This window comes from Silurus meridionalis, chromosome 12 (genome assembly GCF_014805685.1).
Source record: "Silurus meridionalis isolate SWU-2019-XX chromosome 12, ASM1480568v1, whole genome shotgun sequence".
NCBI classification, from domain to species: Eukaryota; Metazoa; Chordata; class Actinopteri; order Siluriformes; family Siluridae; genus Silurus; species Silurus meridionalis.
In genome coordinates, this window is record NC_060895.1 from 17026785 (window position 1) to 17098873 (window position 72089).

Below are 72089 nucleotides of genomic sequence, written 5' to 3' on the forward strand. Positions count from 1 at the left end.
CGAACATTGAGCAATGCCAAAGGCAATAAAAAGTATGAGGTTATCATCTTTTTTTCTCTGCTTTTGTTCCATATGGTGGATGTTCAGCCTGGATACATTCATTAGATAACAAAATCTGGAATTATTTTGTATTCATATATTTAAATGATGTGAGGTCCAGTTACCAGTGTGACACTAAAACAAGTATTAGTAATGACTACTTTTACTTAAGTACAAGTCAGAGCCCAAATTTCTGTACTTTAACTTAAGTGACAAAGTGTTGTCAGTACATTCACTAGAGTCTTGAGAAACTATGTGAGTGAAGAATGTGTGTACTTTTGCCCACTCTGTATTTAGATGACACTGTTTTAGTTAAATTGTAAATTTTTATCAGGCTTACATTTGGCCGATGCCCACCCCTAGCAAGACTTACAGTCAAATCGTGTTTTTGGTGTTTATCATAAAACACTTTTCTCATGCTAAATCGCTAGGTTAGGTAATAAAGCGAGATTTTTATATTATTTGCATTATTTAAAAAATATGGAAAAAAGAAAGTTAACACGAGCCCCAAAATGAATCATGATTATAATTATGGCAATAAATTAGGTTTGAATTGTTATGGAAACTTAACACAGAACTAAAACATTGATAAATGAGGCCCATACAAACATTATAATATAATGTTTGTATTATAAAACTCTCTCACTGTTTAGTTGTTCCTTACTGTGCTTTTGTAGCTTTCACTAAATGTGTGCTGTGTGCTCTTAATAATTTACAAGTTTCAACAGTTTTTTTGGGCCTATAAAAATATAACAAACAACTTGTAATATAACTAACAACTTGTAACTTGATAAATACTTAACAATTTATCTTTATACTTTAAATAACGCATTAATTTGTATTTGTTTGTGTTATTTTGTTATAATTAGCAAATGGGCCTAATGCATTTAGATTTACACTATGTGACAGTACACCTGTAATAACATTTAAAAGGACCAATGGCTTTCTTTAACTTATGAAACATGTTTAAAATAAACACACACCACCATGTAGACAGACATTAACAAGCAAGAATGGGGCTGAGGACAATGCTAGCTGCCATATGTCATGAACCCAGATCTGTCAGACATCAGCATTATCATCTTACCTCTGTTGTTCAGTTCTCCTTGTTTGAACATGTCTCTCAGTATTATCAGAGGATGAATAAAAAACGTGTCCATTTTGTTTTTTGAGGCATCAGAGCAGCTTTAAAAGGTTGTTTTAGTTCACAGGAATTCTTCAAGACCGTATCAAGGGAACCCTTTTACTCACTGTATCACACTGGAATGGGAGACAAGACCGAGTAGTTTAGCCCTTCAGAACATCAGCAGCAGGCTCCCTCAGGAGAAATCACATGCTTTAAACAGAGAGCACATTAGAAGTGAAATAGAGTGTTTTAGAGTGAATAGTTTTACAGAGTTGCTTTTCTCAGGCTCTAAGGCTCTTATTCTATTATATACAGGAGACCCATGAATTATGATTTATATGAACTAAAAGATTTGCATGGATACTCATACAGATGAGGTCAACAGAAAGGAAGATAGGTAAATAAGAAAAGTGTAAACATTCGTAGTTTTTTGAAGACCTTTGTAGTAGTTACTTGAAAGTTAATCAGAATTGTTAAGAAAAACAGTTAGACCAAGTTGAAAATCATATATTTTAACTTTTCTGAAATTAACAAAAAAATACAGATTTAGCACTATTGCATTATCTACAGAGCACAGTCATGCAGTCTATTTACTGCAGCACACATATCCACATGATCATTTGTAGAGTGCATCGGGATCAATACAGTACAGGTTCCAACTTCTTAGTAACCCAATCATTAATCCCTCTCTACTGTCTTACTCAGTTTAAAAGTAGCAAATCCATTATTCTTTGAATTGTGCAGTTCCTGGACATCACTGCAGGTCACCCAGCCCCTTGCCCCGGTGCTCTTTAATTTCAGTCAATACAAGTCAGGTGCTGATGAATGCACCCATTTGTATCATGCATGTTCACTATAATACCCTGCTGCACCCTCCATCTCTCTGTCATGTCACTTAAAGCAAATCAGCTGCAGCAAAACATAATCAGAATGACCTATGTTCAAACTGCAAAGTCTGAAAAAAGCTTGAGATAAATCTAAGAGCACCTTGCTGATCAGGGCAGTCACCTTGTGCCAACTCCTTTCCCTCCATTTGTTCTGGAGAAATGAAAATCGGATCAATTGATTTGGCGTAAAAACGTAAAAACAACTCCACGATCAGGCACTTAAGGGGGTGAAAGCATCTGGGTGCTGAAGGTGCCTTCAAGGTGAGTGGTTTGGCCTTGTCAGATAAGAGGAATGTGTATTAGCGTGTGCTAAAGCGGGAATGCGTTAGTCCCTGAGGCTCTACTCTCAGCCAGGGGAGAACCTGACCTTTCAGGAGCTGCTGAGTGGCCCCACTGGTGACGCCAGGAGACAGGCTTCCTCAGGTGGAAGGGAATGGCGGCCCATTTGAATTATTCAATATGGACGGCAAGCATGCCATAGAGATTGACGTCCCCTGACTCTCCCGCCCCTATTTTTGCCCTGACACACATCCTTCATACAATTACTCCTGGTTTTATCTACAGCAAAGTGCCCCACTTTAAAATTCACCTCAAAGCTAATGTAATTGTCAAACAAAATGTACAAAATGGCAATTGTTAATAAATAAAAAAACACATTTTCCACCAAAATATTTGCAATAATGTGAAATGATTACTTTTTTAGAACACTTTGCTAAGTTGAATTCATTTATTAAATAAAATGACTGGTATGTGGTGTAAAAAAAGTGTGGAATGTCTTATCTTTTTCTCGACATTGCCAGTCACTGTCAGCATTAAATTCAGGAGTTCTTAGCACTTCAGTGACAAGGTCTTCTAGCCTGACCTCTGGAAGAACTTCACAAATGACACAAATGTGTTCACATGTACACACTCTCCCAAAATCAAGCAAGCCCTTCATTTACAATCTGTCTCTATGACAACAGGTTAATAACTTCATATGTGTTACAAAATCTACTTCTTGTTGCTTGGAGTTGCTAGGCAAGACTAACAAAAGGCTATTTGTATTGACCAGATAAAATTTTACTTGGGAATTCAGGTGATATCCAAGAGTTGTGACCAAACTTAATGTAGACCATGTGAATCAAAAAGCTACTGAATGACATGTAGTGTAAATAAAGAAAAGTGCCAAACAAATGTTCAAAGGATAAAGACATGTGTTTAATGCTACATAAAATACTAAAATTGCATGCAATGGTGTTATGAAATCCAGGCAGCAAGGACAAAAATTATAAAAAAAAAAAAAAAGATTTAAAAAAAAGAGTTGAAATGACCCAATCAGTCAAACCTATTTGATTATAATCAAATAAAATCAAATAAACAAATCTGGGCTATGACTACAAACAAGACTGAGCCATGAATGACTGAAACAGACGCGAGTTAAAACAGCAATAATGAGAACCAGGTGAGTCTAATTAGACAGTTGGTGAATTTGAGTCTAATCAGATGGAGGTTTGTAACTGGCTCAGATCAGAAACTTGGGGTTGGTAAGCAAAGAAATATGAGAAAAGCAGTTTCTAAAGCATGTGTGATAGAAATATTGTGACATTGGTGGATAATATATATATTTTTTCTAGCTTTTTGTTTAATAATGAACACACAAATCTTTCAGTGGTATAAGTAAGGAAAAAAACATGACAGAATGTGCTGTTATAGGAAATGTAACAATTAATATTTAAAAAATATATACAATACAAAATATACATACAAAAGTCCTATAACTGAACAACATCCCAGTATTTAATTTCTCGTACACCACAACATTTTGCCAATGATTACAATTTTCCATTTATTAATTAACAGCACAACAGCACAATACTGTATGCCAGCACACTGTATTAACAGCACATTGTATGCCAATGTAAGCATTTATTACAGTTTTATTTATTTTTAAAAATTTAATTTGTTCACCAAAACTACAGTATGACTGACTCTTGACTCTTGAGCCTGGCTGACCATAATGCTTCACCATTTTAAAAGAATACAAGAATAAAATATGAAACTTGTGATTTGCTTGTCAGAGATGCTATCATTAAAAATTAATAAATACATTATATTTGAGATGTCAGCAGCACTGATTTCACAAGTATATGTGACAGGGTTACTTTCAATTAGGAAAATGTTCTAGAGCTTGTTCTAGATAACAGCTACAGACCACAGTTTGATGTTTGTGATTTAAACCAGATACGACTCTAACTACAATATTAGTAACCAGAGGATATCAGAGAGATATGAACAGGTTTACATGTTAATTAAGGTAATGGTAAAGCTGTGCTATAATGAATAACTACAGTAGTTCACACAAGTTTAACTTCAGTAAAAGATGCGGAGTGTATGAATAACAGAAACCTCGTTGTTGGGTAACTTGCCCCTTATAAGTTTTAAGCAATTCTTATACAGTATATAACAAAACAGCACAGGTAAGATGATCACACATATAGCAATAGTGAAATCTCGAACCCTCTCTAGTGACTATTTCTGGTGTTTATTTGTGTTTGTTTGTCATGTTTGTGGCTGTTGCTTGGCTATGGAAAGTGGATGAGGTGTGTGTGTGTGTGTGTGTGTGTGTGTGTGTGTGTGTGTGTAAGGAGGAGTGGAAGACTCAGAGGAGCTGTACAGAACAGATGGTCCCAGTGCGACACTGGACCTCCGACGGGGGAAAAATCAATGCTCATAACTTCAAAACAAAAAAGAAATTAATAATTATATGGGAACACAAGATTGCTTTGCAGCAGTGTCGCAATCTAATTAATAGGTGTTTTGCTTGTGGCTTGTTGGTGTTTTTTTTTCTCCTCCCCTCCTTTTCTCCAACGGTGACAATTTATGGTTTTTATGAGCGGAAGGCAGACTGTGAATGTTCCAAATCAGGGCTGTCTGCCTTTTTTCCTCCTTCTTCCAAACTTCTCTGCTTCTGCTGTTCTTCATCCTTCCAGTCAAAGTTTACCCTTATGTTTGCTTCAATGCTATATAAAGTTTGGTAGATTAGACGTTAGCATTGTGTCTTAAAATCTAATGCAGCATGAAAGGGACATACAAGAAAATGATCAATAATGGAATAGTGTGATAGTGTGTCACAGCAGGAAGTGGAGTTCGAGCTAAATTACCGAAGTTTTGTTTTAATCCTCTTATACAACAATTTATGAAAATAAAAAAGAAACGTGACCAATAAAGACAAACAAAACTGATTATAGTTGCAATTTTGGTAACAGAAACAAATTTGTGAATAGCAGTTATGGTAGCTATAACCAGCTTTTCCCCCAACTTACCTTTTCTTCTCTCTTGAAGTTAATAAGGAAAAACAGCAGCTTGCCACATTACAGAGAAGAACCTGAAACACTGCAGATTTCTTTCTAAAACATGCTTAATGAAAGATTACACACAAAATAATTCACATTTTAAAACTCCTTTATTTGATAACAGCTTGTAAATAATTAATTAATTATTAGTCTTGGATTTTGTAACGTATCTGTCATACAGGTCAGTTTGAAGATCATTATAATGTATTTTAATGAGCAAATTAATAAACACCTTTCAGCTGGCGTTATTGTCAGAGCTAAGCTATTCTGTGATACAGAAAATGAATCACCCTCCTCAAATGTGAGATTGCAAGAGCGTTCTGGTCGAAGGATTTAATAAATAATAATTTTTTTGTGAATATATAAGAACATTACAGTAATTATAATTTTTTTTTTTGTTTTACTGGTCTCCAGACAACAGTTCTCTCTCTCTCTCTCTCTCTCTCTCTCTCTCTCTCTCTCTCTCTCTCTCTATTTGCTATTAGAAGTGAAAATGATTCGGAATTCTTTGTTACACTCATCAGAGGTGTGTGTGTGTGTGTGTGTGTGTGTGTGTGTGTGTGTGTGTGTATATACGCATTTGTAATATTTCTATAGCACTTATATTACATTGTAGTGCCATTTATGCTGTGTCTTTTATGCAAAGTGAACATTAGTAGAATAAAAATAAAATGTAATAGGGCACAGAAAAATGCTGAAGAATAGATTTTCATTTAGGGTGATATAAGTATTATAATTAATAGTAAATAATACAATAAATAATAATTATAATACTAAATGACATCCATTCTGCCATGCATAGTTCAGTACTAAGCCTATATTTTACAATGTATATAGGTTATCCTCAAAATAACTGATACAAAGGTGTTTAGATATAGCCATAAATGAAGTATGATGTGAAAGAGCTCCTTAAACTCTATGCTAATAGGCAGTGATGATATTCTCTCCGCAGGTGTGTCAGCTATTTTAATTACTTCTAGCAGCTATGTTTATTCTTTTTTTATCTGACAATGATCCTGACTCACTCAAGATTAGCTCACTTTTATATAGTTTACTTTATTATACTATTTTTTAACTATATTTTGTTATTTAGAAGATTTAAGATATTAATAGTCTTCAAATGTTGCATTTATAAAAGAAAATATGAAGCTATTTTGAATAATGCCGATCTTGTGCTTACGTATTTGTTCTATTTTTATGTGTATTAGGTGGACTTTTAAAAGAAATGATCAGCAGTGCTTTTATTGATTGTTTTTTCTTCAGTGTCATCACTCAGGTGTGCTGCACCTGGATTGATGACAGGACAGTGCTGCATCTTCAGGCACACTGGCTGCACAGCCTCACATTTAATCTTCATTTACACCTGAGTAATTCACTTCACACACCATTTCGCTGTGAAAATCTCCATGAATGAGCTAGTCACTCCTTACAGCTTGTGTCAAATCCATATAACTCATTTAACAACTTCTTAGATGTGGCATTCTGCTTGTTTAGTAACTTTTTTTTCAAATCACATCACCTAATTTGCAAGTATTGGAGTTGTGTTCGATTTTAATTAAAGTTTTGTTTCTCTGAAAGCATCTTGGCTGACATACAGCCTTCATTTACATGTGCTTCACTCTGCTTGTGATCGGGGGGTGGGGGCTAAAAAGCATAAAGGCATAAATAATTGGAGAAGCACTCATACCTGTTGATGAAAACTCTAGCTAAAGTTTGGCACCGACCTCATTGACGTCTGTGTTACTGATCTCTATGACAACCCTGTCAACACTTCATTTGTAGCAGTCAAACCTATAAAATGCTCGGAAGGCACTTCTGTCAAAATCAGAATTGCTTCTAGCATTTGCTTTGCTGTACTGATTATGCTGATTAGTCTGCAGACATTGTTCTTATTTCTGTGATTGTTGTACTTATGATAATGCATTGTATTTAGTAGGTTTATTGACATTTGTTGCAAAGATGAAAATAATCTTACTGGCAACGTTTAACTCTTTAAACAACCAGGATCTGTCACATTGTGTTCACACTTATTAACTCATATATTAATGATATGATAATAACTGAGAATAACTGAGCAGTCTGCTTGGGATTCTAATCTTTGTGAGCTTTGAAAATACACTGTATGTGAATTGTATAGGCACTGTATTCAGATCATATCTCAATGGCCCCATACACAATTTTCTTCTTACTCACATTTGTTGAATGGGACTTATACAGCTTGTGTGTAGCTTATTTGCTCTTAAATAAGGCTAAGGCTGTGGGTCGGTCCATGTAAGCCCTAGTAGCCACACAAAGGCATTTGTGGCTCACCCTGTCGGACATTCCCTAAAGGGACATTGACTTCCTGCTGAATGCCCCAATGGTCCCTTATGGCTTGTTTGGCGACGCCATGGGTGCATTTCAGTGCTACTTTACTTAGTGGCAGCTTCAGCCAAGGTTGGTGGAGCGGGCTCCATCTCACTTGGCGCATCAACTGCTTGGAGATGCTGGCCATGCTTCTGTCTCTGGAGCACTTTCTCCCAGACCTGAGGGACCACTATGTGCTGGTCTGTACGGACAACACATCGCTGGTCTCCTATATCAATTATTAGGGGGTCTGCAATCTCACCCCTATACAGGCTGGCACAGCAGATCCTCCTTTGGATCCAGGGAAGACTGCGCTCATTGACTGCAGCTTACATCCCGAAGTCCCCCGACCCATCGCCTTGCTCTTGGGAGTTCTGGAGAGAGTTTGCCGGGACGGAGTCCGTCTCCTCCTGGTAGCCCCTGGTGGCCCTTCTTGAGAAATTTTCGTGGGAGATCCCCCTCAGTCGGGATCTGTTCTGCCAGGTGGGGGGTACCCTCGTTTACCAATGTTTAGCCCGGAATTATGGAGGCTGTGTCTTAGCCGCTGGTCTCTCCACCGAGGTAGTGGAGACCATCCTCCAATCCAGAGCTCCCTCTATGAGGAGATTGTTTGTCGCTAATTGTTCTCTGCATGGTGCGAGCACTACCAATTGGACCCAGTTGTTTCAGTGCTGGAGTTCCTGCAGGAGCTGTTCGCCTTAGGGTTGTCTCATTCTACCCTGAATGGTTACGTGTCTGCTATAACGGCTTATTGTGCTCTGCTTGCTGAGCAATAGCTGGGAAAGCACCCCTTGGTGACACATTTCCTGCACGGCACACGAAGACTGAGGCCTGGGACGCGAGTGACTGTGTGGGACTTGGCCATTGTGCTGGAGACCCTGTCTAAGCCCCCCTTCGAGCCACTGGCCGAGGTGGCCCTTAGGTTTCTGTCAGTCAAGACTGTCTTTCTTCTGGCTATCTCCTTCCAGAAAATGACAGACTATGTCTCCAAGCCACACTCCCTGCATACCTGTGGTGCCTTCTTTCCTTTCAAAAGCTAGCGTCATCTCCACCGCATGAGCGTTTAATAGCTTTCTGGTTGGGACGTCACCCCGCTAGTGTCGTCACGGCTCTACATTGAACAGACAACGCAGAAGCGTTTCCAAAGAGTTGTTGCCACAGCATCTCGTTCCCTCATGGATTTAGGGTTACATACGTAACCTAGAGACGATCTCTTGCAACAAATCTATTTGTCTCAAATGTTTGTGTCCCTTCTCTCCATAGCAAAAGTATAGAATATATATTGCTTGCAAGCTTATTTGGAAACACTTTGTTTTAGCGTTCACCAATAAACCTTTAATATAAAGCATACACTGGACTACAATAGTTTAACTTAGGAATAGGAATTGTTGGTTTTTATTGCAACTATGCAAGTAAATATTTTTTTTGTTTGCCTCTTTGAGTACAAATAGCTTCTTAGTAAAATTAGTATTGCAATTCTATTACAGTGCAGGAGCGCAGTACAGTAGAGGATCAGGAAGCTTGCACAGCTTGCCTTTTATTAACTCACTGATGATTAGATGATTTCTCATTGCACTTCCCATTCCACAGATCAAATCACAGTATCCAAAATTCTTTCTTTCACTGTCTGTTGTCATTGATCTTTAGGTGAATAAAGTCTGTTGATGACCCATTAAAAAATCAGATTGGAGTTTTACTGTATGTTTAAGTAGCTATGGCCAGAACCATGAAATCCCATCAAGAAACACAGTTTAAAACTTGAGTGCATCAATTCTGAAATTTATAATCAATATTGATGCATTATTAGTTCCAGTTTACATTCAGAACCTATTCATTTATAACATTTTTACAGTTCTGTTTGTTCTAAGAATATGCCAGATTTTCTGAAACCATTATAAAGAATTTTTTCCCAAAATGGTTTTACAGCATTAATGCAACATATTCAGTTTAAGAATTTACAGTATTTTATCTGTAAAAGATACATAGAATCAAGTATGAAGTAGAGTTCCAGGAATAATGGATAAATACATGTGTTCTGATTCATGAAACTGTCCTTCCACCAAGCTGTAATTTTACATGCATAATGAATCTGCTTTAGTTTCATGGAAACAAGCACCAAACTCTTCATTTACATACAGTAAAGGACGCTCAATTTACAATAGTCTCATGTAAATCAATTTGACATTTATTAATATAAAAAGCTGTATATACACATTCATTCATTTATGCAGGTGTTGAAACAATGGCTTGTTTGACAGCAACGCGATAATGCACATTCCCAAAGTCTGCATGTATTGCGCAAGTTAAATCCATGTAAAACTCCTATACCTGCCATCTAAATGTTACCTGACCAAATCAGATTACCAGAACCCTAAATTACACCAGACCAAAATTTTCATCTTGCAGGTGGTAAGCCAAAAAATAGATCCAAGTTACAATTTGTAGTCAAGTCTGCCTGGGTTATCTGGGAGGTCCAGACCCCAGATAGTTAACTGGGATGAGTCATGGTAACACATGGTAAATTATCATATACTCCAACCAGAACTGGTTTTCATTCCATTTCCTGGTCATATTTGAACATAAGCATCCAATACATTTAAGCCATTTTGATTATTTCCATAATATCTGTATATAATTATGTCTAGCCTATCTGAAGTACACATGTACTCTGTATTTCATTAAAAAGAATAAGCAATTGGCCCACAACTGACAAAATATTATTTAGCTGGTAGAACATTCTCAGGGTTTGTTCTCTGTCATGGTTTCATTAACAAATGGGCTAAATGATCTAAAGCATCAAACTATACATCCATGTCAAACCATTCATAGCATCAGGGTACATTCTACTAGCTTCTGAATGCTGGTGTACCTGATAAAATAGCTAATGAGATTAAGTGTTTTGTTCTACATCTCACCCAGACACCTTTTGACCTTACACTTACTCTTAATCTTGATGGTTGTCATATTGTGTCTTTTTTTGGTTTAGGATTACAAATGTCATGTTGGCTTTTCCTCTGAAGTGAAGATCTAAGAAGGCCTCTGTTTGAGGCATTTACTACCATTTACCTTCTTATTATCTTTCTAAATGTCTGTGGACTTTTATCAGCAACGCTTGAGGGTTAGTTGAAAGTATGGCTGATATTTACAGCACTCTTGATGTTGATGTTGAATTATAATTGATGCTTGGCAAAGCTCCCAATTAAATTTGCACTTTAATGTTAACAAGTGTTGTGGAGTGGAAAAAAAAAGAGAAATGTAAAACAACTAATTTGCAGCTGCAGTTGGCAGTTTATTACTTTTAATGGAACACTTCCTTATGTGTGGCTGAACTTCATGGGGTATTCAGACAATATTCAAACTTCATACTGCAATTTATATGCTACTGTGGATTAAATTTGTTATGATAAAAAGCATTTATATACATATATGCAAATTGTATCTAAAACATAACTATGCAATGAGAAATACAAAAAGCAATTATGTACTCAATTAATTATAGATGGCTTTTACGAAATCTCGTGTCCCATATTTTATTTTGCATGTTTAAGGTTTTTGTTACAGTTCATAAAAGGTTTATTCATGCATGTGATTTATTGTTTAATGGTACCATTATCAAATATGAAAATATGATCAGTGAAATAAAGGAATGACATTCACCTTATTGTCCACTGATGGCAAGTTTGAATTCCAAAGATGCCACCACTGTCAGTGGTCATGATTTCAAGAAAGCAAAACATATCTATGATTTATGTATGTGGAAGTGTAACGATAGCTCCTTTTTTAAAGAAGAAATTTTGACTCCCTGTGATGCTGTATGAGCAGCAGGTTGAAACAATATGGTTGATTGGCTACACATGTCTTAGTTTTCACCTCCCTGGTTATTAGTCATAGGAAAAATCCAAAAACATAAATAACAACAACAACAACAACAACAACAACAAAAACAATAATAATAATAATAATAATAATAATAATAATAATAATAATAATAATAATAGGTCCATAGGTCCTCCAGTTTTATCACTGTTTAAAAAAAACATGCAGGTAAATTTGTAATGCCCTTAAATTGCCCCTAGGTTTGAATGAGTGACAGCAGGGGTACAGGGTGGATTACCCCTGGATACACCTTAAAACAAAATATAAACCGAATACTAAAGATTAATGACTCAATGAATGAATGAGATGCAGCTGAAGTATTTTCAATAATTGAACATATTTTCTGCAGTTTGGGCATAATTTTTATTTTTATTTTTTATTAATGGTTCATCACAATTTATCACTTTGTTACAAATTATAATGTGTCCTTACAATTTCACAAGATTTTTTATTCTTTACCTCAGATGTTATTCTGTACCTCAACTGTTTTGAGACAATGTCTGTTGTGAAATGCGCTATAGAAATAAACTTGACTAGATGTCAATGATAGTTTAAAAATGGACACAATTGGTTAATGTCATGCTTCACTACTCTTGCAACATTGTTAATTTTACGAATTTAACCTTTTCAAATTTTAATACAAGAACCGTTAGTGCATTTAACCCAACCAATGTCAGCTTGAAACTTTATGAACACCACCACTCAACTCAACTTTGGATTTCATATTAAATAGAACTTTCATTTGACTTTTCAGCCTTATATAAATTCTACATCCCGAACTGACCTGTACATTTTAAAACTCTATGGGTATCTTGAATAACCTCAAGTTTCACTCTGTATTTCCATCATGTCCTTGAAATAGAATCCTCACAGTCTGCTAGTTCTCAAATCTCATAATGTGAAAGTGCTTCAGCTACAAAAATGCCTCTCGATGGATTATAAATAGTACGTATTAAGAGTTAATATACTTTACAACAACATTTACCAACTCTGTAAATAGTGTAGATCCAAGTACACCCGAACAAACTAACCAGGTTCTAATAACCACACACCATATATTGTGTGGTATCTCACTATCACATACTGTTAAAATTAAAGAACCTATTTTTCTCAGCACATAGTTTAGCATTCAATCAATCTTATATACAAGTTTAAAAGATTTTTACATTACATTGTCATTTTGGTGGCAAATAGTTGGTTTGTGTGATTATTTAGACATGCTGTCTTCATGATGCTTAACATCAAATTGTACACTTTCATTTTTTAACATTATTACCCTTGTAGCAACATTGCAAAGTTAAGAACTGTAGACATGAAATATGCAGTGTATTGTCTGATCAGTTACTGTAAAGGGTGAAAAGAAATCTACATTTTTAAAAATACTTTTCTTTAAAAGTCCACATACCTAAGGCATAGTGTCTAAGCTGACATTGGAGAATTGATAGGTTTTGCTCTTTGCAGGATTTTGCTACTTTCAGCAGTTCGATAGTATGTACACCTCAAACAAACGAGACGAGCACTAAGGGAATAGTTATAAACTCTTTTTCAATGAATTGAAACTTATCAGTTGGTTACTTTTTCCATGTAGATGTGTGTGCATTGTTTTGTTTTTAGACATTGGATGTAAGTGTATGGTTTTCCCAAGACAAAATCAAAGACAAGACACACACAAGGGGAAATAGGTAACATGACTTCCCTGGTCAGTACTGTACCATCAAGGGTATCATTTCGTCAGAAAGGTGCATGTAGTGCAGCTTTAAACCTACTGTATTATTGATGTACATTAAATATATTAGCGTTAAGCTACATTCACATCTTAAAGACTGGCCTACATTTTAAAGGAACAGTGTTTCATCATTAAGGGTGCCACCCCAGGGATGAGGGAAAAGTACAGTTTTGATTACATTTACTGTTTTCTGAGTTTACAGATGTACAGTGTCCCAATAATACAAATATAATCTAAATAATAATACATTTGTGCCTAAATTATATATATATATATATATATATATATATATATATATATATATATATATATATATATATATATATATATATATTTAAAACTGTGTTGTACAGTATGTAAATTGGCTGTAAATCGTGTTAAAGGGAGTGTAAAGAGGACTGTGGAGGGCAGAAGGGGCGCTCCGGGGTTTGGCGGCGCGGGGCTTGGAGCCAATGAGAAGGCGCAGCAGCGGCGCGGCTTTGACTGGAGGCCGAGAACTCGCGGACCTGGTCGGCGAAATCTGTGCGAAGGAGAACGTGGGAGATAACGCGCGTTTTCCCTGATTCAACTCGTGGATAGATTACCGATAGATCATTTATAGAGGTAAGTGCGACGTTTCCGCTTTTATCGGCCAGTTTGGAAAGTATAATAGCGACGCGTAAAAGCTCCAGCGACGACCATGAGCACATCTGCGCGCATCAGGAACGTAAACGTTACTGCTTTCAGTCGGTGCTTCCAGTTCATTCAAAAACTGATACCTTGATTACTTAAAGTACTACTTTATCCTACCTGCTGCGTGTACCTGTTGTATAAAACGAATCGGATTAGAGAGATTAGATATTTATTTATTTTTAAAGGCGCTGGCGCGGAGAGACGCTTCGTCTTTGGATAGCTGAACGACAGATTACACGCTTCTGTGCGTCTTAGTGAATGGAGCATCTGAAAAGCGGACCTTCTCTGCGGGTTCGAGCACTTCATTCATGCTTTTTCTCTTCTTCCCTCCCTCTTCACTAAAGCAGCTCCAAGCCATCCTCTCAGAGCAGTTCAGGCGCTGATCGGACGGCGCACTGAACGCACAGCTACAGATAAACATCTCCCAGAGTCAGCGTCCAAATCTGCTGCAGCATGGACACACTTTACGACCAGCGCGTACCTTTCATTAATGCACATGTAAGTACTGTAGGCTGCAAGTTTGCATGTTGGCTGGTCTGTATCACAGATTCACACTAAAGCTATTCATATGATCACATATTTTTTTTTTTTTTTTTTTACATATGAGGGAATAGTGATCTTTAAAATAAATACATTTTAATACAAATAAACAAAAAATAAACTTTTACTGCAACCCAAATGAAGCTACAGTCCTAGCACTCTGACTCATCTGGTATAAACGGATTTGTTTGTCTGTTCCTCAAATCCACAGGGAAAGGCATGCAGTAACAGACTGGCAAAAGACAAGAAAAGGAAATTCATTAACTCTGACCTGGCTTTGGACAGTGAGGGTAAGCGCAGAACATGTGGGGTGTGTGTGGGGGGGGTACTGGGTGGCTGAAAGAGGCAATCTTCATTTCACGGCTTCTTAACATTTCACAAAATGCAATTTGCTTGTTTCCACCTGCACTCTGTGCTGAACAATCTCAATTACAAACCACATGCTTTTGAAGAAGCTCCACAACATGATTCTCCAGCACTCAGATCCTCTGTGCTGATCTGGTTGGTTAAACTATGAAGTCTGGTGTGAAACAAGCAAAGATTGGTACTGTGTTCCTATTTGTTTTTTTTTTCTGATTGTGTGCATGTCCTTTGTCGCAGAGCTTTTCCAAGATCTCAGCCAACTTCAGGAGACCTGGCTGGCAGAAGGTACGCATTGTGAGTTTAGTGTGTACGTGTGTTTGTCTGTTTTGTGTTAAAAGCTTGGCCTTGTTGAAGTTATCTATAGTTGGATGATCAACAAGCGCTCTTATGTTCAAAACAGAGAAAGAGAAAAAGAGAGAGAGAGGGATAAGGTGGGGGAGGGGAAAGCAATATGCCTCAAGTTACAATGCCTAATATGCAGTCCAATTAATGCGTGTGTGGCGAAGGCACCTCATGTGTCATGCATACATTAAAGAGGCAGAGGAGTCTAGAGGGAGACCGAGGAGCTTCTACTGCGAGTGTCATCACAAATTACCAGGAGAACTTGCGATCGCACTCACTCTCTTCTCCCCCGCTTTTGGCAAACGCTAAGGCAGCCGAGCCACCACCACCACCACCACCACCTCTCTCCCTCTCTCTTTCTTTCTCTCTCTCTCACACATGCACACACACTCTCTGCTTCTGTCATTCTCTCACCATCATCCTCTTATAGTGTCTATATATGAAACCTTCTAAAGAACTACAGCTGTCAGTGCTGCATGCTAAGTATTTTTTCACTTTCTGGACAAATGGACAACTTTTGAGAATGCTCAGAAGGGTTGCAGTCTGAGCAGCAGCATCTGCAAGTTCTTTTTTTACATTTTTGAATTGATTGATTTTTTTTCTGATGGAAAGACATGGTTGTTATGGTGTAACGGGATGCTTCAGGACTTGAGCGCCAGCGTCTTGTTTCCTTCTTGCTTGCAGCACCGGCCTTTAGGTTAGTGGTTGTATGTTTTGTCCTGTGATATTTTAGGCAATATTTGTTTGTTCGAAAAGCTTTAGAATGTTTTAAAAAAATTGTGAAATGCATAACTTTGCCTAGGCAACTGTAGTAGTAAAGTACTGATTGCAACTTAAAAACTCATTCTTTTAGTCAGCGAATATAAATCATATAACACTTTCTCTGATTGTGTTTTTTTTTGTTGTTGTTGTGAAAACCATAATATTATGAGCATAAAATTGTTTAACACATTATTCTGGACCAAAAAAAAAGTTAGCTGGCTGGTTAAGATAATTAATTACTACAATTTTAATTAAACATTATTATTTTTAAAATATTTTTTAAATCTTTATTTGTAAGAATGTGGTAATTTATTAATTTTATTTTTATTTTTATTAATATTAACAGATTTTAGGGTTTTTGAACAATGTCATCTATTATACTATTTTATTGTAGCACTGCGTTTGATATTTTGGAGAAGTTTATAATAAATTAATATGCATAAGAACTTGCAAAAAATTGTAGCTTGGGCTTAATATCTTTTCAAGCAGTTTGACCCAAAAGGTCAAGCTCATATTTAATGTGCATATTTTTAAATAAACAAAATAGACTGTCACATTAGAATTATGCAAAGTGGTTTTGTAAAACTAAGTCCAGTGCTTTGCATTAGGGACATATTTCCACAATCTGTCTTTGTTGCTTAGGGTCTTTGCTGTACATGAAATTAGCAATTAACTTAATGTTCAAGTTTGTTTTTATAATTTTACTTGTAGCCATATTGGCATGGTGAAATATAATTGGACATGGAATAATTAAGTCATGACATTCAGGAAAAAAATTAATTATAAATGTTTATTATGAACCTTTTTATTAACTCAGTGAATCGCAGTAATAGTCTTTACATTTATTGCATGCGTCACAAATGTTCAATGTCATAAAATGTGTATGAAGACATTATCATTACCACCAAACGAACTAAAGGTTTCAGGCACACACATACTGTAGGTGTGAAAGAATCTCAATATTTGATAACCTTAGACCATCGTCATGTATTCTTTAACACGTTTAAAAATCCTCGCGGTACTGCCAAAGAATCTTCGCACGAGTAGCCCGCTTAGGAACAGATTTGAGGATACTTTACTTTTCCTTAGTGCCAGTGTGATTATAGCGATTCCACCTCAGGGCCTTTAAAAGAATAAGACACCATTTAAATATTTTAGTGTCTCAGGAAGGAAGATGGGGATTTAAAAAAGGAGAAGAAAAAAAAAAAAAGAGCTGTCCACTGCTTTAGATATTATAATGACAAACCCAATTCACTTTGTCTTACATCAGTCAGCCATAGTGGCCAGAGGTTGTAGGCAAATTGTAGATAGATTTAATAGACGACTTCCTGTCCATTAGAACGAAAAACGAAGAACTACTGGAATCATTTCAGAGATTTATCGTCTCAGGTAATTGGAAAGAAGAGGAAGATATATGAGAGACAGACTATATTTCCGGCAAGAGAGAAAAAAGAGGTGATTGGGTGGTCATTTGACATACGTGTGTCACTTTTACCAAGGCAGCTGTCTACAAGTCTTCTTAAGAAATATAGATGCCTTTTTAAAAAGATATTTTTATATCGAGGTCAGACAGAAAAGCATCTTTTGGAACAGTATTGATAAATATAAATAACTGATCATTATCATTATCAAGACAAGACTATATCAAAAAAGACTTCGTCCAGTGTCACTTTAGTGTAAATTGTAAAGAGGAGTTGTAATAGTGTGTATGTACTATTATATATCTGTGTGTAATGATCAATCCACCAGAGGCCTGCATTTTCACTGTGTGCATCTTTTTTCTTTTCTTTTTTCTTCCTTTCCTGTGAATGACGGCAGTGCTCCAACTCCCAGGCCGTCCTCAGTAGTGCTGCCTGGATCAGCTGTCTCATTCACAGGCTCTCTCATTCACCCTGCTGAGTCCTGCAGCTTTCCTCCCTCTCCGTCTCTTCATCTCCCTCTCATTTGTGTTAACCTATACTCCATCTTCTGTGCCTCATTTCTTTCTTCCTTCATTTGTAGTTGATAAACGGTAGACCCAACCGTTATCAGCTGTTTTTACTTTGTCAATTTGGGCCGATCTGTCAGACGGGTGGCGATTTGTTAACGCCGATGTTGCTGTGCATATATGAAGTGGTGTTTGAGCTTTTAAACACCTTTATACCCACACAGGCTTGGACCATAAAGATAAGTCACATGTCAACTGCTTTGCATACAGTGGGTGTTAGAAAGGAAATTGGTAGAAAATGCAAAAAAAAACGTATTGTCCTCATTAAACCAATTAAAAGTGCAGTGTATTTGTATATTTATATTTGTGTGCCCTGACATGTTAGTGTTGGTGTGAAAATGGAAATCCATATTTGTCACTTCAAAATGAACGTGCTAATAGCCTGGCGTTCAGAGGTCTCATTCTGCTTTTTGCCTCGCTGGCTTTTACGCCAGATCGAACTTGTGGGAAACAGACACGCACTCAAAGTGTAAAATGCGTGGAACATAAACACGAACAAGCGTAACTGGAGCCTGTTCTAAAGGATTCATTATTTTAGCATTAGGCAGCAGTGAAGTAGAGATGCTTGGTTTGGAGGAAAGCCGACGCGGCAGGTACAGGTGCATTCACCAGTGGGGACGTGTCCCAATTAGACGGTGTGAACAATGGGTGTTTTTTTGGGTGCATAGCTGTCCCTGAGTCTTGCCTCGAAGAAAAATAAAAACACATCACTGCAGAGAGGAGAAACCATGACAGATATATTATCAATGAGAAATTTTAAATTTTGGAGCATTCTAAGCACCAAAATACTTGTATTTCTTTCGTGATTTAATTCTCACTGACTGTATCTTAAAAAATGACTGACAGAGATTTAGCATGTGTTTCACACGCAGAACCCTGTTCTGTCCAGCAAATTAAGTCTAAATTAGATTATTGACATAATTAGAGGATATGTCTCCTTTGTTATAAATGAATAAAATGTCCTCATGCGTAGGATTACCATTTTTTTATTCATTACTGTTTAAATCATTGGAGCTTAATAGGGGAAATGACTTTAAATACAGATTGTGTTAACTCTTCGAGTTAGCCACAGGCAAGGAGGAAAGAAACTAATTTGGTTCTTTTCTCCTCTTTTTTTTCCATTCTTCTTCTTTTCTCTGTTCAGCTCAAGTTCCGGACAATGATGAGCAGTTTGTTCCTGACTTTCAGGCTGAAAACTGTAAGTGTAAAATGTTTTCACTTAGCGTTTGTACTCTTCCTTTGTACTATTACTTTCTACTATATTATATATTATAAATGTTACATAATGTAACATTTAACAGTAAAATTCTCAATAAATATTTTACTATTAGCGTATTAAAAAAACACAGCATAAGCATTGTGAATGAGGTTTTTAATATTTCTGATCAGTTTATTGCCATGTAAGTAGATGTTAGCCTGAGTTTGTGTAGATTGTGTCATGTGTGTAGATCCGGTATTACTTTAAATGGCCATAGGAAGTAGACTTGGCTCGGGGCGATCAGTGGATTCAGTGCCAGTGTCGGAAGTGGCATGGACTGAGTATGGCACAGTAGGGTATGAGGCCAGCTTATGTCTTAAAGAGAAGCCAAAACACACCACCGCACTGAGGATGAAAAAAAAGAGGGCTTTGTCTTGTAAGGGAAGTTCACCAAGCAGCGCACAATACAGTTGCTTATGAGAATACTGTAGTCAGCTTTATATGTTCACATAATGAGATAAATCAGGATTTCTTGGCTGTATGTTTGGGGGTAACGCATGAAACAGTTAAGGGAGTTAAGAGAGATTACAATAATAGCCTTTATAATAGCCAGGCATTTATCATGTGACCTCACTTCAGAACAAAACCTTGCTTCACTTAATATCATTCAACACAATGAAGGATACTGTCCATTTGAGTGATACTGAATCAGCTGGTGGTTTGTGTACCGGATGAAATGTATTTTTAAATACACATCCACTTTGCGTCCCTGTGCACTGTAGTGCAGTGTCATTGAGCTGGCTCAGTGCTGTTAGCTGGCATTTGTGGATACAGGCTAGGGAAGAGCAGGGCAGGATAGGAGGGACGGGCAGATGGTGGGAGGGCGAGGGCGCGGTTGTGGCGCTCCTGAACAGGCAGCCTAGCATGCAGCCCTCCCATATGTGTCCACGCTGGCACGGCCCCTCTCGCTTACCTTCCCTCAGCACACAGCTACACAAAGCACAGTGCTATTTAAAGGCTACAAAATGTATCTCTGAGTAAACTAGAAGGATAAAGACACAAAAACAACATTTTCTGCAAAAAAAAATAAAAAATACACCTACACTGTAATATCTTTAATAAGAAAAGTTAAATTTATATTTAGTGCATTCAGGAATGTTCACAAATATAGGTTAAAAAAACTATAATAGAATCTTATATGAATACGTACTTTATGAAAAATATCTTTAGATTTATTTTTTTTTTTTATTAATCAGTATTTTATTAGAAATACCGTCCTTAATCATTAGTGAAAGAAAAGCATCAGACATACTGATAAATTGATTCTGTTCTTAAGCAAGGAGATCAAACAGTACTAATAAATAATTTATCATTTTTTTATATATTTACCAGAAACCAACAATTATGATGACTATGAAAATATCTATTATTATTATTATTATTATTATTATTATTATTATTATTATTATTATTATTATAGTTGTCATCATCATGTTATACAGTACATGGTGACTTTATTTCACAACGATGGGAAATGTGTAAAGGTGAATGGAAAATATGTCTGTCTTTATAGTTCTTTAAACTATCATCCCCGTTTTGAGGAAATGAATAATAACAGCAAATGCCACAGACAAATCCTTCATAATGTCGTCCATTAAGAGAAATCAATGTGTCTGTAATTGCTGCAATCTTGAAAGAGTCGCACGCATGACGTCCCCAAGCAGAAAATAGGGTTTAGCTTCGCTGAAGAGCAAATACATTTTGTATTGATTCATATACTTTTGTTCCTCAGACTAAAATCTATAATGATGTATTTTTCTGTACTTTAAGTAGTTCTTGTTTTGGCCCACAGAAAATAATCTGTATATATTATTGTAGTGAAAACAGTAGTTTTGTATCTTTTTTTTATCTTTTGCTGTAGTAATAAAATGATTAATACTTAGATGTAATGATATTGCAGTAAGTTATACAGCTGCTTTTACTGATCATGAACAATAAAATTCAAGTTTATTTTCCAATGTAATGTTTTATCCATATTTAATTGTGTTAAGACTGTTACACAATACTTTGTTTGCTTAGTAAAAAAAAAAAAAAAACTAAAGAAAACAATATAAATAGCTAGTGAAATTGAATCCTTGTGGCTGGTCACGTCAGAATCCATCATCATCAGCTATAATAATGCATCTCCACCCTCATTACACCCTCATAATTACGGCGATGGAGCCACTGCTTAACGAGTGTTACTCTGTTCGAAATTGTCAGAGGTCTTTATCTTGTGTCTTTTTAACCTCCGATCAATGATCGTAAAAGGTCAATTCTCTCAGGGGGTTGGTTATTAGTCTTCATGATTTTCCACTATGGTGAGAACAGCTGCTGAAGGAGGTTTTTGAATAAGCTCTCCAACCTTTTTTATCCATTACACGATTTGAGGGATAGATGGAAGGTGGAAAGCTGAATGGATAGACAGTTGTCCAGGTGGTTTGATAACTGTTGAAAATGAATATTTTCCAGGTGAAGCCTAATCCATCCTTGGTGAGTGGCAGCAGCAGAGCCACATTACTTCTCAATGCTGTACAGACTGACTAAGAGCTGCTTCGCTAGGCTAACTGACTTAGTGTTGATCTTTTCTCAGGACAGGAGATTCATCAGCGGTCGTTCAGCTCTTAACAGCCCTTTAAGGAAAGAGAAATGGGAATAATGTAGGAAGGCGATGGGGGAGAGAGTGTGAGATAGAGAGAGAGAGAGAGAGAGAGAGCAAGAGAGAAAGAGAGAGAAAGAGAGATCTGCATACAGCTAAAAAAGAGTCTGCGTTTTCACCAGGTTACATCCACACCAGGATATGTCATGTCTCTTAGTCACAGTGAAATAAATTGTATTATTTTTTATCTTGGGTTAACTTTTTGTTTCACTACATTTGCCTAACCCCTTTTTTCAGTGTATTTCAGCACCTTATTGGTAGTTGAAGCTTTTTATCAGTAAATCTTTTATTTCTTTAATCATTTTTATTGCTTTATTCTCTTTTTTTTCACTACACAGTGGCATTCCATGGGCTGCAGTTGAGGATAAAGCGTGAGCCCCACAGCCCCTGCGCTAATCTGGGATCAGCCTGTAGTCAGGAGAGACCCTTCAAGCTCCACTATGGAGAGAAATGCATGTACAATATCAGGTATTGTTAATTACAAACACGCATGCACACATATACAACTGTGATGTCTATTTTAACTTTTCTGGGAAAAATATAGGTATGGACAATGAAATTACAATGAAAACCATAAGCATAATTATACACTGGTATGCATCATATGTATTACTACCCACACTTTCTACAATTCTATTAAAAAGTATTTTATCTTTATATCATTGTAGTAATGGTATAATTGCTAATGTGGTAAAGCCAGACAGAATTTTTAAATACCCCATTATACTTACATTATGTAATTGCAATATTAAACAACTTTGAATATTCTAATTCTTCTTTCCCTGTTTATTCCTGCTGGTTTTTCTCACTGTGATTAATTTTTTCCTGATTAATTTCTTCAGCAGCCATAGAAACTCACAGTCCAAGTCTGCATGGTCTCGTTCAAACCTAATGTGATTCACGTTTGTGTATGTGTGTGCACGTAGCATAACATAGTCGTTTGCATTGTGTTGCCTGTCGCAAATTTGTTTCCACAGTGCATGGGTACAGTCATATGTTGTTCAAATCGGAGATACATGCTCTTCAAGTTTCCAGAGTGAAGCTATGTTTTCAAGAAGTAGTGGTGTAATATTCATAATTTGTCCCAGCCATGCTCTGCTCCCGAATCCCTATCACAAATTTTCCATTCAAAAGAAATTGTGCTTTGTGAAACAAAACAGCAGGTGCATCTAAAACCAAAAGGGCAAAAAATGCGCAATTACTATATCACAATACTTGTACCTAATTTTCTCTCTACTTGGACAACCATCCACACGAAACACGGTTGCCTGGTTACAGTCATCTTTCCATTGACTCGATGACACACTCATGACATTCCATGTTGTAAAGGGTGTAAATTGGACTCAAACGACTAGCTTGATGACACCTGAGCTAAACTAGCGAGCTCATTGCGAACAACGTTCTCTTTAGAGCTGAAGAATGAGACGGTAGAAATGTGCGCATTTTGTTTAAATGAGTCTGAATGGCACGTAATTGCATTTGCAAAAGTCAAAGTTGAAGTGTTGATGTCAGCTGCAGATTTCGTGTGCAAGGTAGCTAAACAAAGTTCTCCAGCTAATGTACACAATTACATATATTTCCATCAGTTTATCCTAATAGAGCTTCTTTTCTTCAAATCGTCGAAACTGATCTTCTCTCACTTGGTGATGATTGCAGTGCCTACGAGCAAAAGCATGCAGCAGGAATGAAGGGCTCCAGTCCTGCAAATACACCTTGCAGCACACCAGTGTCCCCTCATCAGCACCATGTGTCTCCCAGTGCCGGCCTCACCCCCAAACCAGACAGAACATACCCCCACCTCAACGGCCCACAGCCCCTCCCAGACACTACCTACAACATTGACCACAGGTATTTATGCAAATACTGAGCCAAAACAAGCTGTTCTATTATACATATTAGTCTATATATATGTAAAGCTTCTACATCAAGAAGTTTCTAATATCAGGATTTGAAGATTAGACAGTTTTTTTTTATAAAAATAGACCACAGAAAGCAGACAAAAAATCTTAAAACAATTCCTTAGGCAAGTTATCACTTATTGCTAAAGATTTGAAAACAATTATCAGTTCCAGAGATTGGAGCCACTCGTGTCTTTTGTTATACTGTAAAAACAACTGTGATGTATCAAAGATGACTGTAATACATATGATAATTAATATTATAACAAAAAGAAACAAAACAAAAGAAAACCCAAATTAACTATAGTATCGTTTGAAGTCAAAGCAGGTGAGATGATTGTGAAATATACAGTATAAGTCACAGGACTTTGAATGCTAACCAGACAGGACAACAAAACAGATTTTAGTGAGAATATTTGATAAAAACAGCCATTTTAGTTAATGTTTTAAATAATAACATATAAAATTGTGTGAGTGATGTTTGTTCCATAAAAGAGTGATGTGTAACCTAAAAATAAAATGCACTTTTACCCTGAAACATTAATTAAAGACTAACAACCTATTTATTAATGTAAAATAAACTACATATATATTCTAAATAGATTTGTGTTTCAGATTTGGTATTTGTTATTCGGAAATTTAAAATTGACCCGAATTATACTGTGAAGGTATCGAATATGAGCAGATTGTAAGGGTTAAAGAATGTTCAGTGGATAAAGGTACTATGCAAAACATAAAATAGCAGAAAAATCATTAATTATTTAATTTCAATAAACTAGAAGAATAGAATAATACATTATTTTATTGCCAAAACTGAAATAGTATTCAGTAGGGAGCTGTCTAGTAGCTAAATGGTTTTCTGCCCTGGAAATTGATCTGAAAGATCTCAGAATTATTGTTGTGGCTTTTTTGCTGATGCACTTGAGTGTCACTCGGAAAAGTCAGAGCATATGCTTTAAATTCACAGTTACATTCACGAAAAATGAATGAAAAGTAATTTTTTTAATGAAAGGTCAAGTTTTTATCATGACTTTGCTGTTGAAATGACTTTCCTTAGGTTCCGGCGTCAGCTATCAGAGCCGTGTCACTCGTTCCCTTCACCGGCTCCAATGGGGCGAGACGGGCGTCCCTTGTACCACAGGCAAATGTCTGAACCCAGCATTCCCTTTCAGTCCCAAGGGTTTAAGCAAGAATACTCGGATCCTCTGTTTGAGCATCCGCTCATAGTGGGAGCCCCCCTGCCTCAATCTTACCCCCCTTCTATGATGATAAAGCAAGAGCCACGAGATTTTACCTATGACTCAGGTGATTCACATAAACACAAAAACGCACTTATTTATGTTAGATGCTACGGAATGAGACATTGTCTGGAGACGTGCTGGGATTCAAATTAGAGAAACCCTATATATAAGATATAATAATGTATTATAACTTTTATCCTCATTTCAACTTTATAACTTTCAACTTTCATTTAATTTATAATCTTTGCTATTCGTTTTGGTCACATGTTTACCAAAATCCTTCTTGTCTTGAGTGTTTTTGAATTAATTGAATTAATTATACATAGCTCACAGATGTTTAGCATTTGGTTAGCGGGAACAGTCAGCCTAAATTTGCTAATAACCTCCCCTCAGCCGAGTATTAACCTCCCCACAAGTATGACAGGAAAGAGTCTGAGACTGTTCCGGTAAATGCTGTTTTTTTTTTTTTCCTCTAAAGGCAGATCGTGGTTGTGTGAGGGATGGGGTGACTGATAGAATTAGTGCATTAGTAGAGAAAAGGGGCTCTGGTCTCATTTCCTGAGGGCCTGGCTGAAGCAGGGAAGAGAGAAGGGCCCCTATAATCTCTCCCCCGGGGCCCTCAGGCTATTGGCTCAGCTCTGGCATGAATGAAGTGGCGTTTGCTGTTCATTCATAAAAAAAAAAAAGAAAAAAACTCGAGGTACATTGGAGCAGCCTGTCAGGAAGGAATGTAGTGTCTGGCCCTCAGCTGCTTCCTGTCATGGTTATGGGAATCAGGACACATGCCCTAATCCCCTCTCCTGAGAAACAGACATGTCGCTTTGCATTTTGGGGAAGTAAACGTGGTTATTTCGGGAATTTATTATTCAATATTCAAAATATATAAATTATTCAAAATTATATCACTTATACAAAAACAAATCTATATAATAACCTTATTACTTTTTTTTACTTTGATGGTGAAAACGCCTATTTCGTGTCTTGTCAGTTAAAATAATTTATTCCCATAAAAAAGCATGTTTGTTGTGTGCTGTCGAAAGGATGGGAGGGCAGTGGCTAATTTAATTAACAGTAATTTCCTCGACAGGGCCATTACTTGAATGAGGCCTTGAAAGATCTTTATAGTCTCAAATGAACAGGGTTAGCTGTTTTATTGAGCATTCACTTAGAAACTGCACCTTTGCTTTGATTAAATTACAGTTCAAGACAACAAAACAAATATATAGTGCCAAAAATGCTTGCAGGTTTTGTGATCACTTTTTATGTGCATATGCTGTGCGTCTATTTATAGTGCAGGAAATGTATTCTAAATCGATTTGTCTTATTTTTTCTTCTGTATGTTTTGCAGAAGTGCCTAGCTGCCACTCTGTTTACCTGAGACAAGAGAGTTATTTAGCTCATTCAAACAGAGCTGAAGGTATTGTTCAAAGCTTTACATTATCATTCATTAAATCTAAAAGGAAAGTAGGCCCCTTTGTGTTTCAGCTGTGTTTTTGTGAATTCTGTACATAATAACGTCTTCTTGCTACAGGTTGCATGTTTGATAAAGGCACCAGGCATTTCTACGATGACACGTGTGTAGTACCAGAAAAGGCTGAAGGTTAGTTTTATTTTAAAGTGTAATCATCACTGTAGATATCACTGCCTAGTTTAATGAAGGATTGCATAATGAATTTTTGCCATTTGAGAAAATTCTTATATGTAACTCAAATCTGTCTTTCATACACCATTTGATTTGTCTTTGTTTCCTGTGTTATAATAGCATATATTTTATCTAAATATACTTCAAACACATACATATCTAATGCAAATTCTGTGATCTCTTCATGCCCAACACCTGATATTAAAATTATTATTTCTTTAGTTTCCTTTTGCTTGGAAATTAGTAACTTAATGGTCTGTGATTAAACACACCCATGTAAACTAGTGGAACAGTGACATCAGGGTGCTTGTGTGTGGGTTCTAACAAAATGTGCATTGCCTTCATCAGTGAATAGATAGTTTGAATAATATAATTTAAAACTAATTTAATTAAAAATCAGTGTCCAAAACAATTACAGCTGCTAGGATTCAGCTTTGCACAGGCACTGACATAAGTTTTAAGAAGTGAATTTAAATTATTTTCATGCCAAATGTTAAGGTAATGTAAAAATTCACCAGTGAATGATATAATTATCTTTAAAAAAAAAAATTATGAAAATGTCCTCCTATTAAAAGAATAACCATTACAGGATGGGCTTGTTTATTTATTTATTTGTATGTTTATTATTTATTTTATTAGTTAATTTTAATAAATTATTAAAGTGAATTTCAGTACCAAATGATAAATGCTTACTTTTTAACAATTAAATCATTCGTTTTATCAATAATAAATCAAAAGCAATAATGTATACTTGATTTAATATTTTCTAACAAAAATAATCATAAAATAAACATTTATTATTTGCATTTACCTGTTTGCATGAAATGTTGTGATAAATATTGCAATATGGTACTTTTTTGATACATAACAGCAAATATGATGTCACAACTGATGCAATTGGAGTTGAATAATGTGTTATGGAAAAAATGAATACCATGCAGTATATTTATTATTATTTACATGTAATGCCTGTCATTATCTATTATTAGGGCTCTTCTAAGTAAAAGATTATTTTCTGTAATATTAAAGATAAATCTCTTATCTGTGACTAAACTCCAGTTTTCTTGTTAAAACGCATCAAAGCTTTTTTGCTGTCCACTTTCAAAAAGTGCCATTGTGTATTGTGACCTGTGAGAGTTTTTGTACTCCTCAGGTAAAACACACTGTGGAGAAATTGATGTGATCAGCTGTTTCATGACTGCAGGGGACATCAAACAGGAGGCAGGGCTTTACCGTGAGGGTCCCACCTATCAGAGGCGCGGTTCACTGCAGCTCTGGCAGTTCCTAGTAGCCCTGCTTGATGACCCCTCCAACTCCCACTTCATTGCGTGGACGGGCCGAGGAATGGAGTTCAAACTCATTGAACCTGAGGAGGTACTGGTTCCAAAGATGTCATATGAAGTTTAAATGTGCTTCTGGGTTCTATTAAGAATTATTATGATTATTATGACAATTTCCTTGACATGTTTTTTAATCTTGCTCTGCTGGCAGCAAATCTTATTGGCCATCACCATTTCAAGATTAAAGATAAAGTTTAGAAACAGGTTTAATTATGTTTACCATAAACTCATAATATAAATTACATCATTTTAATATAAGTAAAGTATATCCGATATGATGTATATATAATTTCAAGGATTAAAATGTGTTTTCCAAACATGTATTATTATAGATTATAAAAAAATTTATAAAATGCTTTTCAGTTGAATAATTAAATAGTAAACCAGCAAGGATTGTAAGGGATTAAAAATCCCATTGTATATTATCTCTAACTATCATTGGCCACAATTAGCATCATAAACAATATTTACATTACATAATGTGAATGTTGAATATATTGCTCATTTATTTGACTGCTCTTATTTCACAGAATCACGCTAAGATTAAATAGACATACATATTCATGCTGGGGGAAGTAATGCTTTATTAGGATTAAAAGATAAAGAACTATTTCTTTCAATAAAATACAAAAAAAAGCTTTGTTCTGTTTGTGTAGTAATATATAATTTTTCAGTATGCATTATTATTCAGAAAAAAAACCTTTAAAATGGTGCATTAAATGATGTCTAAACTTGAATGACATTTTAATGAGATTAGTATTAGATAAAGATGATTTTAAATCCGGTTTAACAGGACTAATATACTCTGAATTGCTTAATTACTTGATTACTTCATCCAAATTTAAGACGAAACTTAATCTGCCAAATCAAGTTTTCACTCCATCTTCAAACCACCATTTTAAATGTTCAGTTTGAGCTCAAGACCATGTTTTGATGACCCGTTAAAGGCCAGGCCTTGTGTAATAGAGATTTAAAAGTAGATAGACTTTCATGACCATCCAAACAAAACACGCAGCAGAGAGCTGACTGCTAAATATTTCGAAAGTAAAAGCCATGTTGACTAGCTGAGGTTTTTCAAGGAGACTAACAGTGCTGCATTTGTGAGCTGCATCCAGCTCTGGCTTGTGTATGCGTGTGTGTAGGAAGCTGGCACTGGCCCATTGGGCAGCTGTAGGGGACAGGGGGCCAATTCATGCCATCAGGTGACCCAGGGCTGCAGGGTTTGACCAGGCAGGTGGACGACGTGAATGAAAAAAGGCCGACTGTGGCAGGTTCAGGGAGAATAGAGGGAGGAAGATTTGAAAAAGAAGCAGGGGGGCATACGGACAGGTGCCATAACATCTGCCATGCTTCACTCATCCTAATGAGCACATCTCAAAATGATACATACAGCATGTCCACCTGAAGGAGTTTCAGAGACTAAAATAATAAGTGTCGTGTATAATTAGAGACCATTCCGTGATAAAGAGCGATTGCGCTTGAGAATTAATGAATTCTTCTTATGTGCTTATGGCCATTTTTTATTCCGAAGGTGGCACGACGCTGGGGGATCCAAAAGAATCGCCCTGCCATGAACTACGACAAACTCAGCCGCTCGTTACGCTATTACTACGAGAAAGGGATCATGCAGAAGGTAAAGGATGTGACAAAGCTAATACATTATGAAAAAAATTATTAGGTTTAATGTAATATGTATTACCTTTTCAGCAAAAAATCTATTACAAAGTTGGTAAAATATGTTCACGTCCATGTTCAAGCAGCACCTTAAAAGTGAAACTGATCGCAGTGGACTTTGCTTTTTTTTCCTGCTCTTTAGGTGGCAGGTGAGAGATATGTGTATAAGTTTGTGTGCGACCCCGAGGCCTTGTTCTCCATGGCCTTCCCTGACAATCAGCGGCCCGTCCTGAAGACCGACATGGAGAGGCAGATAAATGAGGAAGAAACCGTGCCTCTGTCGCACTACGACGAAAGCGTGGCATACGTTCAAGATGGAACCTACTGCAACCCACACCCTTACAGCGAAGGCTACGTCTACTGATCATGGAGCACAGACTTCTGCCACATTGGTCTCACCTTTTAAAATTTGTAAGAATTCATAAACTAGTATGAAAAGTTATGAGCGGTTCCATGATTGGGGTGGAGTGGGGAGTTATCGCTCATAGTTTTTCTTACAATTCTATTCATATAAATTCCAACAACAACAACATCAATATAGTAACTCTCTCATTAGAATTCTTATGAATTTTGTGTGAGATCAGGACTTCTCCGGATTCCTCTTTCTGTCGTCTCTGTCGTTCCCCGGGACAAAGAGTGCACTTTATGGACAGAGAAATGGGCAGCGTGTAAAACCTACTGTCCTAGTTACGGTAGCCGCTCCTTTGACGTTGTTTCTTTTTCAATAAGTGGGAGGGTGGGGTGGGTTGAGCATGCCAGATTCACACAGGACAAACTCTGGAAAAATTGACTCTTTCTGGAACTATGTGTTCATCTATTTAGACAGGTTTCTAGTCTGGAGAATGTGGGTGAATAAATCTCAACCTCTTTTACTAGGATATCTTTAAATCATTTGTGGAGTGCTCATTTATTTTCATTACCCATCTACTTGGTGTCATGCTGAGTAGCAGCTAATAACTCAGTGTATTTGTATCAGAATTAAAGCCTATCAAACTCTCCACCGTGAAAATGAAACAAGCACACGTATCAGTGAGTCACAGTTCAATGTGTGGAAAAGATCACATAAAATGCACTTATCTGTTATTAGGAAAAAAGTGATGAACTACTACAATGGAGGAAGTACAAAATGTCTGTTATCTTTCTTTTTGGACAATCTGGTCCATCCATAGAGAAAATACATATACATTTACATAAAATAAACATTCCTGATGACTGATTGTATAAGATTTGGAAACTGGTTTTACCCTGTGCTGTTGTCATTTTTTTTTTTTTTTTCATTTCTTAGATTAAAAATATCTATATTTTATGATTTGGTATGCAAAATCCATCCCAATCCATATTTTAAGAAAAATATAGTTTCATGATATCACACATTTCTAGTCCAAATCTCTGGTAATTATTATGTACATTTAGATTTCCTGTAGGCAGTTTTTTGTTTTAAGAATTCATAGACAAAGGTTGCAGATAAATGTTTCAATTCCCAACTCCTCCATAATCTCTGAACATATGAACATGTATATTCAGGTTGCAACACATCGATGCTGCTTTTTCATGTGATTGGATACATGTAGTTGTTCCATAACAGATGGCAGCTATGCCCTGCAGTACGCTCATTCATGTTTTTTGTCTTTTTTTACAAGAAAAAAAAATTAATAAATAAAATTCAGTGTTTATTGAATGTAAAAATATATTCAACATTAAGGAGGAAATGGCAATAGCTACACTTCTGTAATAAAACCGTGTTGAAATACAAATGAGTCTTCAATCAAAAAAAAAAAAAAAATTATTTTGAGTAATTTTGTCTTTTTTAAGAACTTTTTTTGCTTGCTGTTAAGCTGTTTCATGTACAAATCATACACACACTCTAACATATAGGCCCTTAGAATAATTTAAGCTATACTGTGTGGGTTTTTTTTTTGCTTAGCGATCTAACAACACTGCATTATTTCAAAGACAGTCCACAGAAAATCAATATCTAAATGCAGCATAATCCACAATCAGTTTAAGGAAGCTTTTAGAACTAAGTAAATGTTTAGAAAGGATGGTTTTATGTGGACCTACAATTTGCAAATTCAGAGGTTCTGAATGGATTTTTTTCCCAAATATAACCAGTGTATGGGAACTTTCTGGAACTCCCAAGTAGATATTTCCAATAATGTGCAGCATGTCCACTGGTTAACAAACATTTAATTTAAAGGACTATGGTATATGGTCCTATCAAAAGCTCCTGACAGCCTTACATTGAAAAAACACAGTTGACAAAGCGGTGGTGTGTCCTACACCTCAGATCAAAACGGAGCTTTGCTTCTGCAGTTTGTTTAGTGGCTATCTGATCAAGACACATTGGTGGGATTATATTGAAAAAAGAAATAATTAAGTAGAAGACTGGGTGAAGATTGGATAATGAATAAGCAGTGATTCATTTCAACTGGGCCTGTGTACAGCTTTCCTTCTTAAAACATTATTTTAGGAAACAGTTAAAAGTCAAGAAAATGTGAGGATCATTTCAAGTTCTACAAAAAACAAGAAAGGTGCGATTACAAATCTACTCTTGTGTTAACAGACTTTTTGTAAATGGCACTAATTCTCAGGTTCAGGTGAAAAGGTGACAGATTCTTATGCGTTAGAATTTGTCAAATAGTGTTTCTTCTTCTTCTCCTTCAGAGCCTGGCAAAATCTTCTGTAAAAAACACAAAGAAATCTCCCTATTTTATTAAAGAAGCATCAACTATGGGGGAACTAGAGCCACAGACAGACATGCACATGTATTAGCACAAAGCTGCGGTCAAATTTGTCTGTTAAAATTGTCGTCACGGTTCTCAAGAGGACACAAATGATTGTGGTTCATTCAAATATCTCAGATTGAAATATCATGCAAAGCCTTCTCTGCTCTAAAATGTGTTCTGTTTTAGTTTGTGGACCTTTTGTTATAAAGTTATAAAGGGAATTCCTGATAAAAGAAAGGTTTCATCAATGTATATTCACATGCGTCCTTATGTCTCCACTGTATTTAACAGAAATGTTACACATGGTGACACAGATATAAAGACAAACGTTTTTAAATAAATGATATTAATAAGAACAAACCTTGTTTATAACAGTAATCATTCTATAGTTCAGTTAATAAGACATTGCATCAGACGCATCACTAAAGATTCTTTAAGTGTACAGTATAGGTCTGTTGAAGCTGAAATGCTAAAAAACGATGAAGCAAATTCTTGCATTAAACACATACTACTTATCTTTTCTAAGTCATATTGAAAGGTTTTTTTCTGAACTGATTAATCTTTCCTCTACTCTCTCACTCTTTCTCTGTACTCTTTTTGATCAGGTTTGCTTCCAAGGCCACAGAGTCAAATCCCTTACAAATGGTGTTTCCTTACCAAAATGGAAACACTGCTCTCTGGTCACTGTAATGCAATCATGCCTCTTTCATGTGAGCAATTAATTTTTTTCCTGTGTTTATTGTAGTAAAATACTGAAAGGCTATAAATTTTTTAAAAAGTTTTGTTTGTACATCAGACATTGCAAAAACTCTATCAACAACAGAGTGCATAATCAATTCACCCAATCTCTTAAAATGTGTATTTAACAAACACTTTGACCATATGTTTCAGTGGGCTGACAGTAATTCTACCATTCTCCCCCATTCAACAGCAAGCAAACGCCTGCTCGCTCGGTCAGCTCCATTAGTAGAGTGGCTGGTGTTAAGCATTTAGCTCGGCACACGGTGTACCCATTCATCCACCTCTGTGTTTGCTGAGGCTCGCGTTGTCTCACTCTGCTTTATAGCATCCCATGTTTGCTCATAGGAAATGGTTTGTGTCCCAGTTGGCAGTGTTTGACAAGTGAAATGAAACCAAATGGGCCTTAGTGTAACTAAATGTTTTTGGGGTACCTCAACAAGTTTGAATGCACATAAGAAAAACCGAGAGGGAAAAAAAGCACTTACTGCACATCAATAGCCAGGAATTGACAGCGTAAAAAAAATGCATGAATCCTTTAGAGACTCATCCATAGTGCAAAGGTTATTATTTAGGCCAATTTAAGAAGCTTTGCTTTAACAATAAAATACAGAGATTGAAGTTTTTCATCTTAAAATCATCAACACTGTGTATTTTTTAAACAAGAACACATTTACAACCTAATCATCTCCACTTCAGCTTTCACACCTATTCTAAACGTACAATAGATTTTTTGTTGTTGTGAATGTACCACGCGATCAAAGGTCTCGTGTTTTAATAAACGCAACGTTATTGAGTGAAGGCCTCCTCAGTGCATCCGTTGCTTGCTCAAGCTTACATTTTGATCTCATATCGGATTTACACACCAAGGCTTCGTTGATAATTGCTCTCAGCAAACCGATCAAAGACGCCTGAGTTGTTGCTGACTCCAGAGAGTTGCGTAGTGCTGGAGCAGTAATTGACGGGTGAGCAGAGAGTAATTCTAGGCATTGCCACTGGTTGACACTCATTACATTACTGCCCATTGCTCATTTGGCGGTTTTATGGCAGATGAAACCCCACAGCGTTGGGGCTTTATGGAGACATGCATGACACTGATGAATAGCCCTTGATGTGTGCTCATATACTAGTGAAATTGGCTTTAGTACATCTCTGTAGCCAAGGGTCAAACACACACACACACACACACACACACACACACACACACACACACATGCACACACACATCTCATGATGGTTATTGTGAAGTGCATGAATTTGAACTTTAGATCTGCAGGTTATTTTTTTAAAGAGCAAAATCTGTATAATGCACCTGAGTTCAATAAAAAACGATTACAGAAGCACTACTGGACTTTTCTGGTTAAATTTTAATACAAAGTAGTTAAAAATAGAGGCCAGAAAATCACATTGTTTTAATTCCTGTCTTACTTTTGTCACATTCTTTTCATTTTTGTATTTTGTATTCAAATATACTAAAGACTAAGTACAATCTAGTACAAAAAAAAAATAAAAAGAAATAATATAAAAAAATGTAAAAAAAAAAAAATTTATAAATAAAAAATGTGTTATTAATTGTGAATCCCAGGTTTACATTGTATGAATGTACTAGTACTGTATTAACACAGGGATGTGCATTAAAGATGCTCTACATAATTCATAGATGATTATAAAAAAGTTTTATAAATAAAAGGTATTTAACCCAAATGAATTATTCTAGTAATAATTTTGCATTTTTCTACACTTTACTTTAAAAAATTATTTTTTTTGTCTACTTTTAGAAATCTGCTTAGCATGAAAGGTATGTTTTTACAAAAGAGGAAAAATCTATTTATAACTGCTATAACATAAGTGGAGACAGATTTTTTTTTATATTATATTGACCATTAAAAGGTATAAAAATTCTAAAATATTATTAATACAATCACTAATAACTATCGCAAAAGTTTGTGCATACAGTATTAGTTACATAATTAGTTTCATTTAGTTCAGATTAAATATAATAAATGCCCAGTAAGAGTCATTATACAGTCTATATATAGAGTTTTAGAAAAGACAAAGCAGAATGTTCATAAAATAAATTTCTAGATAGATAAGCATTACAGAGTGATGATTAAGCACACAGGACAAACAGCACCTTATCAGTCATTTGTTCACTGCCAGCTGCCTGTGCCATCGTTTTGTACACAAAACAGGGTCTCGCACTTTTTGAATCCGTCCCAGCCAGTCAGGCTGCCACTGGCCCCCTTTGCTTTGCATCACACAGTGATTTTGGCGAACAAAAAGGCTCTTCACCTTCCACAATGTCGTCTGATCTGTGCCATCCTGTCAGGCGTACACAGGTCTGCCTAAGACCGTCCTCCGAGAGGAGGGCCAACCCATCTGTCACTCGAGAGAAAGAAAGACTGAAAGAGAAAAGAGGGTTGGAGGTGGGAGGGGGGTATGATACATAAAAAAGTCTTTGTGCTACAAGATCGAGCACTTAAAAAAAACCTCCAGAATTCTCCTCAGGTATGAACCTGAAAACAGAAAATACACTTCGGCTGAAGAGATAATGTCGTCTTGCTAACGAAAAGTTAAAATACTACAATTCATGTGCTTTGCCTATGTAATTTCCACAGATGAAGCATGGTCATCTAGGAGTTTGGAAAATACACGAATACAGGTGGTGTTGAGACTAATGTAACCGATTTAAATTTAGGTGGGGACATTTATAACCCGGTCCTGAAATAGCCTTTAAAATATAACCTAGATACAGGTTCTTTGAATGATGACATTTCTTTCTCTGCTTTGCATAGTTTTTACAGAGAAATTAAAGAGAAGTCTCTACTAACATGGCACTTCGTGTCAAATCAGATAAATAATGCATTTATTACACAGTAACTTAACTCTTTAATGACGAAAATGAACGTGTCTTACCCTTAAAGGCAACAGGATTGGAGTCATAACACTTGAAGACAGACACAATTCACACCTCTTTCTAGAAATGGATAAAGGTACATCACGCTTCAATCCTCCTCGGGTTTGTAAATAAGTAAATAAATAAATAAGACGCAGTTTCAAAAATAGACTCAACAACACAAGTTACTATCATTTCACTATTATGAGGTTTTAAACTCAATCAAAAAATGAAAAGTCACACATTTTTTTAATTTGAAGTAAGAATAAAAATGTTTCTCCTACATTTTAGCAATTTAAATCATAAAATAGACACCAATTGTATAAGATTCCTCACTCTTGTAATAGAATACAGTACCTGTAATTTGGTTTCACTGAATAACTGAATAATAAGTTGGAGTTTTAAGGTGTGAACAATGATTGCTAGAGGAAACTGGGGCCTTTGTGGATTTACAACATTTCATAGAAACTGTTTTTTTAATTGCTAATATAATTAAATACAATCTTGCAAATCTTCAAAGTTTATTTCAGAGCTTGTTATAAATGTCTAAAAACTTATCATTAGTAATGTATTAAATTTAGTATCAATATTGTTGTATTGTTTACTGGCCCTTATCTATATTCATAAATATTTACCACTTTAACAGACACAAAAATGATCCAAAATGAAATATAAAAAGAATATAATAAAATCCTAGAATATAATCTAGTATTTAATGATTATTAACATTATTGCAGAACTACAACCGCTTGTATTGCACTTTATGAGGTTATTACAGGAGTCCTTAACTTTACACGTTGACCTGTCATAATTGTCGAGAAAGATCATGTTAAGAAGTGTGGCAAAGTCAATTAAGATAAAATGTCTGGAATGCTAATCCTAGCAAAATAACACACAGCACTTTAAGTTTGAGCTGATGTAGAGCCATGTCAGAACAAACCCTCATAAATTACAGCTCGCTGTTATGCAGCTTCAGAAAGAGGACACGTGGTGTGGTGTTAGGAGGGACATTTATTTCATTATTTATTTTGCCTTTAAAACAGATGGTTCGTTGTGTGTGGAGCGGAAGTGTCTGTTAACTCGGTTGGCTCGTGATTGGTGGCATGGGTCCAACGACGATGCGCTGATCGAGGAGGGGTGTGAGCAACAGTGCCGTTTGCCATCTTCAGATGTGCTGTGAACAGAACAGAAGGGAGTCAGGTGGCGCCGGTGCTCCTGCTCTCCAACTCTGCCACTGGCCTCTGCTCAGGCGCGAACTCGAGGTCTTGTGGATGTAGACATATGTAACTGTATAAACAGAGCAAGAAAGTGCTGATATCGACTCCTCCTTGTGAAAGTTAGCCAACATGCTTGCGATTAAACCTGCTGGGTGGCTAATGGGTTATTTGTTCAGCTTCTGCTTAGCTTCATTGGTGTATGGAGAGTGACAGCAAGCAACAGAGGCTAATGCTTAGCCATTGCTAAAGACCCAAGCTGCCGAACAGAGACCAGTCTCGCATTTTGTTGGCTCACAATTCAGCCTTATGTTTTTAGTAGCAAGCTTTCACTGATTCAGTGAGCTGCATCTGGTATTACTGGTATTAAAGCTTAAAATTGATTTTTTTCTGATTTTTTAATCAATTATAAGAATAAACTGTTTTAAAGAAAATAATATTTTTTTCTTTCCTAAAAATCTTTCTACCTCATTGGTAGTGTGTGTGAGACACAGATGCCAAATGTACATTCATTATTTAAAATGAACAAATAATGTTTTTCTGAACCAATTCTTATATAATTATAAATAGGATGCCCACTTCACTTGTTTATTTGTTTACTAGAGAGCTTGGCAGAAAGTTGGCATCTGGAAAGGAATAGAAAAAAGAGGTTTTAACTTTCATGTGTTAGAAATAAAGTTTGTGAGACAAAGAAAGATCCTACACTTGAAAAGAATAATCCATTTATTACCATCCATCTAAAGTAGTAACTGCTTGGTCAAGGTGTTTTAAATTGGACTATTAATTTGTTCTATTTCGGATAATAAAACCAGCTAAATTACCAAGAAAAATACAAATATGTGCAAACAAAACAAATAATTAAATACATTTTCATACACAACTCAATAAAAAAGGGCTTAGGCTATGATCAATTAGTGTTTATTTTGATATGAAGAGAGATATGTGGACCATTTTAACAATGTAGGTGCTTGTACAAATGTGCTATCTTTGTTTCACAACTAATTACCATGGAAAACATTTTTTGACCTGTTTTTCTGCATTAATTAAAAATCAGTACAGAAAATATGTTCTGATTTCTAATGCCAGTTGTTGGAGCAGTGAAGTAGAGCATTGAAATTAACCATCCTGGGCAAATTTACTGTCAAATTATATCATGAACTTGTAAATTCCTTTTCTGAAATGAATGTATAATTCATTATACACAAGACAATATAAGACATATAAGATTAATATCAGAGACACCTACTAGACCGTATGAAAGTCCCTCAGTTTTTGCACTTTTTGTCTCACATTGATATAACAAACTCTTAATATAAACAACTATGGATATAACAACAACATCCTAAAATGGCATTCAGTTAATGTACAATAATCTATAATAAACATTTGTTAACAGCATAACAACTGCCCTCAAGACTTCCTCTATAGATCAGTTTGAGTGCTAGTGTTTTACCAGAAAATGTGGTAATTATACATATACTATAAATAGTTGTAGATTAGGTTAAAAAAGTCCTAATTTTACAGAAAAAAAAATATATAATAATAATCATTATTATTATTATTATTATTATTATTATTATTATTATTATTATTATTTTGTTGTATTATTTCATATAAAAAAACCTAATAGTGACTTTTCTCAGCCTTGATTCATTTGCAGATAATACTGAGTAATATTATTGTTAATCATACTAATGTGTCAATAATACCATAACACTGATTAAAAGTTCATCTATGTATAATTAATTTATTTCATACTTTCAAAGGCTGTATTTCATTTGCAATTCTTGTGCAGCATCGTTTGATAGAAATCCCTGCAGAAAATAGTGGTCCAATCTTCATTCGATTATTTTTAGCTAACCTTTCCCTGCTACTATCCAACTAAAGCAGTTAATTCACTGTCTTCCAACTAACAGTCCACCACACATCCATCCGTTGTTGCGCTATAAGTGTACAATCAAGGCCTTTTATCACAGTGATATCAACATTATTTTGTGTTACCATTAAAGGCGAACATAACTGTGGATTTTACTGAGGTGTGTGTATGTGTGGCATGACAGAGAAAATGCCTATTCAAAAATTCTACTCAGGGTCAACAGTGAAATTTTGACACAGAAACCGCATTTTATTAATTTAGAATCACAAAGTATATAATGCTACTGTATATCGTGTTTAACTCTCTAGAAGTCTCCAAAGAAACATTTTAAGTTGGAATCCCAACACAAACTTCCTGCTCCATATGGTTTTATTTGTGTGCATCTGGCTCAGCAAGAGGCATACAGTTACAAACCTATATTTCCAGCTTTATTCTCACCTCACCAAACGTGAAAATTGAAGGCAGAAGGATCGTGTGACGGGATTAATTAGACAAGGCCAAGTGAAGTCACACTCTTCATGGCAACACACTTGAACCTTCAATTACGCACTGCACAGAGCAATTAAAAGCCTCCGTCTCCTGCACTGTCCTACAGAGTATACCTGTTACTGGGGGCTCACTCGCCATGTGGGGTCCCTCCAGGGACGGCAGACGGACTACAGGGTCAATCCGCAGGTCGGTAATTACAATTGATCAATTGTCGTCGGGAGGTGAAATGACTTGGTTGTTTTAGCCGCAGCTCAATTTGAGAGGTCCATTTTAAGGTCTTATTTATATGGCAGGTGGTTAAGGACAGAAAGAGAAAGAGAAAGAGAGAGAGAGAGAGAGAGAGAGAGAGAGAGAGAGAGAGAGAGAGAGTTTCTAATCATGATGATTCTGAGCCTCTTTTGTTTGCTTCTTTGTTTCGGTTGGACTGAATTGAGTGAGAATTGAGCAATTTTGCAGGCGAGCCTATTCCATTTCCTGCCTCTTATCTATTATCTGTTACATAAATTTTCCATTTTTGCAGTCGGGTGCAAGAATTTTCTAATAAAAATTTTAAATCACTATTGTGAGCGTGCAGTATACACACTATACACACCTTCCTGTATTACACAAATGTGTATCAACCTTTTTTTTTTTATCTTTGTAGTCAGTAGAAGCATGGAGCAACTTTCTTTTTATAACAGCAGCCATCTTACTAGTGCCCTCATCCTGTTCACTTACTGTATATCACAGTGTGTGTATAACAACTCTGTGGAAAACAACACATTCTTTGATAGTAAACAGTCCATCTTGTAATGAGCTGGCAGTGGTAAATGATTCTCCTATGATTCATTTTGGCATGCACACTAGGTTCATTCACGTAGATCTGTTGCACTCAACTCTGCCCTTTCAGCACCAGGCTCAGTGATGGCACCTCCAGCACTAACTACATCCATCCAGCAGACACACTCGATTGATCTGTGCTCTGCTCTGTACCACAGAGCACAGCTCCTTCACAATCAGGAATTTGGACTGAGCTGGCTGTACTCGAACGGTGCCTGCTCCACTGTCGAATACTGCTTCTTTCATTATAAAAAGTGAATAATATTTAACTAGATGTACACATTTTATATAACACAACCGAAAATGTGCTCTTTTAAGTGTAATACAATCAATTTGTATTCAAATTAGATTTGAGGTACTGTAATTGATAAGGTAATTTATGGTTAAGCTATTGCAGTTAAACCATTTAAAACCAGTGGAGTCAAACATGCTCTTGAATATGATAACTCAGCAATAAATATAATCATACTACTAAAAATAAAGCTGTGATAAACTTTCAAACACCCCCGGCTATGCTTCACAATAACATGAAGCACGCTTTATTGTTGCAATGTCACATTTTTCAGATGTCAGAAGAGATTTTCTAATCCTCTGTTCTTAGTCACTCAATATGTCATGCAAAGGGACAGGTACTCTATTTACAGTATTCACTAAGTTGCATTTGCAGATCAGAGGTTATGACCCAAATTATACAGTGTGTGTAGGTGTGTTGAAAGGGCTGTTTTCCAATTATAATTTAATATTGGATTAACACTTGATAGATAGATAGATAGATAGATAGATAGATAGATAGATAGATAGATAGATAGATAGATAGATAGATAGATAGATAGATAGATAGATAGATAGATAGATAGATAGATAGATAGTACTGCCTACTACATAGATAGTACTGCATAATTGGCAGCAAATACTGCCAATTATGCAAATTAACAATTGCAGATAAATATATATATATATATATATATATATATATATATATATATATATATATATATATATATATATATATATATATGTGTGTGTGTACATCATATATATAGTGTGTATGTGAAATATTAGTTCACTATTTTAGTGCAATTGTGTTACACAACACAATTGCTTTCAACAAGTTCGAGGTTGACGGTTCACTTGCTTTCAAATTATATACTGACAATAAAGTTGATATAATTTATAATAATGTAATATAAATTATATCAACTTTATTGTCAGTATATAATTTGAAAGCAAGTGAACCGTCAACCCTCGAACTTGTGTTGGAAGCATGAAAAATAGGTAAATGTAAGGATTTAAGTGACGTTGGCAAGATTGTGATTTCTAGACAAATGGATCAGAGTTTAGCTAGCAGGTGTTATGGGGTTTATTCTGGGATGTAGGAGTCAGAGGAAAACAATAAGTTTTTAACAATATATCAAGTTTTATTTCAATAAATAAAAAAAAGATAGTTACATTAAGATGGATGGATGGATGGATGGATGGATGGATGGATGGATAAATATTTTTATTCAATGCTTTCAGGATAGTATGCTTCAATCTCATGAAATAATTTTTTCACTTTCCCAACAGGCTCTAAGCAAACCTCTGAGCAGTAATCCCTCCTCCAACTCTAACCTCAAACATCATATCCTTTTGTGCAATTTGTCCGAATTGTCACAGATTTTCAGGTGCGAGTCTGTGTTGTGTAACATGCCGTATCTCCTGGACTTCACTTTAATTCATCAGTGAATCTCTCACCAAGTCTCTGTCTGTGTCTGATTCTCGTCCTGAAGCCTGGAGCTGTTTGCTGTGAATCAACACACCATGACACCACAAACAGAAAAGCGGAAAAGACACACAGAGAGAATGAGTGAGAGAATGAAAGAGACTGGGAGAGATGTGGATTTCTGCTCTTGTTTCTTTTCTTTAAGCTTTAACGTCTCTCACACTTTTCCAATTAACAGTTCTGTGTTTCAGCATTCAGCTGTGTGAAACTACAGTTTGGTCTGTGTTGTGTTTTTTTTATTTACAGCACAGAAAATGTGTTTGTTTTTTATAACAATTCCACCAGGACAAGGCCGCCTGTGATAGAATTTATGCAATGCCACACTCCTTTAGAACAAATTAGCATTATTTTTCATGTTTACACTACAAGAAATTGATAGTTTCTGTCCACTGGATTTTTTTTTTAATTCTACCTGAATATGTAAAACATGATCAGTTCTTATGATCAGAGTGAGGAATAGAGTGGGGAAAACAAAATCCAAAATCAGAAGTTAATTGCTCTGCTTTTATTACCAATGTAGTCAAATTAGCAAAGAACACAACAAACTGTGCAAAGCAGTTATTACACAGTAAACATCTGGTTTTCTTAGAATGTTGGATGCTGCAGAAACTGAGAAATGTTCACGAGTAAAGCTCAATGTTGTCGTATTTTTGTATCTTGTTAACTTGGTAATTTATCCCCCACCCCTTTGAAAAACAGATCCTGACTTGAACAATGCCGGCTTTCGGTTCTCGTCAAAGGGCGCAAATTGACAGCGCTCCTTTAAGATCTTGGCAGGTAATGAAGATTTAACTTCAAAATTATGATCATTATAACAAAATGACTGATTCCAAGGACAGATGATGAGCTATTAATTTAACCTTGCCTTCCTGTAATAATGCTGGACGGTCTGCCAGTTATTAGATCATAATTAGCTTGCGCTATCTGCATGGAATCAGGAACACGGCTCTGTTGCGCAGTGCTTCTCCGTCGCTCTGGGATCCAAAATATTCCTCAATCATTTACAGAAAAAGCTATTTAAACACACACGAACACACACAGGCCTGTATCTATGGAAATTTCTCACATGAAAATGCCAAGTAGCTGCAGCTAATGATGTCAGGGAGGGAAAAAAAAACTTTAAATATTCATCTACTATCATTATTACACAGTTCCTGAATCCAGTAGCACCCTTTTTCTGTGGGGTACAAAAAAAATAACAATAAGAAAAAAATGTGAACAAAACTGAGCAAGTGAAGGAGTGAAAGGGGTAAAAAATAGGAAAGCGCCCACACAAACACACACATACACACACACACACACACACACACACACACACACACACACACACACACACACACACACAGCTTGAAGCCTCACACAGAGATTGTGAGGAATATGCATGTGTGGAGAGAACAGGGAGAGAGAGATGAGGTGTAAGTGAGAGAGACAGAGAGAGAGAGAGAGAGAGAGAGAGAGAGAGAGAGAGAGAGAGAGAGAGAGAGAGAGAGAGGAAGAGGGAGAGAGAGAGAGAGCTCCAAGTGGCAGTCAGCCATATGGATGAGTGCTACACAGAACTGGCCAGCATTTTGTTGTTGTCATACTGTGACCACATAAACATGAAACATTTAACAAATGTTTTGATTGAATGTTTCTTTAACATTCCCCATTAATTATTCAGCACAGAGGTCAGGTTTTAACTGGCCACTTGCATCCATACAGAAGGAAAATGTCCAGGTGAAGCATGTCTTTGTCTCTGTGTCATAAATCCTTCTTCTTTATTTTTTTTCTTTATTTATTTATTATTTTACACTTCAGCATAGCTGGCTATATGTGTTTTTTGTGGGGGTTTTCTGTGCGCAAAGGCGTATCCTGGAATATGGAGCACTTTTGTCTATTTCAATGCATGCTTTGGCTGTGTGTGTGTGTGTGTGTGTGTGTGTGTGTGTGTGTGTAAGCATGTGTGTGCAAGCATGTGTGTTTGTGTTTTGGGGAGTGTTGTATGCCAGTATGGTTAAAAATCTGCTCCCTCAGCAAAATTTCTCTTACCTCTCTCCTTCACACACACACACACACACACACACACACACACACACACACACACACACACACACACACACACACACACATAGCACTCCTGGCATTCACCCACGATCCCTTCCGGCACTGCTCCAGGTACTACTCACCAAACCAGCCTATTAATAAGCAACATATTTGCTTTGCAGTGCACACTTCTCCTGCCGTGTTCCAATAACTCCCCTCCTCTAAGCTTTAGCCGTGCAGGGGGCTGCGTTCTAATACGTGAGGAAGTCAACGCCGAGGCTGAGGTGTGAATGCACCCAAGGATGCTCAGCCTGTCTCCTTTGGGTGAGAATCACGGAGCTGAGAATTCAGAGCAGAGTGTCGTGTGTCATAGCCCTGAGCCTGGTGCATTTGGAACACGACTGCTCTTGCAATTAAAAATGCACTTCTTTCTCTCAATGTCACAGTATGAATTGCACTGTTGCAACCCAGGGAGCTTTCCTGAGACCAAATATTGCTAATTACAAAAGAAAGAAGCTCCACTTTTTAATTTGGGGGGAAAGTGGATCATGCAAAGAAAGATATCATCAAAGATAAAGAAATGTTACACAGATGGAAAATAGATCTTTTTGGAGCAACCCGAACAACAAATAAAATGAAGTACTGCAGGCTGTCCACGTGCGGCATGAGAATAACAGTAAATTCTCAAACTTTAAAATGCACAAATGACCATTACAATGTCCATTGTAATTACAGGTCATTCTAATAACCATAATTGCCTCATTTCCTATTTATTCCTATTTATCTTGTCCTAACTCAAACAACAACAGTCACTGGCTAAAGCCTTTAGCTTTAATACAGTCTCTTGTCAAGTTTATGGCATTTTGACAGATACTCTTATCCAGAGAAATTTACAGTTGTCTAATTTTATACAACTGAGCAGTTCAGAGGCAAGAGCCTTGCTCCATGGCCCATCACTACAGTTCAGTTCAGGCCCAGTTTAGTGCAGCATGGTGGTGCCGAAATTTGAATCTTACAACCTTCTAATAAGCATCTTACTCACTGAGTTACAACCTCCTGTAACACTTCTTATGATTGGACCTTAGAAATAGTAATATATTATATGTCTTATAATAATGTACAAGTTTCCTTCTAATTTATGTGTTTTCTGTGCCACTGTATCTAATTATTACAAACAAAATGAATGTACAAATTACAACAGTGTCTGATTACATCAGGACTGAAAAGAGTCAACAATAGAGCAGTTGGATTTACAATACATTTTATGTAAGACTTTGGGATTGTGAATTAAACAAACTTGAGTTTATTCTAAATAAGTTATATCAATGTATCAACGCAGTACAAACATTTTGCATTACCAGAATCGCCTCTGACACTGTGAATTTGATCATGATAAAGGATAAATGTATCACTATTGTGATTTATTTTATTTTTTATTAATTGTGGAAATGTCAGGGTTCAGTGCATGTCTATGATAAAAAAACAAAGCAGTGCACATGGGATTGAGATTTAGGTGCATCTTTAAGAGCTAAGATGAATTGACATGCTGGTAAAAATGGAATTGTATTAAATGGAAGTACACTGCTTTAGAAAAACTATTTAGAAAAATATTTTGATAATACAACACTTTGCATATCAAACTACAGACCTTTTGGAAAAGATGATGAAGAGGTAAAGACAATAAAAGATGCTAAACTAAATTATTGATATTATTGATTACAAAAAAAAAACCTTGTGTGATTTCAACTTTATTGCACAGTAAGGAAGGTTTTTTATTATTCTGATACAAGTACAAAGAAACAAGTACCAAATGCAGCGAATCTAAATTAACATTACACACATAATAGCCTCAAGTCATGGCACTTTAAGGGCTTACAAAATGTACATGTGGCCTAGGCTAAAATTAAGTTTGACACCCACTTACATATTTACAAAAGAAGATGAAAATAGTTATGTAAATAATATTAAATAGCTGTGAAAATAGATCAGCCTAATTAAGTATCTTAGCATTAAGAGTGCAATTTAGCACAAAGGCTGCATATAAAATCTGGGACTGGGAAAAGGAACATGCCCAAAGTGTATGCAGGCAACAAACACATCACTGATGTATTTTTCCCCCTCACATCAGTTTGGACAAGAATGTAATTTACATAGTTTTATGGTCTAGTTTGAGACTCTGAAGCTAATAATGCTTACAAATTAAGTGCTTGACTGATTCACAGAGAAACAAACACAAAGTCAGTATATAAATATCAATAAAATAAAAAAGATAGATTATCATTGAAATGCGTATTTATCATCTCAGACATGCTTTGTGTTTGTAGTTGTCTAACTAAGTGACGTCAAACAATAATCTTAATTTAGCTCTAATATTTGTCATATAAAGAAGAATAAGAGCTGGTAAACAATAGGACACAGGTAAAAGTGAATGTGTTGATTTTGAAGTGTTTTCATGCAATGCTAAACTGATGGCTACGTTAGCGTTCAGCTTCAGTGAAAAACCAAAGAAGCACACAACAGACACAAAACACGTCATGGTCGACTAAAGAGTTGGAGTGGAAGTTATGTAAATGACTTTTTTTCGCTTTAATGTTAGCACACCATTGTTCTGAAATGGCTGGTTTGCTCTTGAAACAGTACAGCTGTGTGAATAAAAAAACACATTTGATCAGTATGGATAGGAGTTTACATGGCAGACTTATTGCATTAAGGTTACCGAAATAGACAATAAAGCCACTTGCCTAAAAAGGCAGAACATATTTTGTTATCCAATACTGAAATCCGTGGATGTGTAAATGTTTTCATTAGCTCATTGTCTAAAATAGCATTGGTGGTGGAGCTGAGCACTGTGTCCTGTTGATTGGAGCGCTGACGGCCCACCGTTTGTCAGCACTCTCTAAAGCCTCATCGCCGAGCAGCAGGGCTCCCTGATTACTTAATTGCTTGTAAGAAGCTCATTAAGGCCTCCTATCCATCATAAGTTGTGTGGTGAGGAGGATGAGCCAGAAAGGAGAGTCGTGAACAGAAACCACTCCGTTTGAGCACTTTCATGTTTTCATGGGATTAGTGTTCTTACAAAAATACTTACAGTAAAATTATATATATATATATATATATATATATATATATATATATATATATATATATATATATATATATATATATATATATATAAACAGTATATATAAATCATAGACTCTGAGTGCAAAGAATGACAGTAGAGAATAGGACTCTACAGTGTGTATTGTCCCATTGCCCAGGCTGATTTCCCATAATACTAAAAGCAAAACCATTTGAATATTAGTTTAATTTGCATTTACCACAGTTTTAACTTCCTAAAATGGCTGACTGGAAAAATGTAAATATTTTCATTCTGCTCTTAGGCTTTGTTTCAGCTCTCAGGTGCCCAGAGTCTGAAGAACACAACATTAAAATTATTATATTTGATTCCCAGATGCATGTTCTTAATATTCATCAACAATTAGACACTTAGAGTGTAGTTTTTTTATATAGTAACATCTTCAGAATCTGCTCGCCTTTTTGTGCTGCATGACTCACAAACTCAGATATTATAATCAATCTTAAGCATTTGCACCTACATGCTTTACATACACATTTAAACTTACACATAAACAGGTGCAGAATAGGGCTGGGATGCTTGGCATATTAATTGCTGATCATTTGCAAAACGGGATGGGGAAAAAAAAAAATCCTTTGCCAAAAGCAAGTCTTAGAAGCCTCCAGCTGGGAGCGTCAGGGGCAGGCTTGTTGGCATCGTGGCAGCATATGTTTGGTGCCAAGAACACCAACGATTTGCATTTTCTTTATATCATTTTTACAAAGCCAAAATGCTCTCTCTTGTGTAGAAATGATCTGGATTTGAGTCTTGCAATTAATCACAAGTGAAATATATTTGCCGATGAAAAGGCCTAATTCTAGTTGGGTTTTTTTTTTTTTGTGAAAGTGGGAGCAATCAGTTACTTGCGTAACATCTGCACAGAGCTTCTCCACGCAGGGTGATGAATGTGCCTTTAGGGTTGTATAGTTTGGCTTCATTTAGACTGGCTTGAAGGATAGAAAGAAAAATAGCACCATAGTGTAAGTGAGGTACTGCAAACACAATCAGTCATTTGTGGGGTGAAGCAAACCATTTTCTTTGTTTCAAAGAGTAAAATGCACATTTTCTGCTCGTGCTGAATATGAAATGGCAGAAGGCCATGTTTTGACACTGCATGAGCGACACAAAATTCATGTGCTCTTTCCAAAATGTATTCATCCGTTCAAGAATTTGATGGTGCTTTCCAAGTTTGTTGCAGAAGTTCAGAGTACTTTTGTGCAACTGACAAGTTGGAGTATCAGAAATTCCAAAGGTTTTTACTTTTGTTTTTGCGAGTACAAGTGGATATATGGATCTTACTTTGGAACAGTAAAGAATGAAACTAAAATAAAGAATGAAATGATTTAAAGAAAACAATGATCCACAGTTAGACAATAGGGTTGTGTCTAAAAAAAGAGAAAAAAAAATATATCCAATACTAGAATTGATTACAAGTTATAATTAGTCATACAGTCATAATTACATGATCAAATTCCCCTCATTATTCAGTAATTGATCATTAAAACTCATTCAAAAAGTGTGCAGATCAGAGATTCAGGCTATGCCCTTTGGGTTTTCAAAACATCAAAATGAATTTTGAAGTTTGTGTAAAGTCATCTACAGTAAATTTAACTTTACTTGCAATTCATTTGTCAACCTTTACTCTTATCAAGATAATTCAGAGAGAGACATGAACTTTTCAAAAAGGCCATGATGCTTTTCTCTCTATAGTAGTTCATTTGGTATTCAGGGTCAGTTTAAGTAAGAATGCTGCTGGCAGTGATGCCTGTCCCAAAACAAACTTCACAGCAGATTTCCATGTGACAAATATTTTACACAGAACACAGTAATGACTTTTTTAGTGGAAAAAAACTTTCCTGGTCATTCTGTATGCTTTACAATTTTCAAAGAGGTGCTTATTTCATTGGGTAGTGATTTACAAAATGCCTCTCATCAAAGAATTCATTAACAAAGAACATTAATTAAAAAATAAATGAGTAAACATCAATATCAAAATCTCAGCACTGTGGAAGTGAATACATTATGTGCGGTAATGATGTTTGAAAGGGATTTTAGCACCTCAGTGGGACTCTTTTAAACCCCTTACCTCTTAGGCAGTTGCTTATTTTGCAACCCTTTGTTGTTAAACAACAAAGAGAATGGGCGCTCATAATGTTATATTAATCAGCGGATTAATATTTCAATTTGATTTTCTTTATAGTTGAGGTGCTGTTGGCATTTCCATTTTCCCTCCATATGTGCAGCGATGTTAAGTGGTATCATTACCATTTCTACCTGGGGCTTCTGGAGATAACAGGCACCCGTGATAGCTCTATTCGACGCGATGCGAGCAGTGCTGGGTAGCGGCTCATGCATTTTTAACGGCGCTGTTTGCTGCCGCTCCACTGCCATTCTTTTATAATGCAGTGTGCAAACAGCTGAGTCACAGATTTTTTTTTCTTTTTCACCAGACCAGAAGAAACACAAAAGAGGAAGATCTTTATACTTCAACCCGAAAAGCCTCTCAAAGACCACATAGAAGTTCAGCATGGCATTTTGTGAGTGTTATAGAATAATCTCTCCAAGAGAATTTCAAATAGAAAGAACATAATGTCTATCAGGAATTTAGCAAATCTGACTGATCCCACTGTATACTGAGTCTCTTATACAGATCACCTATACAAACAACTATATAATGTTTACTACTGTGTTGCACACTAAAATACAGTATACATGTGCCTCGACTTCACAGGATGTTCACAAAAAAAAAACCTTTGCATATACTTTGACACCTCGACTGTGAGAACCCATAAATAAAACTTCTTTTTTTACACACAAAAGTCAACATCAGGCTTTGATCAAGTTGTGGTATAGGTACATGTTGAACAAGAATGAGAAAAACTGATCTATTCACATTATCCAGATGAAACCCCAAAGCACAGGAAGAACATGCATACATGGCGAGATTTGAGCCCTCAACTCCAGTGATGCAAAGATGTTACTTCTTGCAAAAGAAGTAATATATGTGTGTGTGTGTGTGTGTGTGTGTGTGTGTGTGTGTGTGTGTGTGTGTGTGTGTTTGTGTGTGTGAGACAAAGAGAGAATTAAATATCATAAAAATATCATTGCCTTTCCCCATTACATATTGTGCTACACCTTACACAGAGCAACACTGAAGTTATATATAAATTACTCTAATAGTTATTAGAGATATTGAGGATAAGATAAATATATTACTGTCAACTGAATTGATAAATAATCAACTGAATTTATATCACAGTGTTGTTGGATACGGTTGCATGTACTGCAAGGCAAATCACAGATTTATATTAATGCATTTGTTTGATTACATTTATTAATATCACATCTCGCACTGCAAAACGCTGTCTGAGATCCTCCAGCACTGCTCGACTGGTACCACCTTCTCTCAGAATGAGAGGTAAGTACACTTCAAGGCTCTTCTCTGTTCTGGCACCGAGGTGGTGGAATGAACTTCCCTAGATGTCCGTACAGCAGAGTCCCTGACTATCTTTAAGCGACGATTGAAGACCTACCTCTTCCTGAAACACTTAAATTAGCACTTTCCAAGTTTGCTTTGTAGAATTCAAGAGTTATATTTATATTAAGTTTGTAATCTTGTGTACCAGTGTAGATTTATCCATTGCTAGAGACTCAAAGCACTTTTGTACGTCGCTCTGAATAAGGGCCTCTGCTAAATGCCGCAAATGTAAATGTAAATGATATAGTAAGAATTTGGTGGGAGTAGAATGGTGGACAATTCACATATTTATTCTTCTATATGATACAATGTTATGTATAAAGACCTGTAAGAAATTCAGAGATTAACAGTAGACATAGAATTGTATTCTTCTTTCCCTTTTTTTTTACTTTCTCTATTTTTGATTAACTTAAAGAGAAAGAAGAAAAAAGGGTTTGAGTATGAACTGTTTTTCTTTTACTTGCATTGTAGCAGCTATCAAACATAAACTCTTAAGGATCTAATGGTATAGAAATATATTCACAATTTAAAAATTACATCACCATGTTTTGTTATAACTGCACTTGTTAAAAAATGTGTGTTTTGTTCGTTACTTATACTGGGTTAAGTGATTGTGTGAAGATTAGCCGTGAACTCACACTCATATTGACCTTTAATTAAAGTTTTGTGGTGTTGATTGCTCTCTCCCTTTCTCTCTCTCTCTCTCTCTCTCTCTCTCTCTCTCTCTCTCTCAAACACACACACACATACACACACACACACACACACACACACACACACACACACACACACACACACACACACACACAGTGTTTGTGCAGCTCACTTGTATCCCAAGCCAGTTTATTTATTGCACTCAATCACACTGGTGGCTAATCAAACGGCACAGCTCTTAGGTAACGCTCACTGCAATTACATAAGGCCCTGTTTCTAATAAACATCACCCAGTTCAGAATAAAAATAACATAATTGCAAAACACTTTTTTGACTGACAGTCTTTGATTGACATGCCATTAGGTAATTGTTCACAACAGCTGATTAGTCAGTGACAAGTATTATTCAAATATCGCAGCAACACCTTGGAAACCCGAGCAAAGCAAGTACTCATCTGCATTCAAAGTGACACCTCTGTGTGATATATACGATTAGATTCATTATATCAAGAACTGACATGAGAACTGAAATGATTTAACACCTTTCCCACAAATTATACAACGTGTAAATATTTTCCCATTAGATTACGGGAGTTTGGGAACAAAATCTGGCATCACAAGTATAACCCAGAGTGTGTCAGGGCTAAAAACACTCTTACATTCCCACATGATCTTCTTTAATATCTGTTTGTATACAATACAGCGCTAACATAGCCTCAAAGTGTAATTCAGCAGCTTGTTCAGTCTCTGGAATTGTTAACTGAAAATGATTCTCTTGACTCATTTATGTCTTCACATGATTTATCGTTGTTTATTTCAATCATTACCACCACTCACATAGCTAAAGTGATTAAAGGTTACATGTTTCCGTCAGGACAGTCATTTTCCGTATGCCATTTGGGTAAACTCGATTGTTAAGTAACGGAATAAGAGATATTATAACACAAGATGATCTCATACGAAGAAAGAAGCAAAGCACATTTTCTGAAAAACTGGGAGAATTCATTTGGTATATTCACCTATAGAACACACACGTACAGTGCATAAAATATCTAACAATATAACTGCATAGAAGAGTCCTTCCCATAAACTTTTTTTTACATACATGCTACTTCTGTAAATGGAAAACTAAAATGTTTCCATTTCTTTCAAGAACTAAACGTCTATAACTAAAAATGGGATGTTTGATTACAAAGATCCTATACCACAGTCTCAGTCATCAGCTAAGATTACAAGAAAGAAAAGAAAAGAAAAGAAAAGAAAAGAAAAGAAAAGAAAAGAAAAGAAAAGAAAAGAAAAGAAAAGAAAAGAAAAGTATAAGCTTGATAAGCAGAAATGATTATCAGTAGGTATCCAACAAACTGATAAACTGTGAGAAATTTGTATAAGGTTTCAGATATATGTGAGCAAACAGACTTTTTTTTATTACCTCATTTGTTAAACTGACTCTTCACACAATGTGATCTTTTACTTGGTGTTTTTGCAATGTTTATAAGTGTCTGAAATACAGTTTACATAAAGTCAGAATGATAAAGTAGATTAATAAACATAATAAACACTAAAATGAAATACCAAATTTCCCAGACTGTGACATACATTGTCTGTGGAGTGTTCTGTGAGGTCTTTGTTTTTAACCTTCTAAAAATACCACATAAAAGGATTTCAAAGATACTACGTATTTGGCATGTTTGTTCTTTTCATAATGTCTTGAACACCAAATCTCAGATTAGTAATATACATAATGAACAACAAATCTAGTGTAATCCCAATAAACATGACTTCTGTGTAAAAAATAACCACAATGCATTTGACTTGTGTTCTTTCTGTGTAAGTTTGCATTTCCTCTGGGTTCTACAGTTTCCTCCAACTGGCCAAAAACATAGTAGGGAGATTGGCAACCCTAAAATCCCCCGAGGTGTGAATAAATGGCATCCCATTCAGCATGTATTCCTGTCTCATGCCCAGTGTTCACAGGATAGCCTTCAGATCCACCAGACCAAGAAAAAGCATTTACTGAGGATGAATGGATGAATTATAAAATAAAATGAACAGATCTCTTTCTGTGAGTAGGACAAGGTTTTTTAAGTGAATGCTGTACTGAAAATTTGTTTTCCATTGTATGTTGAGATTTATTAACCAGTGTCAAGCCTGCTTAAGTGGGTCAATCCATCAATATGCAATAAATAAGCAGAAGTGTACTAATCAGCAACGGCTATTAATTTAACAGCTAGGAACCAATATAAGTTTATGTACAAACATCCCAATAAGTACTGGATATTAAACCTTATGTCCTGAATCCATGACCAAAAACGCCTTCACATTTTATTTTCACCATAATAGGCCATCTTATACTCTTTAATTCCATCAGTGACCTGTGAGCCTCGACACACATAAACAGTCACCCCGACTCTCACACACACATACACACACAGATAATGAGCCTGTGATAAAGGCCCTTCAGAGTGAATTGCCCACAGCTGCAGGGCCCCTTGTTGCGCTGGCATCAGTGCCCCTGTCATCGAGCGCGTGTGCCTATCTGACCTGCTAATTTGGAGCATATGTAAGTGCTCTTAAAGTGGCGGCCCTTTTGACATGCCACAAACAGCAGCTGCCACAGCTGCCCTCCAGAAGCTTCATTTAATTCAATTACATCTCTGGGAGATATGTAAACGAGGCTAAGCTTAGAGAGAGTGCAAGAGAGAGGGAGAGAGAGAAAACAAGAGAGAGAGATGCGCTAAAGGGCAGCATGCCATGCTGAGGGGAGGTGGGGTGGAGGTGGGGGGAGATGAGGATAGAGGGTTCGGAGAATGCCGAGACCCCTTAAGCCCTCCCTATGCCAACCCACTGCAGCTATTCACATACACTCACATGCAACCTCTCCATGCCCCCACCCGCCAGTCAAGGCCCAGGTGGCTCAATAGGCAAATGACTGGGATAAGGATTCAAACTTCCCACTCCCTCCTTCACCACCCTGCACACAGCCAGCACCACCTTAGCCACAGATTCATGTGTGAGGGCAAAGGTGGGGGAGGGGGTCTGGTTTAATCAGGGTCATGGGCTTCTATCACTCTGATCAGGGAAATTCAGCCCCCGGGCCACCCTGCAATTAATGCAACTTTTGAGTGAAGAAGGGGGAGATAAATATTCACCATCTGGCAATTAAGGTTCGCAGGCTCATTCTGGCTCAGCCGTGACTGCAAGAGTGATACTCAGTGATGAGAGCAGGATAGGGCTCCTAACACTGGTCTAGCGCCCACTAGATAGATGCATGGCAAAGTGTTGAAAGAGGCGATTTGGATCCCATATTTTCTCCCTTTCAGAGCATTTGTGGTGTGTGATTTTTTGGGGGGATTAGGCCTCCCAGCTGCTGGCTGTGGTGGTTTGTGCCTGAAAGGAGCCCAGATCATGGTGATCAAATTAACTCCCCTCCCTGAAAGGGGCGCAAAGGTTGTCAATGTGCGCCGCGTCGCGTTTCACTGCCTCATTGATGTTATGATTACTCATTTAACCGAACAATAAGTGCCAAGTGGCTCCACTGAATGCCCTCCTGCATGAAAGGAGAGCGCTGCTTGTTAAAAGATAGTGATTTAATAGGAACGCTGATTCTTTTCATTCTTTTTTTCCCCATCTGTGTATTGTGCAACACAAATGGATGGAAGACAAATACAGTGATTAGCTGGGTGATTAATCTCAATTATTCAAGTTGCAAATGTGGGACCTTTTACCCGGCTGAAATGTGGAGAATAAGAGCCCTCGCTTAAGACAAAAGCCAGACAAAGAAAAGCAATGAAGTACCAGAGCCTTCTGTCAACACCAGTGTAAGGCTACAATGCTCCTGCTGCTGTGGGTCAGATATTAGACAACATTAGGGAACAGAAGTTACATTGACCATTTCATTATTTGGCGACTTTACTTTTAACACCAGTCAACCTAAACGTTACCCTATAAATAAAGCAGTATCACTATCAGTCGTCCAATAATCAATGTAAATCAGGCAGCAAAGGTCTTGATCTCTTAATTTAACAATCTAGGCTAATCCTATACCTAACATAAAGATTATAAGGTACACTGCTTATAGTCAACACTGCTGGTCCAATCAGTGACATCAGCTGGCAAGTACATAAAAATCCTATTAATGTGATACTGCTAAAATTACCACCATTAATTATTTGCTTAGAGTATATGCAAAAATGCTGCATATAGCAGTTGCCTAGTTTCTCATCTTGCATTTCTATTGCTTGTTGGTGTTCATTAGGTTCAATTGCATCAAGAAAAAAAAAAAAAAAATATATATATATATATATATATATATATATATATATATATATATATATATATATATATATATATTTATATATTAAAAAAATGATTGTTTACATCAGGCCAAGGTAGGCACCTCATCTTGAAATTTCAATTCACTTCAACTCTTCACTATATTGATGCTCAACTGCTGTTCCAGCTGCTTCCTTCACTCAGGACTGGGTCAGAATGGGTGACCCTAATCTTCCACTAATTGCCAAAATCCCTCCAGCTTCCCGCTACTGTTGTGCTTTCCTGTAAAGTGATAATTACACATTTTGAATTATTAAGACTCATTATCAAAGCTTGTGCTTTACTTGATTTGCTGTACTGTACAGATCCTCTGATCTTGGCGATCATTACTTATTTAAGGGACTCAATGCTTTTTCCCAGTTGGAATACGTCATTTTGTGGCTTAATAATACAACCATCTTACATGCCCTCATGTTTTAATTCCCAACTTAAAGATAAGGGGTTGGCCGCCCAACCCAACCAATAATACAAACAAAAAGTGCAGCTTTTGACTCAGTTAGAATTTGTGTCATATTGGCCAATTAGTTAAACTAGTATTTTGATATGAAAGTATATTTACTAAAAACTGGGTTAGGACTCTTTCTCCAGGGCTTTAACAAAAGCAGTAATTAAACTATCTCTATTTTTTTTTATCTACTAGTGTAAAGCATTACTTTTTCTTTCTGCTTTTAAATTCTTAATTCAGAGAATTTTGGGGGGTCAAAATAAAAGGATGAGAGTTATTTAGCATATTCGAAAGGTCTCCATTTTTAGAACTTTATCAGACAGTTATGAAATATTTACAGGCAGTTCACAAAGAAGGACATTGTGCAGCTTTTTAACTTAAAGAAAGATGAAAAAAAGCTGTTAGGGGTTAACTTTTAACAGTTAATCAAACAATTGTGATAAAGAACTAGTATGGTTTGTAGAGCTCAACATCAACATCAAATACAACTATAAAAGGATAAAAAGTATGATGTCATTTTTATTTGATTTCATTTTAATTGTTAGCTTTGGAAAACGTTTAGTGGGATAAGATAAACAAAATATAACATCCCTTCTACGGAAAATAATCAACTCTGCTTCAGGTCACATTTTACACCAGCTCATTATTGAGTACTCCTGCTACAAAACACCAAATCACGTGTCATCCGTGCATGCCAGAAAGTAGAATTATCACAATCACTTTTTTTTCTTATTAGAAAAGTTATTTTAAATGAAAAATTATTATTTACAAGCTAATGGGGCTAAGGAGCCAACACGAGCACTGACTGTCTACTCAATTTATATAAATGTCTGTGAACAAAGGCTGGATTCTGAAGCAGTGCATTGCAAAAACCCTGCTTGAAATAGATTTGCGACACATTTTCTCCGATCCCATAATTAAATATTCAGCCTGACATCAAACCGTGTGGTGAGAGGTTCAGTTTGAAATGGAACAACACATGAACAACACTGTACAACTTTGTTACTCAAACCCAGGGTGGTCACACATTCAGGGTTTTAGTGAATATTTCTGGACTGTTTGCTATTTCAGTCAGAATGGCCTCAGTCCAGTGGTGGTTGAAAATGTGATCAGTTATGTAAATAGCCAGAAAAACAGCCAGGATTAGAAACCTGGGTAAAGACATGTGGTACAAATGCTATATCTGCACTCATATTGGATTTCAATGCTGGGAATAACACGTTTATGAAAAGCGTTGACCAGAGATTATCATGTGTCAAAACACATCAACCTGTTTTGTGAGGCTCCTTCATATGAGAACTGGTTTTGTGTGTGTGTGTGTGTGTGTGTGTGTGTGTGTGTGTGTGTGTGTGTGTGTTTATGTCTATGTCTAGGCTTTGAATTATGTAATACCAGAAGCCACTTTAAATCTGGATGCCTTATTGAGTAAATAAGTGAGCAGTAAATGTGGTTCTGAGAGCTATAATGTTTTACAAATGTAGTTAGTTAGTGTCCTTGTATTCTGTAACATTAAACCTGTTCTAGCATGAAGATGCCCAAGTACACACAGTGTGCATCACAAAGACAATTTTCAAGTTTGATGAGGAAGGAACTCTACTGGCCTGCACAGAGCCCTGACCTCACCCCACACCTTTGTGGCGATCTGGTACACATATTGTACCCTAGACCTAACAGACCTGATTGGGCTGAATGAGCACAAATCCAGAGAACCACCATCGAGAATCTAAACGAAAGCCTTCCTAGAAAAGTAAAGGTTATTAGAACAGCAAAGGAGACTAAATCTGGAATAGTATATAGGTGTTATAATCAGGTGTGTTCACAAACCTCCAGCCATATTGTCCAGCAAAAAAACAGTAAATTATATTTGGTTATCAATTATTAAATTTGATACTTGAGCAGGTCAGGTAAAAGGTCTAACATAAAACAATTGGTTTGGCCCATTGATGGGTCACACTACCCACTTTCACTTGGCCCAAAAATGCAGCAATGAATTACGATACATGACTGGACCAGGTCTTGTTGCCAGAACTCGGGACACACATGGCCCATGGCATTGCCATATCTCAGCCAAATGTATACTATATCTGGCCCTATTCTGGTTCTGACCAAACAAGTTGGTTGTGGTTTTACATGTCATCTTAAACAAAACCTTAATCTAGCCACTTTATACACACCCTTGTCCCAGATGAAAAATGCATTTAAACAAAACATTTTATATTTTAACAAACAAACAAACAAAAACCATGCTTGAATGTCAATGCGATGTTTCAAAAAGCTCTTGAACATTTATGTTTCAGCTCAGGAACAAGCAGCATTGTTCACACAACTCAACATCCAAACAAGTCACAAATCCGTTAACCTGTTGTAATCTCCTGACAGTCTTCTCTTTATCCTCTCTCTCCTGCCACCATCCATATCTGGGCCAGATATAGCCATCTTTTAATAGTGGAATTGTTTTCTTTTTCTGTCACCACAGACATTAGGTGGTTACCCCTTACAGCCTACTAAATCTATAATCCAAAAAGGCAATATCAACCCAAATATACAAATTAATTAAATTAAATTATTCATGCACTTCCTGGTTCGTGATGCAAACTTCCGGGTCTGTGGCCTTTTCGTGGCTTTTTTCCATGACGCTGAGTATTTAAGGACTCCAAAACTCTTACTCTCTGCCAGATTATCTCATCGGCTTTTCCGGTTTTCCCTGAGATTTTTCTAGTTATTTTCCCTGCCCTTTTCACCACTGCTTGTTCAGATTAATTGATTGTTTTGTGTCTCTGTCTGACCTCCTCTGCTCTGTTGCCAGTTTTTATAGACTGTTTTCTTTTGCGCTGCCATCAATGCTTCCATATTTTGATGCACTGTTGTGTTTTTGTATGCCACTACAACTGTTCACTTGGTTACTCCCCGGCTGAGTTATTAAAGACTTTAACCTTAAACTCTCTGCTCACATCTTGCAATTTGGGTCCCTCCTGCCAATCACTACAACAGATGCTTATTTCCACCATAAATAAGAATACAGAATTCAAATTTATTTAACAATTTTTTTTCTCCATTACTTGACTGTGCCTTGACCATTTAGGCTCCTACCTCTAAACAAGCCACACTAACACCAAAGATACGTTATCTTTTCCATCCAACACATTCTTTCGGAGTGGCCAGTTCCTAATGAAGAGACTTCAGATAGGTGACATTGCTTGGTTGCACACTGATTGGTTTTGCTGTGGTGTGATAATTGGAAAGCATAGCAATGCATTGTAATAGCTGGATATTAAAAAGTAACACCAAGATAAAAAGTCACAGTTGTATTATAACTTTAATTTAAAAGAAAATAGCAAAAAAGTTCTAATTAACAAGACAAAAGGTAATATAGGTAAAATAATGTAATATAATCTTATATGGAAGAAACAAGCTTCCAATCAAATTCTACAGCATATTTTAACACGTTTACATCATAAATGCATCTATTGTCCTGTCTGTAAATCAGTAGAAGAGAATAATTTGCAGCACAGCGCAAGCATGCCCACACACTTTTTATCCTTCCGCACTTAGCTGCACCATGCTTGTACCAGACAGCACCTGATTGCTTACCTGTAGCCCAAGCCTTGCTAATTATAAGCAAAAAAAAAAATAGCCACTTTGTCTCTCTCTGTCCCATACCTTTTAGGAGCGATGCGTGAGTCAGATTAAATAATCATTGAGAGCAGGGTGCGTTTCACCTTGGGGACATATTGTCCCCTGTCAGAGGAACCTTCGGGGACAGAAGGCAGCTCAGCAGGAGAGCACAGTGGGATGTGCGCGGCGCTGATGAAACGGAGCTGGCTTAATGAAGGCATGGCCCGTGGCTTCCGCGGCTATGCCATATGTTTCGCCAAATGCAAATGGCCCCCCAATTCAAACAACTTTTTCATCTTGATCTATGCAAATGTGTTTATAAATACAGGCTTATAAATATGGCATTGTGCGTTTAAAGGAGCAAGCTCAACCACCCCCTCACACACACACATACACACCCACTCATCACCCTCCATAGCACTGAGAAAACGCAAACAAAAATGGCCGTCAGACCTGAGACAGATTAATGGCATCCTAGGGGGTGGTTATGGACTTGTTTGCATGCTTAGATGCACAAAGAGCCCACACACACATACATACACACACACACACACACACACACACACACAACTTGCAGTGGTTTGGCCTTAAGCCACTCAGGTAATGTCTCAGGTATTAAAATTAAGGTTAATCAGTTAATTACAGTCCGTTTTACTTTTCTCTATTGGCAATATCTGAAGAATAATAATACTCATAATTACTTTATTTACACATTCAGACTTTTGTATGTCATTCATATGTCATGAATAAACTCTGGAATAAAACATAAGTCTTTCTTTATCAAATAATAAAGTTGCTGTGGTATGAGATACATACAACACATTGCTTTTAAAGGAATTTAATCCAGGACTAGTGCCACCCTGAAGTTGATTATTTTCCAATAACAGCATGGGCGGGAATGTTTTAATCCTTAGCAACCTACCAAGAATTACAACTCTACATCTAAAAAAAGCATAAAGTTTTCCATTCAATACTTAGTAACTATATAACAGACTAACAGTCATTCCCCTACCATCCTTTTTTTCTCTTGAAAGCAAAAATCCCCTGTTGTTTATGCTACAGAAAGGTGACTGACTGTTACTGGAGACTCCTTTCCAAAATTGAAATTTTCCCTCCTTACAGAAAATCTGTTTTTTATGGAGCACACCTGTATCAGCAGTTACTATAGAAACAGCAACATATTGTTAGAGAACCAGCATATTAATATAAACCTGTGATTTGTTTTGTAGAGGCACTACTGCTAGAACTGCTGGTATACAATTAACACCTTCTGACAAATAAGAACCAGACAATGCTGTGGTATTAATATTATTCACCTGATTGAGGTTTTATGTGTGTGCAGCATTTGACAGCCATATACTGTAAACTAGCATTTGATGCACAAAATAAACAGTTTTGCATTTAGATTAGTTTGCTTTAATGCAATGTAAAACTATAAGGTGTACCATTCTCTCTCTCTCTCTCAGTCTGTGCCATCACTTAGCAGAGAGGTGATCAGATTGTTGTGGGCGCTGCGGTAAGTGTTGCACTGCACCTGAGCCTCAGTCTGTGTGCCAACGTCTTTATCATGACTCTGTGGTCTGCCTGGTGCCAGAGCAGTGACAGACCTGTGCCCAGCAAGAGACCACACTAAAAATCACACTGACCCTACCTGCTCACTTTATTATACTACAGCTTGCTTTACATTCAGCCTGCACTGGAAGTTCAATATTTCACAATATGTTTACATTTATTACCTTTAAAAAAGTTTTCTTATTAAAATCACACATACAGTGTGCATATTTTAATAATTTTATTTTAGTGATGGGTTCAAAAGGACTATTGAGGATTCAAAAGGAAGCATTGTGTTCTTACGCACTTCAGAATTTACATATGAAGGATTCAGCATGCCCTTGATATAAACATTATACTTAGCAGTTTTATACTTGTGTTTTTAAACCAGCATTAAGGTAATTCATGAGGTAAGTAAAGGTCATTAATGAGTACATAAATGAAGTAGATTATTACTTCAATAAACATTCTTTTTAATTTTGGATTTTTTTTACAATTTATGTATCAAGATAGAATTATGACTTTTAAAATAATTGTCCCATTATTGATTAAATAGGCTTAACTCTCTGATCCAATCATGGTCCAATATACCTAATGATAATGTGATACACAGAATATTGTCACCATTTGTATAATTTAAGGTACACCAGTAAGATTAAAAGCAAACTTTTGATTAGTAAAATTAAAGTCATATTTGATGAGTTGCAAGAATAAACATGTGTTTGCTCAGCATGTGCATTAGGGGAAGTACAATAATCATAGACATGCTCTATAATGAAGGTCAGTAATGAGCATTTACAAAAGCATCAAACAAGGAATATCCATGAAGAAAACGATTATGAAGGCAATTGAGCATTTAAAACCAGGAAGCAATGAACATGGAAATAAAAAAATAAAATAAAACATTTAAAAAAACAAGAATTAGGCTGAAGGGTATTCATTAAGAAAGGATTCAAAACAGGTGAACACAACTGGTTAAAAAAAAGAAAAAAATTTATAAAAAAAATTAATAAATGATGGGGGTAGAGTCAGGACTAAACTGCAAAAGGTGATTAGTGATAAGCGTTAAAGGGGTCACGCATGTTTCAGGTGCACTCCTGGTGATTTGATAAGCTTCCGAACTCACATAATCCAGCAAAAGTTTTGGGTGAGCGGTTATCAGGAGAAGCCTTTCTTTAAAAATAAAGTGACAAAATAACCTTGTTTGGGACTCAAACATGGTTGTGTTAGCTATGTGCTACATATAGTGACATTCTAAAGTTTAACTGTGGGAGACTCACTCAAGAAAAAAAAAGAATTTGGCAAAATGAAGCTTTTTTGGCCTGACCCGCAGGTGCAAAGAGAGTAGTTTTTAATAGAGTTATTACTCAGACTACTTTGTGTACAGAAGTCAAGCACAGTGCTGTAAGAATCCACTCACTCCCACTTTCTGCCTGTCTGTCTATGCGTCTGTCTGTCTCTGCCAAAGACACAGTTTCTTCAACTGTTGGCCTTGTCATTCTCCCAGTGTCACGTCCATCTTTATCGTTCAAAGTTGGGTCTGATGGATGTGGTGAAGGCGTCTTTGTAACCTGCAGGATCACAGTGAGCTCATTAGCCCGTGTGCTCCGGCGCTAATTCGGGGGTTACGAGTTGGATGTTAATTAATCACGCGCTTGGCAGAGAGCGGCGTCCTAGCGTGCGGCTGTGAGCGTGCATATCAAGCAGGCCGCCCGCCACTCCAACGCTCTCGTTCATGTGTTGTTTGTGCAGCACTAGAGAGAGCAAAGGTGTTAGAGAAAGACAGACAGGAAGGAGAGAGTGATGGAGTCTGATTATCACGACAAGGGGGGAAATCTGTACATTTGTTATACCATAACGTTCTATATAATCACGCTTCATGAGATTTTCATTACCTTTTATCAAGGTTGTTAGATATATTATCTCAGTGTAGTCCTCTTAACCCATAAGTGTCATACAGGAGCTGTTCATAATGCATCAAACAGCCTTATTCAATTTTGACTTAATGCATGTGCATTAAACTGATGTGCATTAAAGTAATGTGGGTTTAAAACTGATTATTGATGCAGTCAACGAATCTAGAAAATACATTTATATGCTAATTACTAATTCACTATTCATTTTGATTACAGTATTGAGAGTAGCCTGTATGTTTACTGTATTTACATAAAGACAATTAACACCACAAAACTAGAGGGAAAATACAATGTATGTGTAGTAACTTTGAATCTGCAGACAACAGTTTATGTGTAGAAGATCCAAAATCAGACTGTACTAATATGTTTTAGTTAACTACTAGTGAATTGATAAGGTTTTGTATAAAACTTTTAAAAACTCCAGCTGTGCCTGCTTCAATTACATTAATATTTCCTAACGAGACACAATAGCCCCATCTACTGGAAGAAAGCTTGCTGTTTTAACCACAATGCTGTGTACTGACTAAGTGTCAAATGTTCCTACAGTTCCTACATAATTCCTACATAATTCAAGTGTTATATTTATATTAAGTTTGTAATCTGGTGTACCAGTGTAGATTTATTCATTGCTAGAGACTCAAAGCACTTTTGTACGTCGCTCTGGATAAGCCACCTAAACTAGTTACATTTTACAATGTGTAATTTGTATGATATCCTTGGAAACATATAATAAAATTTTCTATTAGCAAATTATTCTAAATAAAACTAGAACATTCTAAGAAAGTGAAACAATTATTTATTAATCTTCAATAAACACTGCATTCCCGGGCTAGGCTCTGTATCCACCATGAACATGACCAGGCTAATGTGATGCCAGTAAAATTATGAAACAATTTAAAGTAGTCAATTCACTTAGCAGCATGTTGTAAGTAAAGTAAAAAAAAAACTAAGAAACCTGAGCAAACAAAACATGGACTAGGGATAGTAGTGCTTAATATGAAGTTTCCTGTTTTCAAATTGTTTGCTGGGAGTTTTTTGCCTGTGTCTGTCTGTGTTCAATCTAAACCCTTTTCCCTATTTTATATAAATGATTTTGCACCATCAATTCACTGTATCAATTCAGAGACTTTTACAGGTGGAACTCAGTAAGAAACAAATATTTTGACTTAGGTATGTAATGAATCAAACATATGGCAAACATTCAGCTTCTTAAGTGTGTTCTTTAGAATGTTTAGTAATTCTTTCTCCTTTGCTAGTAATGATGAACTTAGTTAGCTCTCTGGCAAAAAAGGTATTAAACTTAGGAGTGCATCCAGAGAGGATTGACAGTGAGGGCAGTTGCTGCAGGGGAAATTCTGGATTCTCTGGGTAAAGTTAGCAAACCCTCAAGTCTGGCATTAGGGCCTTCGCAGAGGGGCGAGTAGGTAACAATTTAGCAGCAAACTTTCAAAGCCAAAGTTGATGCCAAGGTTTGCCCATGCAAGCACCACTCAGCTCCACTTCACTAGACCTTTAATGGTACCATCAGCACAGGAACCAGGGTGCTGGATGTAGCAGGAATCTTAGGACTTTAGGCAAGCATGGGTATTCTAAGATCTAATCATTTAGACCTTGGCAGTCAGAGATTATTAGGAGTAAGATAGAAAGTGTGTGCAAATTAGCGAAGGCAATGTCTGATGCCATAGTATTGCGTCATCCCATTGAGGTGTGGTGATGTACAAACCCAATTCCAAAAAAGTTGGGACACTGGACAAATTGTGAATAAAAAAGGAATGCAATAATTTACAAATCTCATAAACTTATATTTTATTCAAAATAGAATATAGATGACAAATGTCATGCCAAATATTGGCTCATTTTGGATTTCATGAGAGCTACACATTCCAAAAACTTTGGGACAGGTAGCAATAAGAGGCCAGGCAATTTAAATGTACATTTAAGGAACAGCTGGAGGACCAATTTGCAATTTATTAGGTCAATTGGCAACATGATTGGGTATAAAAAGTGCCTCTCAGAGTGGCAGTGTCTCTCAGAAGTCAAGATGGGCAGAGGATCACCAATTTCCCCAATGCTGCAACGAAAAATATTGGAGCAATATCAGCAACGAATTTCTCAGTTTGAAGTTATCATCAGCTACAGTGCATAATATCATCCAAAGATTTAGAGAATCTGGAACAATCTCTGCGTAAGGGTCAAGGCCGGAAAACCATACTGGACGCCTGTGATCTTCGGGCCCTTAGACAGCACTCCATCACATACAGGAATGCTACTGTGATGGAAATCACAACATGGGCTCAGGAATACTTCCAGAAAACATTGTCGGTGAACACAATCCACCGTGCCATTCGCCGTTGCCGGCTAAAACTCTATAGGTCAAAAAAGATGCCATATCTAAACACGATCGAGAAGCACAGGCGTTTAAGATATTGAAATTGAAACTTCCACATCATTGCATTCTGTTTTCACAATTTGTACAGTGTCCCAACTTTTTGAATCGGGTTTGTAGCCTATAGCGTGTAATGGTCACTGAACTGCTGGATATTTAGGTTCAGAATGCATCAAGAGTCCTTCCGAGAACCCTAAAATATGCCCCTATCACCCCTGTCTTACCTACTCTACACTGGCTCCCAATCTAATCTTACACCAATTATAAATACTATCAATACTTATATTGACATATAAAAGCACTAAATAGTCTTGTGTTGCAGTACCTGAGCAAACCTTTGGTCTTTTATTATCTGCCATGCCTAGTTCAATCAAAAGATGCAGGCAATTATAATAATAATAATATAATCTTAAACTAATCTTGAATATGTGTTGGCTACAGCAGGAGGGCAGAGATTATTCTTGCAATGCCCTACAGGAACAACCATCCTATTTGTTTTTGGCACAGTGTTTAGGCCTAGGTTGAAAACATGTGTCTATTCGGGCCTTCTGTGAATAGCTTTTTTTGTTACCCAGATAAAGATGGGTTCCCTTGTGAGTCTGGTTCCTCTTAAGGTTTCTTTCTCAAAGTGTTTCCACAAATCCCCACTTGCTTGGTCATACATTTATATAGACTAATTTATAACTTGAAAATGCATATTTTTAATATATTTATCTTTTATAGCTGCTTTGAAAGAATAACCTTCTTAAAAGCACTATAGAAATCTAATTAAATTGGACATTGGAGTGGTAAGGAGGTAGAAATACTAGCAAAATGAAATCTGGTCAGCAGTGGCCCTCTGGTGGTCGTGTTCCATCAAGAAAAAAGTAGTAGATGTTTTAATGTACAATACGTGCCTTGTACTTCAAATAAAAAAAAATACAGACAAAGCCACAGAGCAGTTTTGCAGAAGCCCAGTAATGTAAATATATGTACTAATTGTAGATAAACTCAGTTATCTTAGGTTTGTTAAATATTTGAAAAATTGTGCGATTTCCGTTTTGCATTATTACTAACTAAAATTATTAATTAGAAATGAGTTTATTAGAGGAACAGCGCATGTGGGATGTTTTGGGGACAAAGTGAGAGAAGCCCGATTGAGATGGTTTGGACATGTGTAAAGGGGTATATATATCAGTAGGAGAATGCTGAGGATGGAGCCACCAGGAAGGAGGAAAAGAGGGAGGCCAACAAGGAGGTACATGGATGTGGTGAGGGAAGACATGCAGGTAGTTGGTTTGAAAGAGGCAGATGTAGAGGACAGAGTAGTATGGAGACAGCTGATCCGCTGTGGCAACCCCTACCGGGAGAAGCTAAAAGAAGAAGAAGAAGATAAACTAACATTATTAACCCAAATGAGGACACAGCGTTCTCTCCCACTTTATAAATCTTCCTGGATGACATTTAAAATAGTGATGTTTCACCAAAAGAAAGATGTCTGAAGTTAAAGGAGACCAGGGTACAACCAGGGAGTTTGCATACTATAACAAAGTATATAAGGACTTAAAAAAAAAAAAACCATAGTTCAAGGTCAAAAATGTCACAGGTGAATAAGTAAGCAAATTTAAAAATCAAATTACACTGAGAAAAATCTAAATTAAAAAATGATCTAACACAGGAGAGTTAGGGTAATATCTTTAATCGGAAGCGATGAACTCAAATTACACTGTAAATTCTCCTGAAACTATTAAACGTAGTAATTGCATTTGTTTTGCCTGACAAAGCATTTAGTCCCAGTCTTCCAAAGAATCCTTTGTAAATCAATAGAGGGGAAATGCAAATAGCATCAATCCCTATACAAAATTCAGACAGATCCAGACCTCCTATGTCTCTACATGACTGAGGATAAATGAACAAGCATTTCCAAGAAAAGGTATGTCTATAGAAGCTTTTATACCAGTCTGAGTCACATGCTAAGTACAAGTCTCCCATTAACATGCTCTTTATAATGGCAGGTGTTCATTCAAGTATTTCTGCACATTATATTTAGTGCTGTGGGTAAAACATTATTGGGTAAAAGATTGATTGGTTCAAAAAAATTAAAAAAAACTAACAAAAAAAAAGAATCCAGTAGCCTAAATGCATCTCCACAGTCATGATCTATTCAGCTATTTTTTATTTCGGATCAGAAGGCATGCAAATGAATACTTCAGACAACTCTCAATAAGCATGTTGCATTGCACTTTTCCATAATGTTGGACATTATTAGTGAGAGGAAGCAGCACACACCTGCATCCTCTCTTCATAAAAAGAGAAAAGTGAAGGAGGGTGCAGGCTGAACACTGAACTTGTGGAGCACTAACAGAGAAATGCGTGACTAGTTCAGGACATGAGACACAGCCAAACCACTTTACCTTTAATGCAACCCAATCAGCATCTGTGTGCATGTCTAATTATGCCTGGGTGACGTAGTTAAGTGTTTTTGAGATAAGAGAGTGAATGGGAAGAGAGAAGTTAATTATACAAATTAACCTACAAAGATCTAAGGGGACATGCTTTATTTCTTGAAATTTCATGATTTGCTTTGTTTCAATGTAGTCATTTCTAATTTAAAATGACTATTGTATTTGTTATTGTAATGAGAATTTAGTATTCTTTTCATGCTCTTGCATCACAGTGAGACATTGCTAGCACAGCTACAATCTATCTAAAAGGAGAATATTATTTCTCATATTACTTGACATTTTAACCTTATATACAGTAAATCAGAAATACAAATGTCTAAATGTAGATGATACAGCAAATGCTGGACTCCAAGTTCCAGAATACAGTTTAGCTACAATACATGAGTCAGGAGTGTGTGAAGTTAGAGGAAAAACTGTCATCTTATAGCTGAGCAAACAAGATACTGATGAATGTAAAAGCTGGATCAAGGATGTTGATCTGTCTGAGCACAGTGTGCGGATTAAAGGAAGAGACATAAACAGGCTAAATATAATAAACACCGCTGCATCACTCACAATTAGTACACAAGGGCTACTAATTTCTCCTGACAATAACAATCAGCAGTTAGTCTGTCACACAGCATTGTGGGAAATACAGGAAACCATTAACCTAAACAAATAAATGTGTAGAAAATCCATTTAAACTAACAACTAAGAATTTTACAACAAGGCTCATTGCATGTTGACTATTAAGATTAATATGTGTGCCATTCATTGGTTATTTTTGTAATAAGCTGCTTGCTTTTTAAAAAAGCAGAATAATGAATTTAGACAGAACGGTCCAGGAAGAAAAAGGTAAACGTGATATTTCTGTGGGGAGAAAGCACATTTAACTTTCAGGCAGCTAGTAAAGCTTTGCTTCAGGGGGCCTTTTCGGTTTAGACTGAGACAAAGTTTCAGATCTCCATGGACATTTAAATTGGTGTAAAATCTGGCTATTTAACAGATTCCCTCAAATCTTGCATTAAGGGAAAATGTCAGTAGATAGCTGCAAAGGTGATCACAGTAACCTTTACACTAAGCTGTCTGTCAAAAAGAGATTCAGTTGCAGTTTGGAGGCTTGAGAAATACAAACGCATTGAATAGAAATGATATGCCAGGAAGGGTTAAATTACAGCTAATGGCAGTTAAAGATAAATCAAGCTCTAAAAGGGGAACATTGTTTCATACCAGCAGAGCAACATTCCTTTTTAATTACCCATTATTTACTGTCTCTAAGTACTGAATCACTGTTTTCTCTTACTGCTGATTCAGCAAAACTCTTCTAGAAAATGATTCTGATTAGAGGACGTTTTATAGTGAGATGAACAGAAAGGCTTCTGCCCAGGAAAGCAACATTTCTGCTCATGATTTTTAGCTGCTGAGGTGCCTACATACATAGTACACAGACACGTCTAGCATGTGCACAAGGAAACACCTGGCTTACTGGAAGAGCAAAACATATTTTTTTCCACAGATTCAATGCCCTGTCCCTGTCCTGTTCTAATAGAAAGAGCTTCCTGTAACATTGTGAGGCTCAGCACAATCTAAAACCTGACTGCCTGGATATATATGCTGTTTAGCCCATGTTAGAAATCCAAAGTGTTACATTCAGTTCCTGAGTCACTTGATTTTCTAAGTAATTTATAGCCCATTGTCAGGTGCATCATTTCACAACAACAAGGCAGACATTTTCTTTTCTATAATAGACACCTAGTATACATTTGTCACATCTAGATTGCTTTATTGACCTTTACAGACTCAGTCAGGAATGTGAAATGGTGAGTTATAAAAACCTTTACGTATATAAATGCAAAAATGTCTGTATTGTTTTTATATAAAACATTACTCCTGTATGCCTGTTAAGAAAATTTGAGAAAATATTCAAACAACCCACACATGCACATAATATATTTTGTTATGGACACTTGTTAGTTGCTCTTTAATGAACTCAAGGTTTCTAAAGTGGGTGAGTAAGAAGAAAGAGTTTGCTAGCATTAAACAGCTGACTGTTCTCTGCTCACCATCTGTCCACATAGCAACTGGTGGATTAAAGAGGATGTTGGCTGTTCTCTCTAAGCTCCCAGTTATTAATTTACCACACATACAGTATACATATAATAATAATATTGATAGAGTGCTTTTATTACTATTTTTATGATCTCAGAATTTTGTTGAATATAGGCTAAGACTTCTAGATAGGATTAAGTCAGTATTGACTGAACTCTGTTTGGGCCTTGCCCATTTGCTAATCATTAGCAAGTTATAATGCTACAACTAAGATTACACCTCATTCCATTTGAGCTTCACTATTAAAGTGAAGCACACCGATGTGACTTACTGGGCCTTAATGAAGTTCATGTTGAAGTTTCATTTTGCTGAATGCCGCAAATTTTGATTTTATCTGAAAAGTAAAAACTCCTCACCATTGATGCTTGAATCCTTGATTTACATTTGCAGCATTTGGACACCCTCATCCACAGCAACTTACAATGAATGTATTTATAGAAATGAGCAGTTGAGAATTAAGGGCCTTGCTCAAGAAGCCAACAATGGCAGACTGGTGTTCCTGGGAATTAAATTCTTCACCTTCAAATTCAAAGTCCAACATCTTAACCACTGAGCTACCACTTTCCTTTCCATAACAGCACTGCTCAGAAAGTAATTCCTACTGCAAATATAGTTTCCCTTGTAACAACTTACACGATGGTAACACACATCTATGCATTGAATCATAGGTGAAGTTTTCTAAGGAGACGTTATTTGCATTTTTGGAAAAGAGGAGTCTTCAATGTCAGGACTTTGTAACTTCAAGGAAAACAGTAATAGTATGTTTTTCCATCATGGGCAGGTTGTAAGGTGATAAATACTGACAATTCACCAGTGATCAATTAAAAAAAAAGTTATTTAAAAACAACCAACCTGATCATTTTTCTAACAGCATGCCCCGCCTCATCATGTTTTATTCCTTAAATAAACTAATCTATGCTCTGTAAGTGCAATAACAATTTATTACTCTTTTGCTTCCAAACACTTTAGCTGGTGTTTGGTATACAGGAAATATTTCAATACTAATGGGGTTTATTTGAGGTTTTGCAATTTTCCCTAAGAAACCTGAATATCAACCCATGACACAGTTTTTTTCACATACCACAAACCTCCCTTTTGTAAAGAAGATAATGTAGTGGAAACCATCTATTCTCACCATCTATTCTGCCTGAACAGGACCAAATACAAAATAAATAACTTTTTTTCTTATTACATAGATTATGACATGTTTGGTGTTTTCTCTATAAGTATAACTGTCAAAAACCAAACAAAACAAACGAATGAAGCCGGATTTCTTCTTTTGTTCTGCATGTGCTTATGAGGAAATAGAGAATGCCAAAAAGTGGCAAGTAGTTGTTGCTTTGGTTACTTTAAACACAATTAACATTGAAATTAAATAAAAGTACACCACTTAAAATGTCTAACAATTGTTTCAGTGTTTTAGTCCTACGGGATTACCATTGGTAAAAGCTTGCTAAAATAAGAACAAAATTCCTAGAATCTATTTTGATGAAAGATATTTTGACACTGACATTCTTGTGCAGATATTTTTATGCTGTGAAGCGTTTAAGTCAAGATTCTTATCTACAGCACTATTAATGTGCTTTTTGTGAAGCAAAGCAGCATGTTACAAAGTCCAGCTCAGACTTGTCTGACTTGCCCGGATTGTTTGTTTAGGTTACGGCACAGGACTTCCACCTCCTATACTAACATTCCCACGATGTATTACCACAAAATCTTTCAATCACACACACACACAGTTTCTTTCAAACAGCAGTGTGAGAAACAAAATGCAGAACAGTATATTGGTGTCTTTCAATACCCAAACTTTAGTGGATTTAAGTGACATTACT

The 72089-nt window shown here is 36.4% G+C and overlaps 1 protein-coding gene across 5 annotated transcripts; it reads left to right on the forward strand.

Annotated features, from left to right (window-relative positions):
* The first annotated feature begins 13715 nt into the window (after positions 1-13715).
* Positions 13716-30577, forward strand: etv1 (ETS variant transcription factor 1). 5 transcript variants are annotated; one of them, XM_046863421.1, is made up of 13 exons: positions 13716-13935; positions 14349-14502; positions 14756-14834; positions 15145-15192; positions 19143-19196; positions 22233-22362; positions 23551-23742; positions 24850-25097; positions 26382-26450; positions 26565-26633; positions 27829-28049; positions 29547-29648; positions 29832-30577. In XM_046863421.1, exons 2-13 carry the CDS (start codon positions 14458-14460, stop codon positions 30051-30053), a joined length of 1479 nt encoding a protein of 492 aa, XP_046719377.1. In that variant the 5' UTR covers positions 13716-13935; positions 14349-14457; the 3' UTR covers positions 30054-30577. The 5 variants fall into 5 exon arrangements, with proteins under 5 accessions (XP_046719377.1, XP_046719379.1, XP_046719378.1 ...); XM_046863423.1 differs by having other exon boundaries at positions 27880-28049; XM_046863422.1 differs by having other exon boundaries at positions 14352-14502.
* The last annotated feature ends 41512 nt before the right edge of the window (positions 30578-72089 follow it).

What these genes read in the sequence shown, in the direction of transcription:
- etv1 (XM_046863421.1), top strand. Translation starts at nt 14,458, where the DNA reads ATGGACACACTTTACGACCAGCGCGTACCTTTCATTAATGCACAT. An exon ending in CCTGGCTTTGGACAGTGAGG is followed by an intron (nt 14,835 to 15,144) that starts GTAAGCGCAGAA and finishes CCTTTGTCGCAG; the next exon opens with AGCTTTTCCAAGATCTCAGC. An exon ending in TCATTCAAACAGAGCTGAAG is followed by an intron (nt 26,451 to 26,564) that starts GTATTGTTCAAA and finishes TTCTTGCTACAG; the next exon opens with GTTGCATGTTTGATAAAGGC.